The following is a 60523-nucleotide window of genomic DNA, read 5'->3' as shown; positions in this document are numbered from 1 at the left end:
GAGCACATTCTCCTTTCATTATTTTATCTCATCAGGTTGTCAGACTGTGTTCAATCCTCCTTGGCGCCATGCCATTGTCCATCACTCTGCCAAAAAACCAGAGGATTGAGAAGTTGCCAGCTGTTATTCATTAATCAGATTACATTAATACAAAACAGCTAGGCCTCCTTGGACAATTGTGTGAGCGCCTCTGGCATGGGTTGCAGCCATATAAAATATTTATAGGCATTCCAAGCGAGACTGTGCTTTGGCCGAGCGGGCCTCCCCACTCACATCCCAAACAGCTGTCAGTCACAGATATAAATAAATAAAAAGAAAAAAAAGACTTTCCCAAAAAAGGATAGCATGGCTCCCTGGGGTGGTCTGAGCTGATTTGTGAGTCTTCACCTACTCTCTGCATTCATGGACTTTCAGGTATGGAAGAGCTGAAGGTCTAACTTTGGAAGGAGTGCAGACACGGTCTGCAAATTCCACAGATCTGTGCTCATTTTCTTTGCAACGGTATGCCATCATGTTTAATATTAAGGACCCCCTCAAAATGAGATGGTTCATCTCAAGGGGCTATCCTTGAAATAAAGAATAAAATATAAAGAATTGTATGATAAATTTGGTAAACCATGCTTACTATATTTCTCTTGTGTACTTACCCCATTTTACTTCCCACACTAACTATTTGACCAAATCCATGGCAGTGGTGGTGCTTGTGATGCCAGAGTCAGAGAATTAACCTTTTGCTTTGCTCTTTTTTTTATCTTTGGATCCTTTCGTTCTTTCTTTCAGTCTTTTTCACATATTTCTCCTTCGCAAGGGGATTATGATATTAACATCATTTTTTTTAATTTAGCCATCACAGAACTGGGATAATTAACTAAGCCTTTTTGAAAGCATTTCTCAACTTGTGCTCTCTCAAGCCACGGCCCGCACCCCTCCCCACAACCCTAGAGCCACAACATGTCTGCCTTTTAAGGTAAACTCTTTGCAAGTTCAGGCCTTTTGATCTGTTTTAATGTTAGGATTCAAGTAGAGAATATGAAAGGGACAGCTTTTTCGTTTGAAATATCAAAGTGTAAATAGGACTAATGATGCCTCGTCGCACTCTGGTGGATTCAGTTAAATATGCTGAAAATGAAAGAGCAACTACCAATTTGTGCATGGCTTCATTTGTATCTTCTTTATATTACTCTTTTTATATGCTCTTTTTTATGTATTAGCAAAACAAAAATATATAATTTTTCAACATTTAGTCTTCCATCATTTTCAGAACTGGTAGGCATTTATTTTTATTTTTTATTGTACAACATGGTTTTACATGATGATTTAAATGCTGTTGATACCAAATGCTAAATTAACTCACACGCACACATAGTTACACATATTTCACATTTCAAGTACACTGTAGAGTTGAGCTGCCATCAAAATTGATTTATTATGAAAGCCCCAGTAATGGCCCTACAAACTATCTGTCCAAATCAAGACTTAGAATAGAATAGTAAAAGTGTTGTCAGGCTCAGCTGTCAGGTCCTCATGGTGCATTGGACCAGTCCTACTAAACTTGTTTCACACAGAAAAATGATTGATGTAGTAAGTTGAAGCTTCTCACAGATATAATGATTTTCATTGTATCAATTAATTTATGAAAACTGTAGTAAAATTAGCAAAGCAATGAATTCATGAGTCATTTGTTACTGAGTGCATTTTGTGACTACATTATATCACACTTAGTTTTCCCAGTGTGTCCATATCCCATTAAGGGGTGTGTGTAGGGCCCTGTTTCAAATGAATGTATTTTTGGTTTAAACATCACTCATCCATCGTTTGGTTTCCCTCTGCACTTGGGAAGATGTCTGACTGTAATAATAAGCATTCTCTGAGCAGCCCTGCATGCCGGCATGCAGCTGTCAGTACAAGCTGATAGCTGGCACACCATACTCACCTCCACCCCACAATGCTGCACATTAGCCTGGCTTCATATATTGGAGTTACACAATATTCCCCTACTCTGAAATGTAACATGTATGATTGTCAGGCTGATTTGTATTGCAGTGTGTAGCTTTCATGGCCCAACAGAATCACAGGTGTGGAGGTATGAAGGAGCTTGCCTTGGCATCTCATAAAAAGAAACTTCTTGTGATGCTAACACGGGCCCTCCCTCGGCTGTAAATAATGCATAGCCAGTGGGTATGGAAAGGTGATCTTCCATGCAAGAAAGTAGGCCTACAAACATGTTATTTTGGCCCCCTACGAAGTTTGACAGCAGGAAGGATAGTCACACTGCTCTGAGAGGCTGACACAGAACTCTAAATACACAATGACTATGCCAGAACATAAAAAAACTTTTTCTACCTTTTAGGTCACAGAGAAATAATATTTAGTGAATAGCATTTTTCAGCATTAATATATAACTGTGCCTTCACGCTCACACATTGTTGAGTATCTTCATGTCATATGCCCATGTTTTCTATTATGCTGTACTGTAAATGTTTAAAGATGATTCATACTAAGTTGATGCGAAAGGAATCTTCTGGTAATAGAATGCAGTTCAGTCCCTTCCTATGTGACCTCTACAGGCATGTGAGTGAGATGATAGCCAATGTAAACTGCATGTGTTGCACATAACAGACAGACATGACCATAAAGTTAGAGTCAAAGTTAAATGTCTAAGCGATATGAACTTGCAATGAACTTGCAATTGTCAGTTGCTGACGTTTCCACTGCTCCACCACACCTGCCAAACTGGTTGTAGTAAGTGACCACTGCACATTTGAATATGACCATCAACTCATTTGAATGTCACTTAGCAACCATAGGATGACATCAGAAACATTTGCAGTGGTCTCAATTTTTTCCAGAGCTGTATATAGTGACCATTAGAGTGTAAGGTAAGGTAAGTGTAAGGTGTGTCTTAATGCATTTTTAAACTACAGGTGATCTAGTTGAACCTCCTCAATAGAATGTGATTGCCCCCAAAGTCTGTGCGATGTAGTTTAAGTAGTTTACACACAGCAACACATCCTTACCGCACAGTGCAAAGTCAGCCTGTTTGACCCTTGCTAATGCCGGGTTGCTTTTTGCTGGGGTCAATGACTCAGACAGTTGAGGGACAGGATCGCTGCGCACAGGAAATAAACCATGAATTACCCGAGACAGGGCCTCTCCTGATACATCAATAGCCATTAGGATGCTGTTTATATGCAAATCACCAATAAGGGCCAGAACAACACGACCGCTCCAGTCAGATGACTTTGCCACACAGACAAAGGGCATCACCAACCAGTTTATTTGTGATGAATGTTGTGCTGCCGCAAGTTCTCCACCCCGCACTAGTCCAACAGACGCACGTGGTTATCTGATGGTCATTCTAACACAACAAATCATAGTGTATTCAAGAGCTACAGTATCCATTTCAGTCCTTTTGTGAGTGCTGAAATACCCAAAATACAAATTGCTAGCATATCTAGAATTGAGGCCTCACCCTATCCAGCCCTAAACATGGGGCAGCACTTGATTCACAGTCTTCTTCAGATTGTGATGGTACTGTGGTGATTTTCATAGTGCCGCATGTGTGTAACTCATTCTCCAAAGCCATTACTGCAGTCAGTATGCAGCCTCAAACATCCATAAATGTATTCTTCTGAGCTGGGGTGGTGCAGGGATATCAGTGCTGCCCCACTGGCAATATAAGGATTGTGTGTTTCTCTTTCTCGTTCCTAGTTTTGCAAAGTCCTAAGCCAGAGCGAAAACAAGCATCATAAAAAGAAGGCCTAGCACAAGTGGACACTCAAGATGAAATAACCTAGCAAAGAGCGCGGCTCCTGGCAGACATTTATACTGTATGCAGAGGCCGAGGAGGTGAGTGGCAAGGCAGCAATGCTGCTGATGGGCTCAGCAAGCCGTCCAGGAAACAGGACACCCAGTCTAGAGCAAACACTAAAGGGGCAGGCAGGAAAGAGGGCACACATGAAGAGCACAACATGGAAGGCACACATCAACGTAGATAGGATCAGGAGAAACTAGGCCAGGTTGTGACAGAAAGAGCATGTATTTTGATAAATAAATAAACCGAAAATGTAATCGAAAAAGTATGTGTAAAGACAAAGGTGGACACAAATGTGTACATACAGTATGTGTCCACTTAGAGAGACAGATTGAAAATAAGCTTGGATTTAAACATGTGTTCCCATGTGACTATGTATTGCCTGCCTCTGATCTGTATTTAGTCAAATCTCTCTCTTGATGGTTTTGCCAACCTTTTCCCAATCCTGTCCTATAAAACGATTTATAGCTCTTTCAATTGTGACTTGATCTTTTTGTTGGGATTTGCTGTCAGCATTGGGATTATAACTGCATTCTGACGATGTGGTTTGGTGACATTGGCATTAGTTATGAATCTAAATTTTTCTCAGACCAAACTGATAGGGAAACAAAGCCTGTTTGACACTTCGGTGTGGACTTGTTGCATGCTTTCTACCAAAACGTAAATTATTTTTATTGAAAGGATCCACCTGCTACCATACTCTCAGCCTCTATTCTGTAATGCTTCCATTAGAACCATGATGTTTAAATTTTTTCATTTTTTCATACATATCAACAAGCCTGCAAGATGTCCTCGTTCCTCAAGAGATCACGTACTACTTAGGCAGAGAAATAGCACAAGCTGTATTCCACTGCTCTTCCATAACTGGGCCAGTGAGGTTCCGGGGACATTTGTGGGCTCAGATGTCCTGCCGTCTCTCCAGGAGGTGGCTCGGCCCGTCCTGATGAGGGAGCGGAGAAAGTTGATTACCGAGCTGAGTGGAATAAAATGACCTGTATTTTATTGGAGCTCCGGGCCTGAGTGAGTTGGGTGCTGCCTGCCTGCACGGATGTCATTGCCTTTGGCAATCACTGTAATGACGTTTGAGGAGAGCTCAGTGCTCTGGGTACAAAGGACTTGTTTTTAGATAGCCGACTCGGACTGACAATCAAACCCCAATCAGAACATTTTAACGACAGTGTGCCAGTCGTACATGACCAGATTCTAAAAATTGTAGTGTGTAGTTTTATGTTGGTGTGCTGACTTTCTCCTTTGGCAATTCAATTTGTGCATGATTCTGTCTTCATGACATCAAATTGCAATATCAAATGCTTTTTCCCTTTGATTCCCAAAGTACTGCTATAATACCAGCTGGCACTGCGCCAGCATCTTTCTTTTGCTCGATTCTCATCAATAAATGTTTTATGGCTAATTATTTCAACTGACTGATGAAAGGAGAGACTAACTGCTGTCAATAATACTTGCATATTTAGTTGTAATTAATTCTATCAATAAATACTTATTAGTTCTATGTAGTGTCTTGTTAATTACAGAGGCAAACCTTGATGATGAATAAACAAAACAAACTGTCTCACACTAGACTGACACAATAATGGGAGCCTTTGTATTCAGTGTGGAAACTAAGGAGCCAGTTGGCTAAAATGACTGTTGTGTGGTTTTGTGGTTTTATGTGTGTTTGTATTCATTGCTAAATCTCCCTCAGTGAGAGTCTGGCTGCAACAGAAAAGATCAACGACCAGCGGTAAAACTGAAAGGGTAACGGCGCAGAAAATGAGTGCCTCTCGCTGCGAGAAAGGATTTAACATCATCACGTCTCCATTAAATACCTTGTACCAGGTCAGAGCGGCGTTAGAGGGAGAGATGCCTGGCTCGCAGCCCCTGTATGGATGACCCTTTTTAAAATGGGACAGAAGGTGAACGACTATGCTGTGATCTCAGGTGCTTTAGTATCAGTCATGCTGTGATCTCAGGTGCTGTAGTATCAGTCATGCTGTTGATCTCAGGTGCTTTAGTATCAGTCATGCTGTGATCTCAGGTGCTGTAGTATCAGTCATGCTGTGATCTCAGGTGCTTTAGTATCAGTCATGCTGTTGATCTCAGGTGCTTTAGTATCAGTCATGCTGTGATCTCTGGTGCTTTAGTATCAGTCATGCTGTGATCTCAGGTGCTGTAGTATCAGTCATGCTGTGATCTCAGGTGCTTTAATATCAGTCATGCTGTGATCTCAGGTGCTTTAGTATCAGTCATGCTGTTGCAGGAAGCTCATATAACACGGCTGGTGTCGTCTGTCAAAATTTGAGCGTAGGAGTGTTGATGCACAAATCACAACTGATCATGTCTATGCTGTGGATTTTACTAGTATAAATTGAATTGTTGTGTGTGTGTGTGTGTGTGTGTGTGTGTGTGTGTGTGCATGTGTGTGTGTGTGTGTGCGTGTGCATCTGTTTGCACAACATATTTTCAATTAACATTCAGTATCTGTTTTTCCCCCTCACAGTTAACAGATAAATCCATCTCTTCCTCCAACTTGAGAGAGAGTGCTCGTCGCGCTTGTTAGAGCAAACGGTTATAATACTCAGCCAAAGTCATTTCACACTTGGTTAGGTAAGGCATGAGATGCTCTCTGGAGTCATTCATTATTCTAGCCAAACCAAACATTTTTAGGGGCCCTAATCACCACACAAAGCAGGTTGGCAGAAAGGAACTGGGTTATTGACCACTCTCCAATCAAGCATCTCTCAACACACACACACACACACACACATATAACCATAACCATTTTAAGACACAATGAAGAACCTTTGGTGTACTTTGGCTCAAAGTTTGAGTCGTTCCATACACTCTGAAAACTCCAGGCCTGCTTCTCTGGCCTCCACTGCCAGAAGTGGAGTTGTGCAAGCAAGCGAGTGTGATCAGGAAGTTGAACAAAGCTTTCGCTTTCACCGGGCGCTGGGCAAGGCTTCAGATAAACACCTTTATAGTGAACCAGAGCTAGCAGATAAGGCCTTTGAGAGGTGCATTCATTTCAGCTCTGAGTACCGGAGGCATATTTTAGCATTTCAACACAGTCTTTTTCCTTCTCTTATGACACAGAGAGGGACACACATCTTGCTATTACAGACTCTCCTTCTCTCTCTCTCTCTCACACACACACAAATATCTCTGAAGAGAAAAACATATACAATCAAAACCCCTCATCCACCCACCACTTGCCAGGAGAAAGCATCTGTGTGCCCTCTGCTCCGTAACTGATAGTGTTTTGTTCATTTAACCACAGCTGCACAGAAAATTGCATTACAACACAACTCTAGTTCTTACAAAGTATATACTTGTCTGTGGGTGTGATATGTAGCTAAGCAAGCTGACTGTCAGTTAAGTCCACATACTACTTCTATCCCATACTATTGTATGTTTTAGGTGGTTTTGTATAATGCTCAGGATTAGCATTGTCCTTCCAACAGGCGGATCAAAAGCCCTTTTGCATTCCTAGGTGTGCCTAATCTGTTATAGCAAAATAGGACTGCTGAGATTCAGCTGTGCATCTCATACACAGCAACCAACACTGCAATTTGGCATGCTTAACTTGTCTTAGGTCGACGTGTTTTATGGGACCTTTGATATCACCCGCAAGTTGTGTCCTCTGTGATCACCAGTCATTTAATGCAGTCACAAAGGAGTCCAACTATGTGTGCATAGGCTACTGATGGCGCAGCCGTGGCCTACTGGTTAGCACTTCGGACTTGTAACCGGAGGGTTGCCAGTTCGAACCCCGACCAGTAGGCACGGCTGAAGTGCCCTTGAGCAAGGCACCTAACCCCTCACTGCTCCCCGAGCGCCGCTGTTGTTGCAGGCAGCTCACTGCGCCGGGATTAGTGTGTGCTTCACCTCACTGTGTGTTCACCTGTGTGCTGAGTATGTTTCACTAATTCACGGATTGGGATAAATGCAGAGACCAAATTTCCCTCACGGGATCAAAACAGTATATATACTTATACTTACTTGTACTGTACAAGGAGATAAGAGAGTGAAACTATTCGACCTAAAAAAAAGTGATCAAATCGAATATCTCTTCTCTCACCCTGCTACAATGAAGCGAGACCACCACTGGCGTTTATGTTTAAAGATATATCTAGCAGCATAACATAAAGCATCCTTAGGATCTGGTGAGGCATGAAATCGAGTTCGCTAGGCTAGGGCTTTAGCTCAGATTGAATGGGAATTCAATTTGACTTTTGAGTTGTGAGGGTCTATGGATTTTATGCCTGTTCACCCGCTCCTTTAATGCTTTCACTGCAAGCACCAAATACCACAAAAAAAGGAGGGGAGAAGTCAGGAACTGCAGTAATTGCTTAGCAAATCCACTGCGCTGGCAATTCTGTCTGTATCTAATTTCACAGAGTTCTGATCAGTTTCAGCCATCGCATCTCCTTTATACACCTCTATCGTGATCATAAATGGCACTTGCATGAGAACATTTTTGTGTTCGGTTCAGACAATATTGTGCCAGCAGGTTTTGAAAATGTTTCTCATTTCCCCAAGCAATATATAGTGATTTGATGACTCAGAGGTGTGTGTGTGTGTGTGTGTGTGCGCGTCTGTGTGTGAGTGATTGAAGGATCCTGTGCAGACAGGCAATTATTTGAAGATCTCAGAGCCTCCAGTGAAGAAGTTCTATCTTAGTGCTATCTTAGACAAGATGCTGCATTCCCACTACAGATGGTGTCTGATTAAGGGTCTCAACCATAAAGGGCACTCTTCCAGGATGATTATGTGTACCAATAAAATTCTGGGGAGTGGGGTGTGTGTGTGTGTGGGGGGGGGGGGGGTATGTGCATATGTGTGTATGTATGTGTGTTACTGTTGTATGTATGTTACTGTACATTTTCTTGAAAGCCAGAGAATGTATATTTGATACATAAACCTAATACACACACAAATGTCATATACTGTATGTTTTGGGAGAAAAAAAACACAAACCACAACACGAAAACAGATCGGTCACTAAGATAAGAACAGTCTCTTTGCCCAGGTCTACAGCCTAAACAACAACAATGTCAGCGAAGCACTGAAAATCTTCTTACTATGCCTCCATCCTCTAAAAGCACAGCACCATTGCTCAAGGCACTTCAGTTCTGGTGGTGAGTTTGGCATTGAAGTGAGTTTGCCTGAGGGAAAGGCATGAGAAATTTAGAAAAGAATGCTGAAAAACAGCAAAATGTATCAAACAACTAATAATCTGTAAAAGTTGGTTATATCATTATCATCATCAAAGTTTATCGTGGTATGTGTCTGAAACAGAGCTGTTGAAAAGTTGGTTGATCAATTGCCCATCGATATTACCAATATGAGTATTTATTTTTTTTGTATCCTTCATTTTACCAGGAGAGTCTCAATGAGATCTTAATGTCTTTTTCAAGGGAAATAAGCCAGAAAATGATAAAAAATAAATTTGTCCTTTCATTTTAATACAATTAAGTCAGTAGTTCCTTAATACCATTGTTATTTGGAGGACTATCAAACTGGCAAAACACTGCTCTGAATGTTTGCCACTGCTAACAAACATTGAATTAGAAACAATTAGCAAATTAATGGATTTGGGCTTAACAACTGTGAGATCAACTATAACCAAGTAAATGCAATATTTTCTTGTGACCAAAGATATAGGTTACCTCTGTTTAGACAAAACCAAATCTTTCCTTTGTTGGCTATACATATATTCTTGAACACGTGTGTGGACCTTTGAGATATTAAAATGAAAATGTTGCTTTTGCCATATTTTTTTTACATCACATTGGTTGTTATTTCTTGCTTACCATATATTAAAAGTGTTTACAAAATAGAGACATTGATTTGGACAATGTAAAAGTCATGTTTCATTTTACATCACTCTAGTTACTTAAAGGAGAATTCCGGCCAAGTGCTACACTTTGGAGGCATGTTCATGAGCCCCCATGTTTATGCCCCCAGAGTGTAGCATTGCAGCAGCATGGCAGCTCTAGCTGTTGGTTGCAGGAACTCAAGCTAGGCAAAACCCATTGTTTTCACTTCTTCCCGTACCGACAGTACTCTGTGACCTCGAGAAACAGAGATCTTTGTAAACAATCACCTGAATTCTCCATTAAAGCATGGAGTAGAGCTTCTTGGACAGGACATGAATAAGAATGCATGTCACCACAGAGTATCAACAATTTCACCTGGGATTTGTAAATGCGCTCCTTCCGGTACAACATGCACTGTCACAGAGGCCAGTCAACAACTTGACCTCTGCAGCAGCAACAAGGCAAATCAACAGGTCATAACCATAGACTGTAAAAAATATGGACAAAGCGTCTGTGACGTCACCCATAGATTTTCTGAAGAACGGTTATGAAGCCGTTTATGGGGGGTATGGGCGGCGCCATCTTGGAAAACCTTGGGAAATCCTAACCCCGCCCACCTCCTGAGCAAGCCGGTGAACCCATAGACTGCTCGGCTGACGACGAGTCTATGGGTGAACCCGCCTCGTCGTCAGCCGAGCAGCCTCAGCTAAGCTATCTGTAACATTAGGCCTACAAGATGGACTGGCACAGACGTTGCTGTAACATAATTTGCTGGTAAGTTTGATCTGCTAACGTGAAGTTCATGTATGTTTCTTAATGCCATGTTCAGACACTTTTTAATTTTGTATGCTGAAAGGTATTCGGGTGAACGGTTGAAAAGTTGAGAATGAAGAGTTGAGTTTGCAGATTCTAGCTTCTAGGTAAAATAAACTAACGTTAGCTATCCCTCCCTTGCTGAAGTTACGGTAAAATAACGTAGAGTAATTTAGCAGTTTAGGGTTACAGGTTCAGCAACTCATACTGACAAAAATGTATCTTTGCCTTTATTGTTTTGTGATTAACGTTAGCATCTCATATCCTCAGTGGCAGCCATCATTGTAACGTTAATTAATTTACGATAACATCAGCCAGCTCGCTGTATTCTGTCAACGTGTGGTGTGAATTGATAACAAAATCGTAGTAGGGTATTAGTTAACTTGTACATCATGAATTCATTTTGATTAACTCTTAATATCACGTTTTGAAATCGCTATATTGCTCTAAAGTTGTCAGTGGTAGCTTGGTCTAAGATGACATTGAAATTTCTCATCGGTGGCCATTTCACGATCCAGCGTTCATGTTCGGTTAGCTTGCCTTATTTCCCCTTCTTGTCAGGCTATTATCAAAACGTTAAATCCAGTTACAGTGTCCGGTGTTTGGCATAACAATGCCAATATTAGTGTAGTTTGTCACTGAAGACCCATTTCAAATCGCACAATAGTACTACAGCATTGTACAATAACTGTACTTTTGTTGATTACAACAAGTAGTGTTGGTTTGCATTATTGTATTATCTTGTAAGATATATAGGTACTAATGAAAAGTTTACCTTTCTATTTTGGCAGTTCGCCATGGGGAGGAGGCGGCAAGGAGGTCCATGGGCTCTAACCTGGGACTAGAGGTCCAGGTGAAGTGGTTTGGCTGGGGTGTGGTGATATTGAACCCATTGAGACTATACAGTACATTTCACTTTATGTCTATTGATGGACTGTTACACCTACCCTTTACTTATGCCAAACCCATTTCTGTTCTTTAAATATCAGAAAGCAAACTTACTGTTGATGGCACTGAACTTGCACTTGGAAATGTTTATGGAACTTTTCTGAACTGTGAATTACATTAAAATTCATGCCAAACCAATTTGCCTGTGCTTTCAAAAACATTTATACAAATCCGTCAGCTTCAGTCAGTAGGTTGAATTGAAGACCCAGATGCAGAAGTAAAGGTGATTTTTTACTTGTATATCTTGAGCATTACAGGTAACCACTGAATTTGTGAAACTAAAATAACAAAAACTAATATGTACTAAGCTAGTACATAGTCAATACATATTAGATCACTTTAAAGACACAGATGCAAATGCTGTAAATAAAGGTGAACAAAGTCCTTGAAATCAGAAGCTGCCACTGCTCAATGACTTCTGCCCCATCTGGTAGGATTTCAAAATGTTCCAGATCTGAAAACAGAAATATTGGTATATGTCACATCCTTGAACTTACTGTAAACTATGAACAAGTGCTCACAAATTAAGCTAAAAATATGACAACGAAGTAAGATTTGCAGACTCACTCCCAATATTTATAATGAACAACAAACTCACAGAACACTTAGCTGAATGGGGACAGGACACGCGTATTCAACTATTGCACATGCCCTGTTTATGCGGGCAATAAGCAAAAACAAATGTGGTGTATTTAAAGTAATGTAGAATAAATATTTCTTGTATTTTTGTGTTTTCAGTGAAACAGTGTAAGCTCATATCTACACCCTATTGAGGTAGTTATTAACAGTTAGGCCAAGGTCCAGTCAAACAATAGCCAGCCACTGGTGCCATATTGTTTAATTATGCAATCTGTGTCCAACCAAAACCTGCTGATTTGAAGGCATAATGCAACTACTTTCTGTGTGTGACTTATCAAAAGATGCTAATGATAAATTATTTTGATAGTTATTGCACAGATGTGCCCTGGACTGCTCAAAATAAAAGACCACTCAATGTCTGAAATGCATTCATGTTTGTTCAGTATATGGTAACGATGTCTGGAATATACAACCAGTAGGTTGCTCCAATTAAATGTATGAAAAATGTCAAAGTACCATGGAATCAGTGCTGAAGTGATGCTTCGGAGTGTCGACTGCACAGACGAGAATTGAAGTTAGGAGTCCAGAGCCCTCTCCAGCACCCAGCCTGTCTGGATTACCTACAGGGAAACTTTGCATAGACAAGAAGTGTTCGTTCAAATTTGTGTTTAACAAATAAATGGCATCAATAAGAGTTTCAAACGTCAGTTATAACTATCGCTTGTTATCACAGCTCCATGTTCAAAGTATACGGTCAATGGTTCATAGCGGTTCACAATTTTGCCTCAGCTAGCCGACAACAAGCCATTTAATGCTTCGGCTGAAGTTTTTTTTATCTTAAACGTGACGACCCAAAGACTGTATAAATTGTCAATGGACTAAGCATTACCACAGAGCGTATTTACAAAAGGTTTTTTGACGAGAACATGCTTTGTTGCCCCAGTATGTTTGTGAACTAACGTTAACTTTAGAGCTGTCTGTTCATTGACTCACACCTGGCTAGTATGACCAACGTTAAGCTAACTCATAACGGGAGCACAATGGTTTTCACTAACGTTAACTTTATTCAAGTTAACTAAATGTATGTGTGTGCTTCTGCCATTCGGTCATCATTTTCGACATTAACTTATTTGAGGCGATATGACGCTAACGTAGCCTAACGTTAGTGCCCACTCGATGCTAAATAATGCTAACATCTAGTGCTACGTGAAATAGTAGTGGAATGAATGTCACTTACCTGAAAAAACTGGAACGAAGTCTTCTGAAAGTGTCGGTTAGTAGGCTTCAATTAATAGCTTAGCAAACCATTTTATGTCAGCTTTTTGAATAAAGATGTTCAGAAAGGATGTGGTAACTTTGTGTATAATCATGGCTGAGACGTCAAAGTTTCAGGGTTTCCACTCAGCTGGCCACGTCTGCTGCTGTATGCCTCGACGTCAGCCGTCAATCAAGCCGACCACACCCTTAATTATTCATGTATTTTATATCCAAATGTGATCTAAACTAATGAGTTAGAAAAAAATTCACCCCCCTCACAGTTGTCAGGCACTGGGAAACTACCGAAAAGTACAATAAAAGTCCATGGGACCAGGCTTTAAAAACATGTATTTACGCTGTGAAAACGGACATTTTAACATGGGAGTCTATGGACATTTGCTCGCTTTTGGGACCAGTCCCTAGCGGATTTGCTATGTATTGCAGTTTTTCGAACTTCCGGGTAGGCTTCATTGTTCAGATTAGAATGTTGCCGCTTGGTCATAACACGACCGCTGTGAGCGCTTCAGCCATAACAATGGGTGAGTCTTTTCAGCAGCCTCAGACAACTCCTTTCAAGCTCTTTCCAGCGATCGTCCTTAAAAAACCAAAATCTAGTGTTGTGGCTGACTTTGCTTCAAAGCCTCCAACACCAATCACCACTGGTCTTATGTGTGTGGGGTTAGATTCATGAACTATGTGTTTCACTTGATGTAATTGTACTGTGTAACAAATCTGCTGTAAAACTACAGTAGGGGAGAACGGGGTAAGATGAGCCATTTTTTACATTCTTCATCATTCTAATGAGTCGACGAGATTTTCTCGCCTTCACACCAAACAAAAATTCAAAGTGTTCCACAACTTCTGTCACCAACAACTCTTTGCTCTTTGCTTACATAAATAGGGTAAAGAGATATGCTCTCTGCAAAAAAGTTGGTCTTCTGGGACAACTAACCCCATGAGCCTATGGGTGTGGAGTAAGTTGGGCCAAAACAAAGATTTCAGGTATTTTCTTCAAAAATTGATTTAATTTCTATAAACGGGAACAAACACCAACATTTAACTGAGAATTTGCCAAATAGATTCAACTGAAAATTTACCAAGACAAATTTAGGCCTATAATATATTTCACCTGTTTACCTTTGAATTCACCCATTTAATTGACTTAAATAAGTCTGAATTGCTGCTTAGTCTCTTTAGCTCTTAGCAGAGGTCCTTATTTTTTCGAGTCCTAAACAAGTCACTATCATATTACTGCATATTAATATGTCATGAATCATGCTTTCTATATATCATTCTTATCAATATATCATACTTGACATATTGAAGTGTTTTAAAACACTTATAAGCACAAGCCCAAAGACAAACAAAGTATCATTTGTTCTCTTACTGAGGAAAAGTAAGAGTGAATACAGGATTTTTGATTCTAATGAGTTCACTAACTGGTAATACTATGTCCCGACTTTCATGCTAATGAAGCAACTTTAAAGGAACACACCCACTTTTTGAGACTTTAGCTCATTCACCGTGTTTCCCAGAGTTCGATAAGTCGAACATGCGATAAGTCTTTCTCATCTCTGTGCGTGTAGTTAGGTTACTCGGTCTGACGCACCCACCGCTAGTCTAGCTTATCACAAGTGCCCCGAAGTGGCTGGCTTCATTAGCCTACACCTCCCAATAGTGACAAAAGACTTCCAACATTTCCTATTTACATGCTGTGATTTGTATTTACAATGTGTACAAATAACAATGTCATATGAGACACAGCCCTTTTGTAAGCATACATAGGCTATTTGGTTGGAACTATGTTTTCATTCAGGGAAATCAATGCTCCTTGGGGTTTGAAGAAGTAGGCCTAACACCGGAGCTTTTCAGGTGCTGCTTGCAAATCACTTCGCCCAAGTAGCTGTGCTTCGCCAGAATGTGAACATAGTAGCCTACCAAGTAGGTAGTAGCCTACCACTTTTACAACAGGTTCGATTGCCCATCCCCCACCCTACCTCATTACCAGTGCAACACTCACCCCACTGGATATTGCACCCCTCCCCCACATGGCGACCACGAACAACGAGGTGACAACGACCTCAGTCAACAGCCATCAGACACACAGACCCCAGATGCTGCCCCCCCTCCCCTCCCCCCCTCCATCATCACTGCTGATCAGGCTATCGCACCTCTCCCCCACATGGTGACCACGAGTAGTGCGGCAACAATGGCTTCAGCCAACGGCCATCAGTCTCTAGCCACACGACAACCCTCTCAGAAGCACCCCTCCTCCTCCTCACCCTCCACTCCCCTCATCCCCCCCATCATTACAGCTGATCAAGTAAGTTATCTTTTAAAAAAACGTCATCCTCATGAGGCAGCCGGGCCTGACAAACTGTGTCCAAGGCTGCTCAAGGCCTGTGCTGCTGAACTGGGGGAGCCACTGAAGCACATCTTCAACTGGAGTCTATGTCTCGGACAAGTTCCAACACTGTGGAAGACATCATATCTCACCCCCGTCCCCAAGAAACCACACCCTAGTGAGCTTAATGACTTCAGGCCTGTCGCTCTAACATCACATGTGATGAAAACAATGGAGTGACTGTGTCACAATTGCACTTGCTAGGTTTCACAATAACCAAATCCTCCCGAGCCACAGACAACACAGAGGCAGTAGTAGTAGTATAACAACAATATTTATTAGTACAAGCAGCATAAAACACTGTTCGGCATAGGGGGAAGTGAGATCTAGACCACCACTAGAGGGCAGGAGCACGCACAGCACGCTAGCACACTGACTGACAGCTCATGAGTTTAACCAGCTTCATATGTATACCCACACACCAAGAAACCTGTTACCATAGCAGCACACACATCGCAAGATAACACACCAAAATCTCACTACAAAATGTCTCACAATGGGCAAACACACCAGGGCACAAAATGCACTCAGAAAAAGTCACCCGCCACACAGTAAGGCGAGAGCAGCAGACAATGGCAGGGGACGTAATATGCTGTCCACCCCTGGTGGCGCCACTCCCCTTCCGACAGTCTTTAAGTGGAGGGAAAAGACAGTACTGGTCGGGCAGGCCTCCCTCCGACCAGTACAAAAGTATTTCTGGAAAACACAAGTTCCATAGGTTGAACCACTCACACAGTCCCTATAACGTAGTCCGAGTCCAGTCGGCCGAGGCCACGCCCCCAGGGCTCAAGTTGCAGGAAGATTCCGGGATACCCTTCGTGGTTGTGATGTCATCAACGCGAGCCGTTCCGCGGGGATTCCCCACTTCCGGAAACAAACAAACAAAGTGTCTCAGAAGGCAGCTCTCACAAGGCACAACGATAAACACTCTATGGGGTGATGGGCTAATGGTCACCCTGGCTTAATACTACAAGGAGGACTTCCCTTAGCAACGAAGTTTGAGAACGTTGACTCCGAGCCACCCGACGTCTAATCCGATCAGCTGATCCCCTCGTCGGGGGGAATACTCCGTTGTCGCCTCAGCACCGCTGCAAGGGTAGCAACACCAGGAATCAGGACACCGCGAGACAGCACTAAGACAGTTCAACTCAAAGCACAGGTAAGGGAACAATCAACGTTCCTTTCAAAAATACTTAGCGGGCGTAGTATCAGTGATCTTCGGTCCTCATAGCCACTTCCGCGTCTACCGATCGCCCGGCCCTCGGTGCGTTCTTGCGTCGGTTCTTCCCCCCGTTCTCTCTTTGCAGGCCTGTATTTAAAGGGAGATACAGCCTATCCGCAAGCATCAATTTCGGAGACGGCCAGTCCACCATTAGCCATTGAAACAGAGAGAGATCACCTGAACAGACAACCCCGTATGCAGTCCAATTAGGGTATAATCAAACAAGAGTCCACATCATAAACGTCCATAACCAATTAGTCCATCCATATACATCAATGACACCCCATTCAGCCCACAGATAGTCCTTTTATCAACACATATATAAGCCACTTTACAACTGGTCTTAGGTATGCTCAGACCCCAGGTACGCCATGCACTAGACCCGCTACAGTTTGCATACCAAGAGAAAGTGGGCGTGGACGATGCCATCACTTATCTTTTACACAGGACACATTCTCACCTAGACAAGGGGAAAAGTGCTGTTCTTTGATTTCTCAAGTGCTTTGAACAGACAAGCTCTTGCAGATGGGTGTGGACGCTCACCTGGTAACCTGGATTACAGATTACCTGACCGAGCGACCACAGTTCGTCCGACTGAAGAACTGTCTCTCTAACACTGTGATCAGCAGCACTGGAGCGCCACAGGGAACTGTGCTCTCTTCAGTCCTGTTCACCCTTTACACATCTGACTTCTGCTACAACACCGAGTCATGCCACATGCAGAAGTTTTCTGATGATACTGCAATTGTGGGGTGTATCAGGGACGAGCAAGAGGAGGAGTACAGGAGCCTGGTGGAGGACTTTGTGCAGTGGTGCAAACTCAATCACCTTCAACTCAACACTTCAAAGACCAAGGAGATGGTGGTGGATTTCCGCAGGTCTAATCCCGCTCTGCTACCAGTCTCCATTGATGGGGTCAATGTGGAGGTGGAAAGCACCTACAAGTATCTGGGTCTCCACCTGGACAATAAACTGGACTGGTCAGCCAACACTGATGCACTCTACAAGAAAGGACAGAGCAGGCTGTACTTCCTGAGGAGGCTGCGGTCCTTCAATGTGTGCAGCAAGCTCCTCAGGATGTTCTACCAGTCTGTTGTGGCCAGCTCCCTCTTTTATGCAGTGGTATGCTGGGGAGGAAGCACAAAGAAGAAGGATGCTGGGCGACTTAAAGCAACACCAAAGAGTTTTTTGTACCTTAAAATAATGTTTCCAAAATCGTTTCAGTGGTTCATCAACTTGTAACAGGGTGAACGGCACTTCTGCATTCGCTTCACAGCCCTCTATCGGCTATAACCGCACTATGTAAGTTTGCCAGATCGGGTAGCGGATCTGTAGTTCGATGGAATGAGACATAAGAAACTACAAATTTGACTTGCATCTGATTTCGCAATACATCGTACTTTCATAAATCGTGCAACATATTCTACCTTGTCTATGGACATCGTTATTTGCAAAGCCGGTGCTGGATAAACAAATAGCATGCGTGCGACAGAGGGAAAGTTCTTTGGTGTTGCTTTAACCCTTAGAACCCGATTGACGCAAAGTGCGTCAAAAAACACACCCTTTCTTCTCTGTTACATTGCTCCGCGACTGTTCATCGCAAAGAGATAAAACCTTTATTGCATGACAGAGAAGAAGTGGGGCTTTCCAAAGAGACTACGCACTTGTCTGTACGACCAAGTATGAAAATGTAAAAAAATCATGAAATTAAATCAAATTGCATCATATTTACAGTCTATACTTCTCTGCGTTCACCTGCGCACCCATTACTCTCGTTTGAATTACTCGCGAACCCGTGATCGCATAGATATGGCAAGCATATCAGATGAAAGAGGAGAAACAGGGCTATCCATTGGTACCATGGATATCGATCTTTCTGGCTTATAAAAACAGACGAAGTGACTGTAAAATATTAACGTCATGTACACAAACCAACGCTGCACACCCATTACTCTCGGAGTAATTACTCACGGACCCGTGATCGGATATATATGCCACGTATGTTAGATGAAAGAGGAGACACCGAGCTATCATTTGATACCAAATACATCCTTCTGGGTTATAAAACAGACGAAGTGACAGCAAAATAATAACTTCATATAGCTGGACTTACCTCACGTTTTTGTGGCAAAGCATGTTTATAATCCAACGCTATCGTGTGTTTCTCTATGGCAAAACATGTTCATAATCCGGTTTTGAGATCCTAGCAAATTCCTGCATGGCATCCAATTCAAGGCTCACATTGCATCCCAATTTGTTCAACAAAGAAACACCTTTTTTGCCTTTACTTTGTTCATGGCAATGCAGTAAAAAGTTGAGAATCATCATGAGTGCATACACCATAGTCACACATGCTAACAGGCAAACTTGGGTCAAGTCAGGTCAGATCAGTTCGTGTCACAGATATGGAGCGCAGAATGGTCATTTTTCATCGCTAAATAAAAAATGGCATTTATTTCCGTAAATCACACACCACATATTTCTGTAAATTGCTCAGCCCCAGAGTATCCCTCCAACATGGCAATTATATTGCCCGTTTCAGGACAGTCTGCCCTACACACACATGAAATGCATGTAGAGCTATGAGCTTGCTGTGGTGAGATACAGGTCAAAATATAAGAATTTTTATAATATGATTTTTATATTTTAATTCTTTAAAAATCTAAATAAAATCAATGCTAGTACTAATACATGAAATGATGACTGCTGAAAAAAACAATATATAATATGTGTGTGTGGCAATTACAATGACCAGAATAAATCCTTATGAATAAAGGTAGTGAAAATGCCCTAAAAACAGCTTAGGGTTCTAAGGGTTAAACAGCTTCAGGTGATACAAAATGCAGCAGCTAGGACTCTAACAAAAACTAAAAGAACTGACCACATTACTCCAATTCTTAAGTCCTTGCACTGGCTTCCAGTAAGTCACAGAATTGACTTTAAAGCACTATTGCTTGTTTATAAATCAGTAAAATGGAGCAGGACCTAAATACTTGTCAGACATGCTTCAGCAGTACACACCACTTCGTCCTCTCAGGTCCCAGGTGAAAAACCTGCTAGTAAAACCTACAGTTAGAACTAAATATGGTGAAGCAGCTTTTAGCTGCTATGCGGCTCAGCTGTGGAACCAACTTTCGGATGACATTAAAAAGGCCCCAACTGTAGCCAGTTTTAAATCTAGACTTAAGACCAAACTGTTCTCAGATGCTTTCTGCTAACTGTGCCGAGTTACAAATTCTGAATCTGCCTTGATAATTATTCTACTTTGTCTTTTATTACTTTTTTTACTACTTTTGCCTTTGTTTTTGCTTACTAATTATTCTTTATTTTTAAATGATTTTACCTTGTGTTTTATGTTTTCTTTTTATTATGATCTTTACCTTTTAACTATTCTTTGACTATATTGCCCTTCTATGCTTTTATTTGTTATTATTGTTTGGTTTTGTTTATGTAAACCACATTGAATGACCTCTGTGTATGAAATGACTTGACTTGACTTGACTAGACTACGGCTAATGTTGATGTTAAGCTACACTAACATATTTCTCAGAAATGTTTCTTTCTCTAATTTAACAAACAGAATATGCAAGTTCACCTTACAATAGTTCAGTTAGCCTAATGACCTTCTAATTGTTGCCAGCAGCCAGCCAGACATGGAGCTAGCTTTTAAGCTTAACTAAAGTTAACGTTAGCTAGTCGCTAGCAGTTAACATTACAGACTAAGTAATAACGTTCTAGACTATACAAAGAAGACGAATGTTGAAGTTAAGCTACACTAACATATTTCTCAGAAACATACTCTTCATACTCAGATGAACCACAGTTTTTCGGTCATCACAAATGCCCGAATTCAGCCACGGGATTCTTACCTGAAGAAACCTCTGCCCACTGCCAGATGCCGTTGTTGTCTGTCTCGAAGATTCGTCTCTGGTTGTCTTCTTCGACTGAGGAGGGCTGTCAATCAAATTTCACTCTTCAAACACGGCCAATCACAGCAGAGCTAGTACCAAACCTGGTTACCGCCCCCAAGTAGAGCAGAAATTCACTTCCTGCGAGCAGAAATCAACTTCGAGAGAGCTGAGTGATTTTCGAGTGAGCGCTGGTCAGATTCCTCCTAGCTCGCAGCATATTTTTCCTCGCTAGGGGAGCAGTTTCCTCTGAGTGCGTGCGCGCAGAGAGTATTTGCGCGCTCGCAGTGAATAGTTACAAGTGTGAAATAATATAATATGCCCGTATGCATGTTTTATCGCTCGAGTGCTTTATGGCACTTTTCTATCGCCATAAAAACAGGAGTTTTTTTTTTTGTTTTTTTATCTGTAGCCTAGGCCCAGGTAGCACCCGATGCGCAATGGACGCATTATGTTATTCATAGGGAAGCGCTCATGTCAAGGCAGCTTAGTCCCGACCTACATGAGATTTTGAACGTTCAAACATCAAAACCCGGCCCTTAAAAGCGCGTCTATTCTCCGCACTTTGCGAAGAGATGGTAGCAGACCAAAAGGCTGAGCTGTTTCACAGCGAGGCAGTGGCTTTCCCGAGGTAAAGTGCTGTCGCACGTGTTTGAGCTCCGAGTTGTCTCTTCTTGAAGGAAGAGTTTGAATCTGCAAAATGAACATTTCTTGACGAAGCTGGCCTATCTTAGCGATATATTTGATATATCTTAGCAATACATTTGAGTTAAATGTCCAGTTACAAGGCAAAGACAAGCACCTACCTCACCTAGCAAATAAGATTACTGCATTCACCAAAAAAACTTGAGGTATGGGAAAGGCGCCTCGATCGCGACAGTATTATGCCTTTGAGATTTCTGAGCGAAATAGCTGAAACGTCTGATTCGGGAGCCACTCTTGTGATCCCATGTGTTAAACAGTAGGCCTACATCACATCTCTGCAAAGTTTATTTCAAAAATATTTCCCAACCAGCAGCTCAGTATGACTGGATTATGGATCCATTTAATGCAGCATGTTGGTATTCCATTGAATATATTGTACAATGCTGTAAAATGGCCTATGCTTCCTAATATGTTGCTGGAAAACAGAAATATGTGTGTTATTACTGTATGTCTTTATTTATTTATTATTATATCTGCAGCACCAGCTGATTTTAACTCTGTTGAAGAGGATATATTTAGAACTTGTCATTATTTCAATATATTTGACAATTTTTAGCATAGTGACAATTTATGTTGTGTAATACCCCTAGCGTATACCTTATATAGCTTAGGAAAGCTAACAGCTTTCTATTAGGATCTAGTTTGTTAACTACCACAGTCATGAGTTGGGTCGCGATAGTCTGTCATTTTTAAAAAGTGGGTCAGAAAAAAAGTTTGAGAAACACTGCACTAGTAAATGACACTAGGCGTTGTGAACTTCAACCGCCAATGAGAATTGGACTTCAGCCCCTGAATTTTCTGATTGGTTGATGAATTGTGGAACAAACGTAACGTTGTTGACAGTTTTGAGCGAGCACACAGACGAAGTTGAGCGAGCACGACAGAGATCTCCTGAGCGAGCGGAGGAACAGTTTATGTTAGGATCCGCCACCATAGTTATTTCTGAATCCTTAGGGGAGACCGTGTATGGTCGTAACATAGGGGGAGTTGTAAAATCACCAATTCCACCAATCAGGGATAAGATATGAGCCATGTGACAGTTTCTGACTCCTCAGACTTCCTTAACGATCACACATGGACATTTTTAAGTTGTTAGCGCCATTTCTCCCAGAGTAAGGAGAAAAATTTAACATCTGAGGTAAGAAAGTAACTTTTTTTTTTTTTTTTCTAGTGCTTTTACCATTGTAGATACAGTTGTATGAGTTACATCAGGTCAAACTATAGTTTCTCTAGTAAAGAATGGTGTAGCTCTCTCTTGCTAATGTCAAAGCACCATGCTAATACAGCTAGCTAAACAATGGATGACAGTGGTGGGGTAGGTTGTAACACATTTTTTGAATATGTTACAACCATCCCCTTACATTCAAAGAACATATTTTTTGTGATTTTAATAATTATACAGAATGCCCAGAACATGGGTGAGGAAAACTAATCGTGGAGTGGATGCCAAGGTACTAAAAAGAGCAGCAGAGGAGGTTAAAAAGGGAACATCTGTCAGGGCAGTGGCAAGAAAGCATGGTATCTGCCATGTTACCCTTCATAGGTCTGCATGGAAACCTTTCGTAATTCCAAGCCCAAAGAGGTATGGGTAAAGTGTGTCTTGTGCAGCTTTTGGGCCCACCAGGCATGGACTCCAGGTCTGCCTAATTTTGTATGTCACCATTGTTGTAGTGATGTCTAGTTATCCATCAATCTAGGATTGATTAGTTGGGTATAGCCTCCTGGGCAGAGCCGAACAGTAACGGAGTACATTTACTTGAGTACAGTACTTGAGTACAATTTTGAGGGATCTGTACTTTACTTGAGTATCATTTTTGGGGAGTACTCATGACTTTACTCAAGTACATTTGACAGGCAAATATTCTACTCTTTACTCCACTACATTTTTATCCATAACTGTGAGTACCAGTTACTTATTCTAAAAAAAAAAAAGGAAAAAAGAAAAATCCCAGAAACCCTCAATTTGTTGTTTCCCTCTCAAACGTGATTGGATTGTGCAGGCGCCACTGATTGGGACAGCCTATCAGCAATCACCTTCAGCTTTCCGCCAAAGTCAACTCCATGGTCAGATTTAGATAAGAGACGAAACAATGGATGAAGACGCAGCAGGTCCATCCCAGGAATGTGCCAACCTGTGGCCCCACCTCGCCAGACTATTTCAACTTTCTGAACAAGTTAATGATAGTTTTCACTTCAAATGTTTCAATTACAAAATAGTATTTTGTATTTGAAATATGTATTTTAAATACATGTATTAGAAATGCTGCCCATCCCTGGCAACATGGTAAAAAGATGAAAATGACTTGATTTTACTTTCAATTCCTTTTACATTCTCCAAGGTATTAACACTAACATTTTTCATAACTCCATGTAGGACTTTTCTGTACATAAATGTAAGCACTGTGGCAGTAGTAATGCAATATTTCGAAAATGTAGGCTACTCTTGTACTCTTCAGTGTTTCCCCTACAATGTATTTAACAGCGGCGCAGCGCCGCCGCTGGATTTTCAGCGCCGCTGCAACATAATATCACGAGATTCACTTAACACACTGTAAAAGCACAATGGCCAACGTCATCTCGAAATTGTTTTCTGAAAGTCTTGAGTAAGTTAAGTGCATCAAATCCGCACTTAGCCTCTCATTATTCAGGACATATATGCGGCATGATGTGTCAGGTGATTACAAGCCCAAAGACAAGTCTGCAGCCCATATGGCTCTGAACACGGTTACATTGTTTAGCTATCCGACTGATGGGGTCTTGCTCCGCCACAGTGTAGCCTATGGTGTCATCGTTCACTTGTAGGTTACACAATAAATAGCCTACTTATAGGCCTGGTGACAATAAAAAATGATATTAGTTATATTTCATCACGAAGCTGTTTGTATGCCGTGAATTCGCTTGTAGCCTATGCCATATGTTAAGCTTGAGCAATTCCTCTGATCCAAAGCCTGCTTTGACACATTGACACTAATGTGAAACATGCATCCTCCTCTCCTAGCCTACATAAAATAAAAGAAACCAATTCATGATTACCGAAATGAATTTAACATGGGGGGAAAAAAGTTTGTTGCGATTTAGCCTACTGTTGTGATGCGGTTCTTTCTGCTGATTGGATTTACCCCCGTGTCGTCAACTCTGAGAACTCTTGCTCCGGCTGACAATTTTATCCAGAGAGCTGATTTCCCAAAGATGAGCCTCCATCAACATTCAACGACAAATTATTAAAACGTAAGTAATGCAATAGAGTAAACCAATGTGCTACAAGGTGTATGGTCTTAACGTTAATTGTAGCCTAGACTTGTAACGTTAGCGTAGGGCTATATGTAATGTTTGCATGGGAAAGCTAGGCGAACACAGTCTAGGCCTGTTTAAACTGTCTGATAGTTAAAGGAAATATGAGCATATGTTGGCATATACGTATAGCCTAAATTCTGTCCACTTAGCTATAATAGGCTATCACAAACAGACCTTTTCTACGTTTACGGCATTAGACATATAGGAGCCTACATTCTCTTATCAGAAAGACGTGTTCTCATAACTTCAGCGTTCTCTTGACGGTGAGACGAACGGTCGCACTTCAATCAAGTAGCCTAGGTCTTTTTCGAGTTAATTGTGAGTGAGTTGTATGGTAACTGTGGGAGTGATGTAGAAGAAAAGTGAGTATTTACTTTTTTATACGTGGGGTTGTTGTTTTGGGACTGAGAAATAGACTACAAGGAGAGCATCTGGCTACGTGCATGCGTGTCAGCATTAATGCCCCCCCCCCACAATTCAATTCAATTACCAAAGAGCCTTAGAGATGTTCTTTGAAAAGCCCAGAAAAATTAAGTGTTCGCAGATTGGGTGTGGTCTTTGCCATTAAGACAAATTTAAATAAATTGTAAATAATCTTTTTCTGGGTTGTGCCATTTCATTTTTATTCTATCATTTTTAACCTATAATGTAAAAGAAAGCTGAAAATACCCCGCCCCCGCCCCCCGCCAAGTAATAGCACCGCTGCTGGAAAAATTTCTAGGGGAAACACTGCTCTTGATACTCAAGTACTTTTAAAAACAAGTACTTCAGTACTTTTACTTAAGTAGGCATCTGACTGTTGTACTTTTACTTGTACTTGAGTAAAATTGAGCAAAGGGTATCTGTACTTTTACTCAAGTAATAAAGCTGTGTACTCTGTCCGCCTCTGCTCCTGGGTGACGTCACTGTGATACAAGGCCAGTATTGTGTGGCAAAGCGGTAAAGGAAGGGGAGCAGGCTTGGAATTTCACCATTCTGGGGGCAAGGCCACTTGGCCTTCAGTTGGGCATATTTGGTGGGGGGCACAAAGGCCACATGTCAGGGCACCAAGGCCAAAGTTAATACAGTAGTAGGCTATAAAAATGATCAAAGTTGTATTTAGCCTATTCACTGCAGTAGACCTGCATCACTGTATGAAACATTACAAAAACATGACATATTACATGGAACTGTAAATCATCTGATCATCTAATAATTACAGATATCTAGGCGATATAAAACATTTATTTTATATTTGGCCTGCTATGAAATCATGTATTTAACAATTTAAATTTAAGCACAGCTCAGCTTTAAGAAACTCAAATAGCCTAGATGCATGCTTAGCATTTTGTGATCATTAAGGCTCCTTTCACAAACTCTTAGTCAGCTGTCCTCTGATTTACCAATATCTAGGCGATATTTGTAACATTTATTTTGTATTTGGCCCGTTATGAAATCATGTGGAACAATTTAAACACATTGTAAAACTTAAAGCCCAAATTTGGAGACATCCATGCATTGTCGAAATTGACTGCAAATTCAAAACTGGATTACTCTGGAACGGCTAACTGTACAGGGGACTGCTTTACACCTTTGTGTTCGGTAAGGGCTGCTGTTTATTCTGATATATGGTTTGTCATGTGTTAAAAGAAGGGTTCGTGAAGTATTCCACCGAGATGAATGGGTAGGGAGATCATGGACGCAAAACCTTCAGTAGAATGTATGATTAAATTGAATTATATTATTTACTTTTCTCGCGAACCGTTCAACACAGCAATTATCGGCTAACATCAAAAGCTGAGAAAAAGCTCTTTCATGTGATACTTGTGATGTCTGTGTGATGAATAGACTACTTCGTGAGTAGTTCATTTAAATTTGGACGCACTTTCTTGCGCTGTCACTTTCTCCACTGCGTAAAAGACTAAATTAATTTGCGCTGTGAATGCTAAGATTATTTTGACAGGCCACAGGCTAAATAAAAATCGCTATTAGTAGGACACAAAGCAGAATATTGAAAGAAGGGGGCACCAAGGCCACCATGGCCTGTAAACCTATGATTTTCAAAGGGGCTTCACGGCCAACGCAAGGGGCTACGACGGCCATGGCCGCCGTGAAATTCCTACCCTGGAGGGGAGTGTAAGTCCCCAAAAGATAGTCGACTACGCCACCCCAGAGGATTATTATAAATTACCACCCAGGGACAATATTACCATCACAAGTATTACCCACACAAGTTCAATGCACTGACAGTAGACGTGAATTCCTTTAAACACTTTTATTGGAAATAAAGTCAGGGGAAAGGGAAAGGAGAAATACCTGTTGAGAGAACAGTCTCACGACTCCACCAGTTAGCAAAAGTACAAGAAAATATTTATTTATTTTTATAATGTACCAAATTAGTCAAGACATTGAAAGGTTCCTTAATTAGAATGGACTGGGGAACCACTGCAAGAATGAAAAGTACGGCTAGGTAGGGCTTACCTGAAGGGGGCAGTCCGTCCACCAATGTGGGCCTATCCCAAAACCACACCACTCGTGCACGCACACAGTAAGTGATCTCTGTGAGGGAGGCACTGCACACACAAACAGAAGCTCACACACATATGCACACACACACACTCCAAGAGAGGTACAGCCTCTATAATACAGCACACCATGCATGCAATATCTGGACCCGCCACCAGGGGACTTCGGCCTCCCTTTTGGACCATCCACACCAGCCTAGAAACAAGAGCAGAAGAGAGTAAGACACAGGACAACCACACATATAATAACAGTAAGCCAAACTAAGCTCATGCGAGCCACTGCACAGCAAAACAGACAAATTGCAGTTACACATTCAATAACCAGACATAAAATAATAGCAACATGCAGGCCATGCAATGCAGCGCATGAGCAAAACACAAAAGAAAGAAAACCAAAAACAACGGCACCCATATAATTGCTGTTGTTTTGAGAAGTATTTCTCATGCAAGCATCATGCAACAATGCAAAATCAATGAAACTATTGTAGGCCTAATTATATTTTACATTAGTAAAGCAGTACTCTGATGTGCATGCTTTCACAAACTTTTGTGAACAATCTTAGCACTTTAAACATTGACTGTATAGCAATATAGTATAAAAATAATAATAATTGTGATTACAATTTGATGGAGGGTGGGAGGAGGGGGTGGGTTCATGTAGGTGGGCCCTATGACCCCAACGTATGCCTTGACTGGGCCTCAGGTCAAAGAAGTTTGAGAAAGGCTGATATAGACGACAAAGCAGCAAGGAGGCGTCGTGTGATCATTTAAACAAGTTTTATGACAAGGTCGATGAGGGTGGGAAAAATCGTACATTTCTGTGCAAACTTTGCCCGCACTTCAGTCACATTGTCTTTTAAGAAAATGCAGTCCATTTTTCAGTTCCAGCAGCCAACAACCTCAGAACTGACCCTTCAGGCCTCTCAGGAGGTGCTGGCCTTTACCCGCAGCCAGAAGAGAGTAAGCAGAAATTTGATTGTCATCTGACTTCTTTAAAATCTTAAACTGGCTGCATTACGTGATTATTTCTGAGATTCTGATACGTTTTTAACCATGACCTATACACAGTTCTGGTTTGAAAATGTATCTCTTAAAATAATCACTTTATGCAGTCAGCTTAAGATGGCTTACTAGCAACTAACTAATTACCCTAGCAACAACCTAGAAACCACCCCTGTAATGTCAACCTAGCGACCACCATAGCAACCAGCATGACTGCCCTAGCAACCAGCATAGCAACCACGTTATTTATGCGTTTTAGCTTATTGGATGTTGCGTTAATGCAGATAACTTTTGATCCGTGTGACCGATTTTCATAAATGAGGTACCGTTGGAATCCTTGGATGAGGCCGAGTTCCATGCCCCTGATCAAACCCACTCTTGCAGTTCCTTGGAACCGCAATTCTAGTTAGTGGGTTTGATCCAGCAAGACCACTATTGTTCTTCTTAAGTTTACTTTATTTATTTATTTATTATTCCTGTTCACCCACTTTTTGTACTCACTACTGCTCCTAGACCGTTTGAGCTATCGACGGTCATATTTTGTACCGCTCTGCGGTACATCTAGTTAACCTATGGTTAACCTACTTAATGTTATTTTATTCATAAGAAGTGAAGTTTAAAATTTTTCGATTCCAGACAAATAAAAGCTATTCATTAAAGGCTATTCATTAAAAAGGTAATTATTCTGTGTGTATGGGGGGGGTATACCATGGAATAAGTGCTTGCGTGTCCACCATGGTTTGTATAGAAATTAATATTAAGTGACACATACTAGTAAAAGGGCAGTTTTTTTATGAGCTCCTTGGGGAATGATTTGGAAAATTTGAGGAAGCTTGAACTATCAAATAGATAGATAGATAGATAGATAGATAGATACTTTATTGATCCCCAAGGGGAAATTCAGGATGGCGGCAGACAAATGGCCAGTGAATGAAAATCTGTCAGTGGCGGTAACTATGATTGTCACACACTTCATAGGCAATTTGCACAAAGTTAGAAGCGCTTATCCTGGACACCGGTATGTTTTGCACAAAGGCACGGGACATCACGCAGGCCTATTGTTCTCATGTTGGCCACAAACTTGTCTGTAACCCTGTGCTCAACTGCATCAATTGCTCTTTTCTGCAGCTGTGCATAGAGCACATCTACACGGTGCATGATCTTGTAGAACAGGTCTAAAAGGAATAAAAACTTGGGATCTAACAGCATTCGAGAAAACCCTTTAGCTTCTCTAACTGAGATTGTATCAAAATCTCCAGATGTTTCAATTACTTCGAAACACTCCAAAATAAGCTTTTAAATCTTTTCGGAGATCTTGTGAAAAAAGCGGAGGAACCATAAAGATCCGAGAAGACACGCATTGAGGATGCTGCTGACGCAGCCTTTTCCATCACCAGGTTCAATTGATGTGCATAGCAATTAGGGTACACGTCTTGCACTTTCTTACGCACTCCACCAGATGCTCTCTCATGACACTAGCCCCATCAAATGTCTGTGCAATCAGCCTTACTTTATCTGTGTCACTCTCAGGTGAACAAGTTCGTAGGCCTACACGATTTCGCACTTACACTGTAGCCCTCATCGAGTTGTGCTGCAATATTAGCTTTCCCCAGCATGGCTAATTTGCACAACTCAGATGCTAGCCTCATGTTTTTTGCCTTCTCTGAAAATTTTTTAATGTCACACACACCTACACTAGCCTACTCCAAACATCCCCTTGTCCCCCAGAAGATCGGAAAGCATGGAAAACGTTGGGTTACGGATGTAACCTTGGTTCTGTGAAGCAAAGAAAGGCTGCCAGACGGCTAGCCCAGAGGGCTGGAATATAATCCGCGCATGCGCAAGAATTCTGAGGAAGACTTATATCAAAACATTACCCACGTGAGTGTGTCGCATCACCGAATATAAGCCAGAGCGCGGCACACAGTCGTCCTCATATCCATCCTGAACGCGAAGTCCAGAGTGACGACAAAGTCTGGCAGCCTTTCTTTCCTTCACAGAACCAAGGTTACATCTGTAACCCAACGTTCTGTTTCTCTCAAGAAAGGCTGCCAGACGGCTAGCCCAGAGGGCTGGAATACATATATGTCACAACGTCATGGAGGACGGATCACCCAGCAGAGTTCAATAATGACAGGGCAAAAAAAATTCTTTCAGACTTTTATTGAATGCTGCACACAAGAGCATCCATCTGAAACTCTGTAGGATACTCAGTTAAGAACTCAAAACTGCATTCCCGAAAGATAAGCAGAATGTCACATTTAAGGAGTAGAACCTGGGTGAAGGGTGAAGCCCAGCAAGCTGCTTGGCAAATGCCATTCAAAGGAACTCCTTTTAGGAGAGCCCACGACGTAGCAATACCCCTTGTCGAATGGGCCACTGCCGTTGTAGGGGCAGAGAGCCCCAACAGCTCATAAGCGCACTTAATAGCCCCCACCGCCCAGTGCGACAATCTCTGTTTGGAAATGGCTTTTCCTTGCTGCCCTGCACCATAGCATACAAAAAGTTGATCTGTTACCCGGAAGCTTTGGGTACGATTGACATAACAGAGGAGGGCCCGCACTGGGTACAGACAATTCAATGTTTCATCCTCCTCTGACCCAAAGGGAGGGGGATGAAATGGGTCTAAGGCAACGACCTGGTTCAAGTTCTGGGCTGAGAGGATCTTGGGCACGAAGGCTGGATTAGGGCGCAGCACAATTCCAGCCCCGTCCGGCTTGACATAGAAACAGTCTGTATGCACAGACAAAGCATGGAGTTCTCCAATGCGCTTAGCAGACGTGATAGCCAGTAGGAAAGCTACCTTCAAAGAGAGCCAACTACATCTGCTAAGGGTTCAAATGGAGATTTTGTCAGTGCCTGTAGGACTACATTAAGTTGCCATGCAGGCACAGAGGGAAGTCGTCTTGGGCGTGGTCGCTGATCTCCCCTTAAAGGTCTCATCTCATCGTTTTTTTCATTAATTTTGCAGTGGTCTGTAGTGTTGATGAATGCCCTGTGAGCCGGTTTTGGTGAAAAAAATGCTGTCCTGCGTCTGTTTCATGCTGTTCTAGTTTGGTGGGGAAGGTGGGCGGGGAGGAACGACTGGATTTCGCCTCTAGTTATGAATATTAATAACATGCTAATGATTTCACCTCTGATTGGCTAACAGTACTGTGACGCTTCCTCCAGTGCGTCCTCATCCGATTCTGCCTGTGCTATGCTCCATATTCAACTTTACAGTGCTAAAACCTGGCTAAAACTCGAGTCAAAACTGTTGCACAAAATGTCTTTGGAGATACAACTTCATGTGTTTGATCCTAGTATCCGAGTAGGAAGAAGAACCGCTTCCTGATCGTTTGTCGGTGAACGTTGGTTAAATAGAATGGTAACAATTGCCTGTCAGCTTAAAATTTCTCCTAAAAGAGGTAAACGTTTGTGACAATGAACGTCATCTTCCTTTCAAGTAATAAACAGTAAACGTTTTAAAATAAAGACCTATTTTTTTACACAGTCAAAAGTCTTTGCAATCTTCCGTCTATATATTTTACTTCACAACACAGGTAAGCACCCTAAATGCAGTTCAGCCACTGACCTAGCCTGCTAATGCTATCGGAATAGATTGTTATGGTTTGAATTCCATGATACTATCATTGAAAGACCACTTGGTCATAGCCCAATATATATATATAGATCTAAATGCAAACACACCTACCTAGCTATATTTTGCTGGAATTGTACCAGAATGCCTACAGAAGCAGAGAATGTGTGCTGCAAGACTTCTCCGGTAATGAGAACTATGGCTTTAAAAGCCTGACATCTGGCAGAGGTTAGCCTACTCAAGTTGTTTTCTGTCACGTATGACAGAAAAAATAGCCTACTATAGGAATCTTATAGTATTTTGGGACTAAATATTACAGTAATCTTATAGGAATACTATAGTATTTGGACATACTATAGGTGCTATAAGACTACTATAGAAAAACTATAGCGGTTACAGGATATTATAGCGTTATTAGTAGTACTTCTACAGTATGTCCCAATTATTCCTATAATAATTATTCCTATAAGATTACTATAATATTTTGTCCCAAATACTATAAGATTCCTATACTACTTTTTCTTAAGGGGATTGCTCATGTGGTTAGAAAAATGGGCAACACCAGTCCCCCTGTTGTCTGTATGAGTCTGCCTTAGCATAATGTACTCCCTTCAAAATGAACATTCGACTATGACGACTATGGCCAGAGACTTTCTAATGTGGAGACACAGCACTCAAAAAATACTCCATAGAAATGCATGGGGCTAGTTTGTCACGCCAATATGGCCGTTGTCTACACATATCCCACCCCTTCCTTGGCAAAACGTCGACATGTGAATACATTGAGCCAATCATGTGGTGTGATGTGAATACATTGAGCCAATCATATGTTGTGTTGTGAAGACATTTTCCCAATCATGTGTTGTGAACTCGCCGCTGAAGCAAGATTGGTGGAAACTGATGAAACTCCTAAAACAAATATACAAAACAGGTCAATTTTCAATAAATAACTTTATTATATTTACATACAGTACAGCAGTGGTACTCAAAGTGTGGTCCGCAAGCTATCTCAAGTGTTCCACAAGTAGATGTGGTAAAATATAATAGATGAGTTGTTTGCAATATTGAACCAACTTGTATGTAAATCCAAACAGTTCTGCAACACTGATGTAACCTATGCCAGTTTAAATCATATGAATCCTCTGACACCATAAGCAAGGTGCAAAGACAATAAGCAAGGTGGTTCAGTGAGAAGGCCTATTGTGTATTATACTGTTGAAGTAGGTCTACTGTTTTGTTTTTTTTGCTAGGTGGTCCGTGAAACAATGACAAACAGTAATATTGCAGTCTATTAAAATAATGCAAACACAAAACAAGAACATCCAAACTATGCACAGAATTAACAATGTCCTCTTTTTGCCAGACGATGCAGACATCTGGCCTACAGATCCTTTGTAAGATGGTGCTGGGATTATTTAGGGAAAAAGGTCTGAGTTGTTGTTTCGGCTTGTATTGTCCTGGGGATCCGAAGGGACAACACACAAAACACATTCGTTGGCTGTGATGATTCTATTACATTGCTCTTTGATTGCGCTGGGCCATAGGTGGAGCCATCAGGTGTTATTGTGGAGATGTCGCCTTCATCCTCCTCCTCCTCTTGATCAACCCGAGGTCTTGGATGAACAGGCTTGATGGCAGTAGAGGTAGCAGGCCCCCATGCCCATGGTGTATCCGAAGTGCTTGTATCAACACTCATATTTTTCATGAAGTATTCCGTTTGGGTACCTAAAGTAAATAAATGTGTATTACTGTCAAGTTACAAGATACTAATAGTACACAGGACATTCACTATGTCACACAAAATTGTACTGGCACAATGGAAACAAAAATATTTTAGTGACTGTGGTAAGGTGTATGATGTACTAAGTAGCACACCCACAAGAAGACATTCAGTAATATCAATTCTATCTGTTATGCAATTCATGGGTTTCATCAGGTCCATTTACACAGGTGTATTAATCAAGCACCATGCAGTCTGCATTCATAATCGAGGTGCTTGATTTTATACACCTGTGGAAAGTGACCTGAAGAAACCCATGAATTGACTTTCCCAAACATTGACGAGCACATAAGAACCTGTATTAGCCTACTAGAAAAAGACTTCTAGAAACTAACTAGCACAACAATAAAAGTTAGATCACAAACCTTTGCTTCTAACGTGATGACCTAATGTAGGCTAGAAAGCTGTGTAGCATGACATCAGGATGTGCTCTGGAAGACATACAAAACACTAAGTAAACAGCAAGTAATCAAACAGAACATCATTGTAGGCCTACAAAGGTCAATGTAATAATGGCAAGAAGACATAAATTAGACTGAAGTGTAAATACCTGAGCTCTAGTGATAGCAACTTAGCCTAATAGTGCACGGGTATTGTGTTTTTGATTTTCCCTGTTTAGACTAGAACAATACTCGTACTTAGTTGAGCATAAGATATTGTTGCTAATATTATTATTTGTGGTTTAACGTTTAGGTTAGAAGATTATAGGTTCAACAAGCTAAATCTCTGGGTAGTGTGGTCAGTTTCTTATGAGTGTAGCTACACCAGGCACTTAACTGAAGCATTCCGTTCGCGTTATGTACTGCAACAATTAGCTTCCAATAGGCCTAATCAATGGAAGTAGCTACTCCTGGCGTGTTAGTGGCCTGTAGGCTACTTTCGGGAAAATAGACCATTCCTCTAATGGATTTTACCAGAGCCCTTCCTATTAGACATTCTCTGATTTTACACGTCGCGAACAGAACACTTCAGTTACGTGCCTGGTGTAGCTTCCTGTAATATAGGCTAGCTTAAGCCTAGCTTGTACCCTTTTCATGCATGCTAACGTGAAGAATATGAACATGCTATTTTGTAACAGACGTTACATGTAGGTGGAAAAGTTTGTACTTACAGCCTGTGAGCTGGTGGTCAATCGTCATGACGGTACAGAACCAGGTTTTCAGAACATCTATGCAAAACCACTTTCTAACTGTAGGCTGTGAGTGTGGTCGAAATGATTGGAACACAGAACTAATGTTGCACTACTTTGGTGGTGGTGTTCCAACGATAAATCCGAACCATTTCTTCCTCAACTCTTGTTTCTAAGGCAAGACATGCAACATTGATGTGTTATTGCCACAAATAACACAGGCACAATTTTTTTCCGCCATGTTAGCAACTTGCTGTTAGCTCCTACTAGCTGCAGAGAGACAATCCCCTAGCCGCAAAATCTTCCAGTCTTCCTGTAGGCGGTCACAAGCCAAGGTGGGCGAGGCCATGAATAATCAGTTTCCCTTCGGCGTCATTGGGAAGGGCTCTTTCTGATTCGCTTGTTTTTCCGTGTATTTTCTTTCATTGGCTAATGCGGGCAATGGGGGTAGAAGATCATTTTCACGTGCAGCATGCATATGCAACTTGGAGTGAGCTATAGTATTTCGAAAGTAACAAGTATTAAACGGTTTCTCAGTGAATGAGACCTTTAAGAATTGTATACAAGGTGTTAGCTCCCACAGTTTTGGCATCTATTCCTTTGAGGCAAAAAGATCTACGGGTGCCTTCCCAAAACGAGCCCAAATCAGGTGCACTGTGGCTGGGTGCAGTCTCCATTCGCTCGGATGCGGACGACCTCTTGACAACAGGTCCGCTGCAGAGTTCAGCGAGCCCGGAAGGTGTACCGCTCTGATGGAGGAGAGATGTTTGTCTACCCAAAGAAGGAGTGTCTGAGCCACACCGTGTAGCGCTTGAGATCTCCCCCCTGGTGGTTTATGTAAGCTATTGCTGACATGTTGTCTGTCCGCACTAGTACATGTTTGTTCTGTAGGGCCGGCAGGAAATGGCAGAGAGATAGGTAGACTGTCCTTAATTCCAGAACATTGATGTGGGCGGAGTCCCATGGAGGATACCACACTCCCTGAGCTCCCACACCGTTCAACACTGCTCCCCAACCTGAAAGGGAAGCATCGGTGGTTAAGACCTTGCGTCGGCAGACCCTGCCTAGCTGAACTCCTCTGCTCAGATTTTTGGGTGTATTCTACCAGTGGAGAGCCCTTAAGCAGCTCGATGTTATCAGAATGGATTTGTTCCGATCTCTCACTGGGTGGAGTGCCCTGGACAAGTACCATCTCTGTATTGGTCTCATATGCAACAGGCCGAGACGAACCACCTGAGAGGCCGCCGCCATCAGGCCCAGAAGCCTCTGGCAATGGTGAGACCGAACACTGCTTCGACCCGAGAAGTGAGAAAGGCATTGAGATAAATTGACAATCCTCTGGTCCGACAGACTTGCTGACATGGACACAGAGTCCAGATTTACCCCAAGGAAGACGATTCGTTGTGACGGATTCATCTGACTCTTCTCTATATTGAGAGACAGGCCTAGCTGCTGCAAGTGGGCTACCACCACTGCTGTGTCCGACATGGCGTGCTGACTTGATGGTGAACAAATCAGCCAGTCGTCCAAACACTCGCATGACCCCACCCGGGTCGTGGGCGCTTTGGCGGCGGGGGTCTAGGCAACAGCTGCTCCCACTGTTTCTTGGACTCCCTGGACTCCTTAGCTCTGTGAAGCATTTCAACTGCACCAGGCCCAAAGGTAAAGCCAGGACTGAGGGGCAGCTTCATCAGAGTATTTCTGTCAGGCTCTGGGAGCTTTGACTGAGCCAGCCACAGATGTTGCCGAGCCATCCACAAAGACGCAATGGAACGCCCGCTGGAGTGTGCTGCTCCTCTAGCAAGGTGCACCAACACCACCTCTGAAACTCTCTTTAGCTCATTTACCACCTCTTGTGCGGGGGCAGCCGAGAGGTCCTCTATGAGCTCCATTTGATACTGCGCCAGAACAGATGTAGTGTTCATAAGGCGTGCACCAAAGGCTGTATTGTAAAATGTCCTCTTAAGCCATTTGTCAGTCGTGTGACACTGCTTATTTGGACATGACGGATCTTTCCCCACGAGGGCTGTAGGCGGGAGTACAAGAGAAGCTATGGAATCCTCCATTGCTGGGTATGCACCAAAACCTACCTCATCCGCTCCATTGATGTTGGCAAACTGTGCCCATTGCCTCATGGGTGGGGTGGCAGCTTCAGGGTGCTGCCACACAGATGTCATTTCTCTGACAAAATCAGGTAGCACAGGGAGAGAAGATGGTGCACTTGTGGCATCTCTTGCCCTGTCAAACTGAGACGGTGGGGCCTGCGTCGTAGCTGGCATCTCCACCTTAATGCGCCTAGCAGCTCTGCCCATTAGTGCAATGAACTCATCACCAGAGAGTGCAGCAGAATTGTCAGAAGGCACAGAGGATGAGCTGTGGTCAGAGCTCAGATCCGAAGGATGAGGGGATGTTGCAGCTCGGTTGCCAATGTAATCGTCTTCAAGGTTATCGGATGCAATCAGCGAAACACCTTCAAAGTCATCAGTAGCCTCCCGAGGGGGAGGCCAGGGAGATCAAGAAGCACCTGCAGAATGCTCATCTGGGGCAGCTGGGCGGACAGTCAGTTGCTGCATCATCCACTGCTGGTTCACAGCCAGAGATGACACCTCTTTAGCCAAAGGGTACGTTCAGACTTAGTGTCTTTTTCTGACAAAAGAAGTTATGCAGACCGCTTTTTCATTTTGAAAAAAAAATCTGCCAGCGTTCTTGTTCCAAAAAGCAGCCGGAAGCGTCTTTTTGCGATAGACAAAGTGACTAACGTTACATGTGGGTACCAAATGTTGCGGAAGAGAAAACTCACGTTGGCTATTGCTTTTGGTATGTTATGGTAACGTTGTGAAGTCATGTCAAACAATTCCCTATGCTCAGACACTAAAACGAGTCTCTCGACCGGTGTTCTGTCACCTTCTACATTTTTTACTTGTTGTCATGGGAAACCACAGGTCTCGGTAATCTGCTTGTGATTGGTCATCCGTAAAAAAGACAGCATGACGTATGGCGTTTTTCCGCTAGAAGTTGAACATGAGCTGCAGAAAAAGACGGTTGCAGTCACGTTTTAAAAGAAGCCGACGACTTTTTTGAAAACACGGTCTACTCCATAGGGTTATAATGTAAAACGGACGCCGGCAGCTGAGAAAAAAACGCTTAGTCTGAACGTACCCAAAGAAGTCATTGTAGTGGCCAGAGCCTCATATGTATCATGCTTCCTTTTCCTGTGTTTCTTAACAGAGGGGGGTGGAGCAGACTCCTTTTCTTCACTGACTTTGTTCTCAAGTGAAGCTGCTTGTGGGGAACGTTGTGAACCCACCTCAGAAGATGCCCTTGACGACACAGATCCATTGTCACCAGCAACCTTGTTCACCCGGCTTGACAGGGTGCGAGTGGAGAATGGGGCACAGCTTGGACAGCTGGACGGGTCTGCCCTTGAGGCGACAGCATGCTCCGGACCAAGACACACCACACAGAGGGTATGGCTGTCCTCTATTGGCAATTTACCATTGCAGTTTGTGCAATTGTAAAAGCCAGGCATGGTAAGAGAGGAGTAATACCACTAAGTTACAATGAACTTAATAGCCACATGCAATGGTATCAGTGTGCACTTATCTGCAACAAGCACAGATGCAGTGGTACCAGATGTGGTACCAACAACTCTCACCGTGGTACCAGAGATGGCGCCGATAATAGCAACGGTACCAGAGACAGTCACCTCAGAGTCTGTGGTACCAGCAGCCACAAGGCACAGATATTGAGCTTGTAGCAGTCTATGAGAGATATAGTCAGAGAGATTTTCTCTAGCTATTCTCTACCTCCCTTAAGCAATTAGGCGAGTGACTCACTCGATAGAGTGAGAGTCGCAACAATAAAATGCTGGGATCAGAGTCTGGTACCAGTGACCACAAGACACAGATATTGAGCCTGTAGCCACCTCTAGCTCTATACCTCCCCTACAGCTGTAAAGACTAGTCTATTATACTCCTATATAACTCGTACAATCTAGCAAGCTAATATCAACATCAAGTAGTATGCCAACCTACACAATCACTGGCGAGTGACTCACTCGATAGAGTAAGAGTGGCGGACAAATGGGGAGATAAAAGACTTTTCTTATTATTAGTAGCTGCAGCTACCTCAAAAAAACAGTAAGCACAGTAATCCTAGCTAGCGTGATAGCCTGGAAAGGGGTAATTTACCAGCTTTCAGACAAAGTCAGTAGGCACTTCGCGCTAACTGAATTATAGAAATATGTCTTACCTTATCAGATCGCGTGAGGGATTAAAGAGGACGATTGTGTGCCACGCTCTGGCTTATATTCAGTGACGCGACACACTCACGTGGGTAATGTTTTAATATAAGTCTTCCTCAGAATTCTCGCACATGCGCGGATTATATTCCAGCCCTCTGGCAGCCTTTCTTGAGTGAAACAGAACAGAACATTTTATTGCGTTTAGGACAACCAGAGCTTCTTATCAGACATATGGCCTACCACGAACGTGAAAATGTCCGATTAAATGACCGACTCTTGTCCTTTGTTTGTTGGTATACGATGTTAATGTCGGGCTGATTAGGTCCTAGGTCTTTGATAGCGAATTTAACTACAAACTCAAGTCTTTCGAATGAGTTCTTTAAGAGAAACTCCACACTATTCCACACACGCTGTTCACTCGCCATTTTTCAACTGTCTGTCTGACAGTACAGGCAGGTTAGAAATTAAAAAAGCCTGCCTCGAATTTCCAAAAGACCCCAGCCATAATTTGAGGATTTACACTATAAGCAAGTAGCCTGGATTATTTTATGATGGTTGTTAGTAGACAAACTGGCTTCAGATATCCAACAGAGTGAATATGAGATTGTGCAGTCTTACACTGTAGACGGCTGTGGTTAGTGATGTGATACTGTTAATGGGGAGTTTTACATAGTTAGTGTAAACCCTATAGGTTATTATTTATTTAGGTACCTATAAGGCTTTTTTTCCTTATCAAAAGTGAGGGGGACAACGGCCGTCTCTTCAGCACTGCGGGGGACACGTCCCCCACATCCCCCGTGCCTCCTGCGCCCTTGATCCAGGGGGATACCTGTCCTATCCTCTGACAGAGACACACACACATGCTGTCACGTTGGCCAACCGTGGGCGTCCCGGCAAAGACAAACCATCAGCGTCAGAGTTCCACGGGGTCGCACGGCCGAGTGAGCGGGAGGGGAATGGGGAAACGGGGATTGAGAGCTGCTCACGCTTGTCGTCAGGAATGGAGGATGAGGATGGAGCTCTGCCTGACAGTGGTCATCCATCTCCCCCTCAGCGTTCCAGTGGGGGTGCGGTAGTCACAAGAGCGACTGTAATTACACTGACACACTTTTCACTCCGACTCCCTTTCCAAACCGAAGAGCGTTACGCGCTGTCATTGAATATCCTCTTCTCCCCCCACTGCCCAAACTCTGGGAGAAGACTTGTACATGTAGTTCCCAGACCCCATCTCAATGAGATGAGGTTTGGCGTTAGCCAGGCTACAGTATACCTAGAAATGGATGGAGCCGATAGCAATAAATAACCAATAAGTAAGTATGTGGTTGACTGTTAGCCCTCCCTAGCACATTATGTGCATGTGTGTGTGTGAGAGAGGTGTGAGTGTGTGTGTGGGTGGTGTGTGTGTGTAGGGGGGGGGTGTTTGTGTGTGTGAGAGAGAGAGAAACAGAGAGAGAGAGGGGTGTGTGTGTGTGTGTGTTATTAGTGTGCTTGGTCTTTTCTGTTGGCCTAATGTTCTACATCACTTTATCCATTAGTCCTTCACCCTTGCTTGTCCTTATTTCATTGCATCTTCAGCCACACCAACTGTTCCCCAGGCAACACTCTTTTTCGTTTCTCCAAGGAGTGTTAAACAAACGGTGTGTGCGGGCGTGTGTGCTTGTAGGGGTGTGTATGGAGTCCCTGTCAGTGTGTGTGTGTATGTATGTGTATGTGTACACGCGTGTGTGAGCATGTGTGTCTTTCTGTCTATGCACTCATTACAAGCACAGATGGTGAGCTGTATCATCACGTCCTGCATCTTTTACAGTTGCTTGATGGCTCCTGATTAAAATGACACGTAAGAATGATTGCCTTTAAGCAGGTTGACCCACACTGATTTTCTGCTCATGGATGGCTATTGTGTTCCAAAAATATGTTCAGTAAAAATGTTTATTATGTTTATAATGTATAAAAATGTATGTACGCCAAATAGTAAAAGAAAATCCCTCCAAAGCATAGAATAGTGATTTTGTTTTACTGAGTCTATCTAATAAGCGTCTAGCTCTGGGTTTTGTAAAGTTGCCATCTTGCCCGTTGTTATAGGTGCTGTATAAATACTATTGAATTGAGTTTGAATACACTAAAAAACGTATGTCAATCACAACACGAGTAGGTCAATCACAACGAGATATGGTTATGACTATTGCTGTGTTGTAACTGTTATCTCTAATGTATAGTTTAAGGCTTATCTAAACTAATGTATAGTTTAAATTATTGTAACAACCTGCAAAGTTGTCTCAGAATGGTTTTTATTGGTTTCACACCAAAACACACGAACACATAATACCGGGCCAGACCCGGCCCTTATGCCCCAGCACTAAACATCTATTTGAGGCTGTATCTAAAACACACACTAGTTAGACCCGGTTATGAACACTGTAACCAACTATAAACATAAACACGACAGACAGGACATACAACATTGTCAACCCGCATGGTTTAGAACATGAACATTACACACATACACACACACTGCACAGCATCTTGGGAGCACAGTCATAACCAGCTAGGCTCAGTTCATTACATTATCTATATCTTTAAAAAAAATATATATATATATATATGCGCACCTTTAAACTCCGCCAGTCTTTTTCTGCTGCTCAGGACCCCTTTTGTTGTTGTTGTTCAGCTTCTAAGGAAGGAAAAAAAACAACAAGCATGAACACAGCCAATGATGTCCTTTTATGACTACGGTGTAATCCATTTTCGGCTCCAATGAACTACTCTGACCACCGATGCAGTTTCTTGTCATCCTTTGTTCCTAGAGAGACCAATGCCCCACCAGGAAGAAAAAAGGGGTCCTCAGTGGCTGCTTCATCCTATCACAGGAGAAAGGCTCTGCATTGCACAGAGAGAGATGAGGGCACACCATGAAAGGACATGCACACAACACATCTCAAGGTCTTCAACTTCACGATTCAGCAACTCACTGTCCAAGGTTGCATAGAGCTCTCACCGGCATTTGTGCGCACTTGTTGCCAAGGTGATCTGGATGTTATAGTCTACCACTGAGAAAGGTGTATAGGGCAAGTATATGTGGTTTCTGTATGTGTAGCCTAGTGTGTAAACCTACTTTTTCTTTTTTCTCTCTCCTTTCCTCTCTCTTTTCTTTCAAATCATACAGCCATTCTGTGCAAGTAAACAGTGTACAAATATATACACGTACCACTCTGTGCAAGTAAACAGTGTACAAATATATACACGTACCACTCTGTGCAAGTAAACAGTGTACAAATATACACACGTACCACTCTGTGTGATATGAAGCATTCACCTGTTTTGTCTTTACATCACTTGTGCCTCCCTGCACTTACAGGCCAGCTGTAATGGGGGAGTCATTAAAAGAACAGATTGCCATTTCAGATATCTGAATAATTGATATACTGCTACACCATACAGTGTTCTTGGCCTTTGTATTAGAAACTCATAATCGAAGGCAGGGGGAATGAGAGGCAAATGTATTTGAAGTCTGTGTGCGTCGATCTGTGCACTGGTCCAGAGAAAACTTTCCTAGGCCTTGCCCTTTAAGCAAGTACAATTTCACAAAGTACACAGAGATTGAAATGTCCATGCGAGTAACAGGCCCTCTGCATCTTCTCGTCAGTAAAGGAATCACCATAGCAATGGGCCTGCTCTCAGCTGACTCAGTGTAGTATGCTTGTCATTTCCCATCTAGTCATTCCTTAGTCAGGATGGACTCGTTTGTACTTAATAATTCACTTGACTTGAAGCATGTTGTGAATAATCTATAAATCAATTATCAGGCAAAATGGTCCCAGTACTCCGTATTTCCTCCAGGATTCTGAGTCTGGGTTTAGAAGAGGCTTTTTGACATTGACCTTGGGGCAATGAGAATGGTAATGTCTACATCAGCACAAGGTACTGACAAGTGTAAAGTAGGAAAATATTATGGGTTGAATATCAAAGGTGCCATAGAATGGATGAACAGAGTATTTAATCTTGTTCTGTGATGTTAACACAGAAGGTATGCATGTATTAAGACGGCCCATTTTAGCAGAAATAAAATGCCCTTCATGCCTTTCTGGCATCCACATGAATAATTAAGCGAGCTTTATGCTGATTGGCAACCCCCTATTCCCCCATATTTTTACGCCAATGAACATAACTGTATGCTACCAGAGCCTGTTTACTGGAATGATAGATAGATAGACCCATGGAGCCCATAACTCTTGAGCCATGTTTGTTTCGGAAAAAGAAAAGAAATTACTGTAGATATTGAGGAAGAGCCAGTCAAAGTGACCAAAGTGGTGCAAACTCTCTTTCTGCGTCAGTTTTGTTTGCTACGGCACTGCTGTATGGTCGTCTGATTATGCTTTACCTCTTTAGTGTAGGTCTTAAAGTCTATGTCAGCCGCTGAGCAAAGCCTGCTCAAAATTGTCCAAGGTTTGAGTAACAGTCTGGGGGGAAATAGTTAGAGCAAACGGTCATTTGAGGGTTGAAGTCTTATGTTATTGTGGATTGTGAAGTCTTGTGTTATATACAGTATAAACATCAACCATGCCTGTGGTAGACAGTTCAGTTCTTTGGGAAGGGTATGCAAAGTGCCGACATTCCCTGTACAACCTGAGGGATTAGCACCCGTAGTCAGCCATTTTTACTCTTGCTGATAAACTTTCGGCATTTCCTACTTCCTAATTCCTGCAGCTGAGCTATGTGGGCTGGTGTAGATACATTTTGGGGGTGTACCCAAAGTGCTGATGCGATGTGTTACAAAACATCAAAGCTTTGTTGAAATTGGATTGTTTTACCTGAAAAATATTTAACGAAGGAAAGGTAAACACAGTTTTGAATTCTATGCCCCCTTTAAGGAAGACCAGTCAGACCTAATGGAAGGAATGTGCCTTTAACTTTGACAAAAGACTCACGTCAGAAAAAACTTGCAGAGGTATTTATAGCAATAGTTGCACTACTTGGAGAATGGGCATCCCTGTGGGAAGGAGCCTTTAGGTCTGGTATGGGGTGTGCCACATTCCCTGTGTGTGTCGGTTCACAGCGAGAGTGACGCTCTGCAGAGACTGGCATCGGCTGTCCTCTGGAGCCCACTGACGTGGGTGAGTGGGGAGAACCCAGGGCTCTCATTTTCTCTCCCACTAATGAGGCTCCAGGGAGCCATGAGGGAATCCAGTCCTTCCCCCAGTCGAGAGCACAGGATGGGAGCAGGCGCGTAATGAGGAACACATCTCCAACACCTGGCTGAAAGGGAACATCCAGACGAGCAGATGTCCCACCGGAATCGGTTCAATGTTCAGTGCAGGTAAAAATGTCCATACTCATCGAGAATGGTAATTGTGTCCACGTGATCTTTCTCTCTCCCTCCCTTTGGGGTCTACTTAGAAATTCCTTCAGTTCGTCCTGGAAACAGGCTAGTTAGTCTTTGTGGTGAGGGGGAGCTTCACTCCACCCTTGTCAAGCATGTCCACATGTGCAAAGCCACTGACAGGGAGAGCCATTAAAGAAGAATACATTTTCTCATCGGTCTGGCATGTTTCATTGACCATGCTGACACAAGCCGAGTTTCAGCTTGGCGACTTTCATGCGTCAGTAATCAGTCTCACAATAAAATTGGCTGATATCATTCCAAGTTCAGGACACAAAAGCAGTGATTATATTAGTGTGATTCCCATGTTCTATCTAGGAAACCCCATGGGACACAATCATGTTTTTCAAGGGGATTGACAGAATGTATCTCTTCACTTCTGGTACAATATATAATGAAATATATTATATATGATATATGAACAAACCTGAGACAGATTCAGATCCTTTTTCTCTTTGCGTCTTACATCTAAGGACATGACCAAATCCCCAGCAAATCCATGAAATAACCGCCCTTTAAAAATAAAAATCTGCATGCCTCTATGGGAATACTGTAGGGGTGCCAATACTTATGACCCCTGTATTTTAAGGAAGAACATTTATTTATTTGTGATACATTATTCATTCACAAAGAAAATTGGTGTCCTTAAATGTTGGATATTTCCTCATTCTTTTACTTAAGGCATTAAGTTCATATCAGTATCAATTTCCAAAAGATGATTTTATATTCCTCTTTTTAGTCAACTTTAGCATGGGTGCCAACACTTTTGACCATCACTGTATAACAACTGCTGAGGTATTGCAATATATAAAAATATTGAACGAGACTGAGGATATATAAAGAGTATCCTCTGCCATGTTCGATATTTTCATATCGGAATGTCTTGAAAGTCATTATCCCTCTAATATTCTGACTGCCACACATACATTTATGTACAAAGATAAGATGGTTTTGCTGAAAAAAAAAACCCCCTAACTTATTATGACCACCACGCAGCAAAGCGGCGGTCATATAGGTTTAGTCAGATTTTTTTTTTTTTTTTCGCATGTCCAAATTTCCGTCAAGGATTCCCGGGACACTGTAAGAACGGGGTACACGAAACTTGGTGGGCATGTAACCCCACATGGATAGCATGGAACCATCGTTTTTCGTTTTGATCTGTAGCTGGACTGGACCCCCCGAAAGGAGGGTAGGGCAGACACAGTTTTCTGTGAATATCTCGAGAACCGTAGGGTTTAGGAGGACCATTTTTTTTGTATGTTGATCTCAAGGGGCTATGTCAAACCATTCCATAACCACTCATTTCATGTATAGCGCCACCTAGTTAAACACAAAAAAGTAAAAATGAGGTGTTGTAATCGCAGGTATCTGTGACCTAACATAGTCAAAACTGCACGAAATTGGAAGTGTAGGATCATTATGACATCCTCTGAATGCATGCCAAGTTTCATGGAAATCCGCTCATGGGGGGCCACACAATAAATTAATTTATGTTACTATACAACAACTGGCCTGTAGGTGGCTGGAGACAGTTTTCTGTGAATATCTCGAGAACCGTAGGGCCTAGGAGGTCCACCTTTTTTTGTATGTTGGTCTTAAGGGGACATGTCAACCCATCCCATTACCACTTATTTCATGTATAGCGCCACCTAGTTAAAAATTAAAAAGCAAAAAATTAGGTGTTTTCATCACAATATCTCTGGCTGACATGGTCAAAACTGCACGAAATTGAAAGTGTAGGATCATTATGACACCCTCCGAAAGCATGCCAAGTTTTGTGAACTTTCGTTCATGGGGGGCCTTACAATAAAATAATTTATGTGTACATTTAGTGACCGTACACCAACAAGGATTCCCGGGACACTGAAAGACCGGGGTACACGAAACTTAGTGGGCATGTAACCCCACATGGATAGCATGGAACCATCATTTTTCGTTTTGATCTGTAGTCCCCCCGCTGGACTGGACCCCCCGAAAGGAGGGTATGGCAGACACAGTTTTCTGTGAATATCTTGAGAACCGTAGGGCCTAAGATGACCAATTTTTTCCGTATGTTTGCCTCCAGGGGTCATCTTAACCCATTCCATGTGCACACATGTGCATAAACAGATACACACGCACACACATACATTCACAGTAATCATATGTATGACACATACTCACACAGTAGACATATGTATGCATGCATGCACATGCACAAACACAGGCACATACGCAGGCACAAACACAAGCACGCACACACACACATACACACACACCCACACACATAAACATAAACATGTACACGCACACATGCACACAAGAATTTCTCAGAATTATGAACAGGCAAGATGGGGGTGGGGTTGTATAAAATTAATTTTACATGTGAAATCTATGAACTAATCATGTTTTGGTACTTGTTGTCTAGCAGATACCAGTGAGAATTGAGTGTGGATAATGCAATTTAGTGAGACAGTTAGAATCATATAGGCCTTTCAGCGTGATTTATTTTTGTGGAAAAAATGTGCTGGGCTGGGTGGCGATCATATTTTGTACCGCTCTGCGGTACATCTAGTTTAGTGAGTAGAACTACTTGTTGTAGTCAGACAAAACTAGAGATAAGACATTGCTTAGCTACAGTTGGAAACGCATTGTGTTTAACACCACTGGACAAAATTAGAATATAACTTCACTTTGTTAGTTCATTCAAACACACTCACTGTTGCAAAAATATTGATGGGCAATTTGCAACAGCTGTTATGGTTACGGCTGTTGGTTACCATAGATTGTTTCCAGAGTATTGATTTTTCAAACTCTTTACCACATGTGCTTCACAGTTGCCCTGACAGAAATATCCTGACAGTCAATCATTAAAAAGCACATTTTGTTCTCATAGCAGGTAAAAAAAGAATAAGTAAATAAATATCATACACATCCCTAAATGAAACATCACTGCAACCATATTCTAGTCATAATTAGAGAAAAAAAGAGCCCTCCCTCAGAAGTGATCAGCTGAGCAGCTCCACGGCCCACAGCGCAGTGTTGTGATGGGGCTGTCTGTCTACTGTATGCTCGACTCGGCCCTGAAGAGCGTTAGCGGATATCCGCAGTGGTGTGGCAGATACACATGTACCACACAACTCCTATCAGAGCGAGCATGCACAGGCATCTGCTGGAACATCTCCCCCTGAAAAAAAAAGGAAAAAAAGTTCCCTACTTTCGCCCACTTGTCCTATTTTCCCTCCACTCGGATATATTTGAGACGTGGTGCTCAGAGCGCTGGGGTTGTTACATTTCCAGCCAGAGAATAATTACAGTGAATTCTGTGTGTGGTCATTCGTCTCCGGGCTTGGTGACTAATCTCCCTGGCTTGTCAAGTCTGTGGCCGGCCGCTCCTCGTAGGCCAAGGCCACCACTCTGTTCTCCCAATGGACCACTGCTGCCATGGGCTGTCCTCACCGCACACTGTGCCATTTATTTGTCCAGCCTCCCAAGTGCAATGCCACTAACTGCACTTGTGCCATAAATATGATAGACCCACTGAGGTGAATAAACAAAATGGACCTGTTTCCCCCCTAAAAGAAAACGTGTACGAGTTGTCAGTTAATGCAGCATCACCATATTTACACCACCAAGATATTTTGGCTGGATCTGGCATGGCATGTCCAATGCTTGCTAGAAAAATGCATTTCGTGCTTAGTCACTGCAGAAAAATCTTTACCCTAGTTAGACTAAACCTGATTAAAGCTCCTCTTGGCATGTATCCCCACAGGCTTGTAACACCTCATAAATTACTCTGTTACTTGTGGCTCCAAATTAGCACCTTGATATGGGACAAGCCCAGAGGGGACCCGATTGGGGGTTTTGGCTTCATAATGAGGAAGACAAGAAAAAATCAGAGGAATTAATCCTCTTATATCCAATTCAACAAAGTCTCCTATTCCCTCCAAAGCCCACAACCATATGAATTGATATCGGAGCTCCCTGCCCAGCATCCTCCATACAAAATCGGGTACTTATTTGACAGGCTGAAGCATAGTGGCGAGGACCTTGCTTTGTGTAAACTCCCCAGCCTGGAGGAGCACTCTATAGCAGGAGACAGCATCTCTGAATTTACAGCTGTCTCGTCAAATTGCAGTCATACTTAATGATGCAGTCAGCGTTCCGAGGGTGTGTGTGTGTGGGAGGGGGTGGGGGGTACCCGTGCGCTGAGCGGCCCAGTTTAACCCCCAATGAATCCCAGCAGTGTCTCTGCCCTGGCTGAAGGGATGCAGAGTGAGTCTCGGTTAGATGATGAGAGTCAAATGAGAAATGACCGTTCACGAGAGGCATGGGGAAAACTCAGAGGACAGACGCTCCAAGCAAGTATTTTAAAAGATGCTCTGTGCATCAAAGAGGGGCCTTCATTGGGTAACTGTGGGGGCAGCTATTTGCAAAACTCTTAAAGCTCTTTAAGCCAGAGATTTTATGAGGAAAGACACCGATCACTATAGGAAAATGAATGGGAATGTATGGAGGGAAACCATAATTCCAAATATGGTGCATTATTAACTGGAAGTCTTGTCCTGTTATATATCCAATCACCTGAAAACTCTGGTTATTTCCACTGCCACTTCAGCAGTAGCGTTATTGTGAAATTTAGTCCAGCAGTGAGCATGTCAACACCAAGTCACCACTACCCCTCATCTTGCCTGATCTCGTTTGCCCGAAATAGCTGAGCAGAGGAGTTGCCAAGATGGTTGCTAAGTGGCAAGACTTGCCCATGAAGAAAGTAATTAAGTTCAGCAACATTGGCCATTGTCGTCAGGGATATTTCATCATTTACAGTATCCTTTTAAATACAAGTGAACTCTAAGCTGTGGCCTTTTCCTCACTTCGGTTAAGGTTATTGCATAATTATGCAACAGAGACTGTGGGTGTGGGTGCAAGCATAGCGAGAGGTGTAATTGCAGATCTGCCCTCTACCTCCATGCATTATGAATGGCACCTGCTGTCAGTGGGGCAGTGGTGGGGTCCTTGGCTCTGATGACATGGCCTGATAACCCTGACTGAAACCCTGACCTGACCGCCCTGGATGAAATGAGCAAGTGTACGCTTGTCTTCACAATGGTGTTCAGGAAGCTGTGGGAAGTCTGTGGGCGCCATTCAGTAATTTAAATGAACAGACATTATGTGAAAAAATTACCTTAACTTTTAGGATTGCTAGCAGCGAGGTTGATGCCATTCATTTGATATTTATTTGTCAACAACTATAGTATGTTAATTAAACTTTTCAATATTTAATAGTCAAGTCAAGTTCAGTTGTACATGTTCGTCATTTTATTTATCTGCCTTTGTGTTAATCATGAATAATATATAATAATGTAGGCCTAACTTCTTCACACCTGAGCAATCTTGAGCTGCAGAACTAAAGTAGCTGTTGCTGATTAGCCAAAATTAACTCTTTTCCTCACTAACCAAAATATCATCCTCTATGTTGCTACACAGGTGGAGTCATTTGTCAGAATCTGTGTCACTGAATTCCTCCTCATCATGATGCTTGCACTGAACTTGGAGAGGTTTACCAAGATAATGAGAGTGCACTTAAGAACTACACTTCTTTGCTGATACTACATACACCAAGCAAAAAACAGCAAAACAAACTTGCTGTTTTGTTGAATGACAGAGATATTTGTGTTGTTTATGCTGTAATGTAGACATTTAATTTATGTGCTATATAAACATACAAATTTGCTAGAGCCTCAATGACACCTGTCTGCACAGATAAAATTGTTATTAGTTACATACCAGAGACACCGTGTCCGTGTCAGTAGCCAGAGATCCCAACAATGTCTGTCTGAGCAACCATTCAGAGTTCTTTATGTTGAGTACCTTTCAAGAGAGATGAAGAGTATCAGTTGACATGTCTTTATTGGACAAATTCATTTCTAGAACACCAGATCACCGTGTGTGTGTGTGTATGTGTTTGTGTGTGTGCACTTATGTGTATGCAATCACCTGTCTACATGATGCCCACATCTCTGCCCTGCCAATGAGTTATTACCTCTAGTAATTAATACAGAAAAAAGAGTGCATGTCAAAGGCAGTGTAATGCTATTTGTCACGTATGATTTCCGCTGGGATCCATTCTAAATCAGTTGTGATTGTTCTCTCCCTTTTCCTCTCTCTCACTCTCTCTCTCTCTCTCTCTCCCCTTCTCTTTCCCTCTTTCTGTGAAGGGTACTGTGATCGCTGAAGTCATTAATGCAACCCATTTTGTGAAGCAGCACTCCCCCACACACAGGGGAAACGCCTTCGTGGCTGCAGAATTGAACTGTTTAAGAAGTCTAGGCATTTGAAGTCCATCAGTAATGTGCATCATTCACATTCAGCGGTAGTCATGTGTTTGTGTCGGTGGCATCCTCCGTGGACAAACTCCTGGTCTGCATGCATATGGGCGATGGGTGATGGAATGGGGAAGGGGGGTCATGTCCATACATATCTGTCTCAACTGCTGCTCAACCTCCATTTCTGACATTCACACACCAGTGGGGGACCCAGCCTCATTAAGGCCTCCTACTACCTGCCATTTGGGCTTGGCCCCAAGCTTCTCTTTAGCACAATAAAAGCTGCACTGGCCTTTGTGCTAATGCTGCACTAGCCCCTGCCTGGTGTTCGACTCCATTTCCCTCCCCCGTGCCATGGGCCGACAGTATCCTGGAAGACAGAGCCCAAGTGCAGCGAGGAAGACTGTGGCCCGAGCCGGATCCATCTCTCTCTGACTTCTCTGACACTAATGTGTGGGAACACTAATGAGGACCATTTGCAATAATTAGTGCCTGTTAAATTAATCTGCAGAGGAGCATACTCTGTGTCATGAATCAACTGGAGCTCTGTTGGGGGAGTGTGCCAGGAAACTCAGGCAACTTGCGAGAAAAGAAGTCTAGAGAGGTCTAGGTCTGGGAAGAGGGTAAATGCAAAATTGGTGTCGGTAACACTTCTGTAATAAAGGGCAGTACAAAACTATGGTGTGTGTAAGCCTCTCTCCCGGGTACCCTTAAAGCAACACAATCGAGTTATTTTACCCTTAAATAACGGCTTCAAATTCATTTTAATGGCACACTGCTTACAATAAGAAGAATGGAGTCTGACATTTCTAAAATAACCCCAGAATGCCTATTGCACTATAATGTTGGAAGGAGTATGCCCTTTTTGTCGGTTTTAGACCAATTTGGAACCCCTTAGTACTAAATGAGTACCCAATACATTGAAAATAGACAAATGGGCGAGTTCTTACATTTCAAAGATTAGAAAAACCATCATTGTTTCCCAGAGAGGTTTAATCAAAGTGAAAAATACAGGCTACACTTTCAGTGCAATTCTTTAATGCTGAGGTATTCATCATCTAAACATTGTGACAACAAATGTGTTACTTTTATCAGCACAAGGGCAAACAGAGAATCAATCAGATTCCATAATGTTTACCCAAACTTCAGCAATGTTATTTTTTGATATCAACAAAATCTCTGTCTGCATGATTAGATTTGACACTGAGGAGCTTAAAGTCGATATGAGTTTTTATGCTTTCATGTTTAATCAGGAGGTAGATAGAAGATGGTACCATAATTTTACGGGTCAGAATGTAGTACAGACCTTAATTATATGGCTGTGACATATGCCAGGGTGCATTTAGATTGCATCCATCACTCGTGTCAATCATTACACATGCACATGGCCCACCCCCAAACACATACACATACAGGGAGAGGGAGAGAGAGAGAGCCCTTCCATTGTAGATCTGAGCTGGAGAAAATGTCAACAACATCCATTGACAGCAGCTCTGCTCTATAATCAAAGGCCTTTCCTCAACTCAAAAATCAGTCCTTGATCTTTCTCCTCCACCATCAGCATGATAACTATCATCAACAATAGCAATGTCAGCTGCATGTTAATCCAGAAGAGGAAGTTGACTTTGGGCAAACAGTATTTGAAGTGCGCTGTAGCAAACGCATAAGAGACAGTGACTATAAAAGATAATAAAGGTGTGCAAAGCAGGTGCTGTGTAATTTCGGATGCCCAGAGGTCAACCATGCATTCATTATCACCCTTATTTGAACATCATCAAAAGGAATGTGTTATATAAATAAGGAATAATGTATGATCAGCCGGGGTCCAATGAACTAAAGAGATGAGCAGGACATTATATTTATAGGACACTAGGGAATAATTACCCTCTTGGTAAAAACATGGAAATGAGCTCTTACTTGATTTGTATGTAGCCTACACCAGCAGTCTGAACAAGAAGAACACATTTGAGGGTTATGATGATAGCACTGAGCCTTTGTGAAAATGTCAATACCCCATATATGTAATTGTATCTCATGCTGCCACAAAAGATATACAACTGAGCAAATTCATATGGCTTATGAGAAGTTTGGCCAAGGATTAGTAGCAAAAAAGCTCAAGCACTATTCACATCTCAGTGGTGTGCAGGATCAAGCCATATGGTCATCTACATGCTGCTTCATATGGGCTCAACAGATGTAACAACAAGGCTGCAACTAGTGTCGCACTAGTACACGCAAGAATAAATGGCTCTGGTGCTCTGGTGATGTCATACCTCGCGCAGTGACTGCTGCATTGAGTATACTGAGCCCTTAAGGCGTTGGGAAGGACGTTTCCCTAATGTACATATTGCTCAGCTACATACCAGCAGGCTTTACCATTACACTTACCCCCTTAAACCTCACTCCCATTCGGGTCACGCCACCAACGTAAGCCAACCCTCTCCACTCGTCTGTGTTGGGCTTTCGGTCAATGAATGGCAAAAGTGGGACCAGTTTGTCAGTTTATTCAGCTAGCATGAATGATAACAGGCCGGGATTCCATAGCAAGGAACCACTACACAAAATACACTATTTACATTGGAAAAGGAAGCATTGGTGTTGATTTAGAACATTCAGTAATGAATTCTAACTAATTGGGAGCACTGTTTTAGGCCTACTCACAACTGGTTCTAATCCTCCAAACTGTGAGGGTGGCCAGGCCAAAAAGTTAGTAAGTAAGTAAGTAAGTAAGTTTAATTTATAAAGCACATTTAAACACAGCATAAACTGACCAAAGTGCTGTACCAACCAATACCAATAGTCATAAGAACATAAAACATAAATAAAAGGAAACCTTCAATATCAGGGCACACAACACATAGGATGAGCAGAAGTACAGGGTTAGGGAACAAGGAAGGCCATGGAGTAAAGATGGGTTTTTAGCCTGGATTTTAAGGCAGAAATGGAGGGAGCAGATCTAATATCCAGGGGGAGCTGCTTCCACAGACGTGGAGCAGCAACTGCAAAGGCTCTATCACCCCTCTGTTTGAGCCGTGAGCGGAGCACATGCAGAAGCCCTTTGTCTGAGGATCTCAGGGACCTTTGAGCTGAGTAGGGCTGGGCAGTTTTATCCGTCTGACCACTAGAGATCAGTATACTCAATTGTATGTCTTACACCAGTTTATAATAAATGTCTTACACCAGTTTATAATAAAACAACTGGAAATGAGTGCAAGTGGCAAACCGAATCTTCACTTCAATGTGCAAGCCCTACAATAGTTATTGGACTATATAGGCCTATTAGACACATATTTAGTGTCGCTCATATGAAGCAGTGAGAAACGGGTCTTGATCCAGTACTAACACAAACTTTTTTTAAATTATGAACTGTATTCAATTCTATCAACATCTCACTCTGACAATCACAGACTTGGCACATCACAGACTTGATGCATCTGGTTTCCAAAACCGGGTTCTCTGTAGCATTCAGACTCACTGAGATCTGATATTTAAATATGTCCCCCAAAATTTGACCAGGCACCATTCTAGCACCTTAAATGCTGTATGAACCATTTTAGATACTGAAATGCACACACGCTGAACTGAAAAAAGCAATGGCCTAGGCAGGATACTACACTACAGATGCTATATGATGAGTATAACATCAGCTTAATTAATATGCATTTATACATTAGGGTTAGGGAAATTAGAAATGATCATTATTGTGTTAAAATGTAATTAAGGGTATAATTACAATGTAATTAGTTAATGTGATGTAAGTTGTACAATTGTATTGTGTAAAATGACGATGTAACAATAGTAATACAGTTTCTAAAACTATATTTATTTTCAGGTTTGTGACCATGCCAGCTTATGACATTAACTGCTATTTTAAGATTTCTGGTCTAAAGTGAGGGGCCAGGTTTTTATTGATTAATTCCAAAGTTTGTGTTTGTACAGGGGTGGATGAGAACCTCCAGCTTTCTTATTAAAATCAGAGGTATTGTTTTAGGGTGGACTCCAGCCTTGGCACAAACTCCCAAGAGAAAGAGTCTGAGGAGGCAAATCAATACAGTAATTGTGTTCTAAATGAGATGTAAGACCCAGCATTTCTCAATGCTGATCACTGCCTGGACCAACATGACCAGCAACAGTGTGGGAGTGTGTTCAAAGTAGAGCTGAAAACATACAATATCGTGCAAAAGTTTACTGTAGGGTCACTTAAAAATCCTTGCTTTTGAAGGGAAAGCTCTTTAGATGAGTTGAGAATTAAAGGCAAAAAATGACCAGAAACACATAACATTCTTCTAAAAAGTGTCAATCTATTTTTGTTCTGAGAAATGAAGGCTATTCCATGTGAGAAATAGCTAAGAAACTGAGGATCTCATATAAGTTATCTTACCAGTCCTTTCACAGAGGAGCATAAACTGACTAACCAGACTAGAAAGAGTAGTAGGAGGCTCCACTGCACAACTGGGCAAGAGGACTAAAAACATTTGAGAAACAAATGCCTCACAGGTCCTAAGCTGACAGCTTCATTAAATATACCTGCAAAATACCAGTATCAATGTCAAACAGAAGAGGGGATTTCAAGATGCTATAGCCTTCCAGACAGAGTTGCAGAGAAAAAGCTTTATCTCAGACTCAACAATAAAAAGGAAAGATTACTACGGGCTAAAGAACACAGATAGTCAACAGCGGAACACTGGAAAAAGTGTTGTGGACAGCGAAATCTAAGGTCTTCAGATCACAAAAAATAACATTTGTGAGATGCAGACCAAATTCTGGAGGACTCCATATGCCTATCCTGGTGGAAGGAGTATGATAGTCCGGGGGTGCTTTGGTGGTGGTAAAGTGGGAGATTTGTGAAGGATAAAAGGATTCTTGAAGAAAGAAGGCTGTCCCTCCAGTTTGCAATGCCATGCCACACCCTGTGGATGGTGCTTGATTACAGTGACTCAAATCACAGCTCCAAACCAGGCAAGAGCTACAGTATGTAGGGAAGAAGCAGTCAGCTGATATTCTGTCTATAATGGAGTGGAGCGGAAATGTCAAACCTTTGAATGGCAGTGTTCTGCCACCATGAACTGACTTATTGCAAGTTCACTGTGAATGATACTTTTACAAAAGAGTCTGAAAGTCAATGTGTATCACAGGGTCAACACATATTTTTTGGGATCTTGGCCACTAAGGTTGCCAACCGTCCCGAATTGTGCGGGACATCCCGTATTTTGGGTGATTTTGATTTGTCCCGTCAGGGACAGCTCCATTCCCGATTTTCAATCACAGCTCATCGGCCTTGTTAACTTGTCAATAGCAGGGGCGGAGCCAGAGGGGTGGCTCCGGGTGGCACAGGCCACCCTTGAGATTCGATTGGCCACCCCAGGTGCCACCCCCAAATCCTAGTCTACGATTGGTCATTAACATGGTCTAAGGCGAGACCTTTCTTGATGCAATTGCAGCAGTTTGAAGTGTCAGACAATAGAAATGTAAGTAGCAAACACACTTGCCTTTATTGGCCTACAGGCTACTGCTTGTGCTAACACGCAAATATATCTATTTAGGGGTCCGAGCAGCGTAGCTGGTCTTATGGTCTAAAAATGTTTACTTTTGCCACAATTTCATGGAAAAGCCAAACATTATAAAAAGTTTCAGTCTTCAAAAATAATCAAATCTTCACCAAAATTCTCACAAAGTTTAGACCAAGCCTCACAAAAGTTATTGCTCAGAATTTTGATATTTTGTTCCATTTCAGAGATATAGGCCAATAAAGTTAGACCACTTAGGCCTTTTTTCCTAGATAACCTATATTCCTTTAAACCGTAAGTCCTAGAAACTTCACATTTACCCAAAATTTGGGGTACTGCACCCAAAGGTGGCGCACTTGTCAAAAACACTTATTTCTCCTTACCAGATTGACCTAGACTCAAAATTCTTTCATCATATTAATCTCTACATTCAGATGCATCTTTTTCACCCTGGTCTTATGCTCTAAAAATGTTTACATTTGCCACAATTTCAGAGAAAAGCTAAACATCATAAAATGTTTCACAGGCTTCACAAATTATCAAATCTTCACCAAAATTCGCACAGACAATGTTTAGACCAAGCCTCACAAAAGTTATCAAAATAATTTGGATATGTTGTTCCATTTCAGAGATATAGGCCAATAAAGTTTGACCACTCAGCCCATTTCTCCTACATCACCTATATTCCTATATGAGTAATTTATTTTTCTTGGATAACAACCATACAACCATCATTAGGTGGATACCATTAACAGTGCACATTTTCAGATCTGTACTGTTTTTATAAAGCCCTTAATTCTATTGTCAAATGTATACTAGAAGCTTTCTTGATGTTGTGTGTTTGCCAACACACATTTTCACAATTTGAATGTGACTACACAATATGTAGGATTGTCAGTGGGATAATGCCTTGTACTGCTGTTTCATAGGTTGAGAGTTTTAGGATTAAGCTGCACATGCTATTGGTAATTTAAGATTCACATTGAACAGCACCTGAATGACATCAGGCAATCAACATACACAGTCATTAGAAGCATTAGTGTTAGAATACTGTTAGGTTGTTAGCATACTACAATAGAATGCTGTTGGGTTGTAGTTATACAGTTTATAAAAACTGTATAATTATAGGCTGTTTATCTTATTGACTCCGACACAGCTGTAGCCTATAATTATTTGTTATTCTTATAATATTTGTCATTTCTTTTACTCGGCTCTTGGCTCCACTTGACAGAACAGCTCTATATCGGTTAAGGATGTCACGCATGAAACAATGCTGCAGCAACACGAAAATACAACTTTGAGTTTAGTAGGCTATAATTTTCAGTTCCTGTTTATCTATTGCACAATGGGTAATAATTTAAAGGAATCGTGTTGCAGTCTTGTAAATAGTGACCCTGCAAGATCCCTAGTCATTGCAAAATCATAGTCTGTGACTTAAAACTCTACTACTTGTCTTTAGATGTGAGAGGGTCTGAGACTGTAGTCTTTCAAAAATCTTTTCCAAATCTTTGCAAATCTTTCCAAAGTCTGTCAGTGTAAGGTGAAAGTGCTGAGGGGTATTCCAGAAAGGAGGTTTAACAAACACTGAAATAAAACTTAACCTCTGGGTTGTCTGAACCTGTGGCGACTAAACCCGAGCTGTCGGTTCCAAAACACCGGTTACCAGTTAGTTCAATCAACCCTGTGTTAGATAACTTAGAGTTGTGCGCGTTCACGGCGAACTTATAAAGGCATCTATTGAGAGTCGAAACCATGAGTGAAACCGGCGAAACAAAGAGCACCGTATTTTTCAGAGGCGGAGTAGTCGAGGCTTACGAGGAGGAGAGAACTGTAATAACAAAAAAAAGAGCAATACTTAAGCGCCTGCGTCCGAGACCTTGCTTGGCAGAGAATAGTCTAACTGACCGTGTAAATGCGTACGTTTAGGATAGCCTATTTAATGTCAAAGGCACAATTAAATAATTCACTGGACATCACGTATTGTATTGACTGCTTTGAATGATGCTTTCTTAAACTAGCCTACCTTGTCACAGATTGAGTGGGCCATAGAATTCTTTGAGAATCCCAAATGTAATTTTCTATTTTAACACGGGTTCTGCAGCTGTGGGCCAAGTTAAACTTTTGCGCTCCATCTTGGGAAGGGTGAATGTCGGAAGGCATGGGTAGCCTATTGGACACATTTCAGTGCACATTTGGACAATTTAATAAGTGATGCTGACCTGCCAGTTGGTGAAACTACACATTAATGATCCTCGTGGGTTTGTGTCCAGGAAAACGAATGAAGTTGCGCAGGGACTGCTTTAGCGCAAGGCAAACTTTACGCACCGACCGACAGCTTGCCGATATGCTCTGCGTCTCCAACACTACAAAAACTCCCAGTCGGAGAGCGTGTGTAGCCTATTAAAAAAATATTTTATCCCAAATGCCATCAGCATTCTTAACCAAACTTAGTGACAACATGCATACCCGGCTGAGCTGTACAGCTATATTTAAACTTATTTATCAATTTTCTATAGGCTATGTTTCCCCTTTTTTGTACTGTACTTGTTTTAATTATATCTTCAATGTGTCTGAGATGTTGTTTGTCCATCTGTCTGGTGAGCCAAACACAAATGTCCACTATTGGTGTAGGATTTATTTTATTCTATTCTAATCCACCATGCTGCTTTTCAAGTAGCCTATATTTAGGATTCATCTGAAAAACTCTAGCGCTCTTGAAAAACTCGTTTGGAAAAGAATGGATAGGCTATCATGTGATGTCGTGGTCTTATCGCCCTCTCACGGTGAATTGCACGGATGAATATTACATGATTTTGTGCTTCTTTGTCAATCGGACCTTCGTCAAAATGAAACGCCATTGTGTGACGAGTGTAAAAATAGCGGCCTGATTGAACATGCACTGAAATAACCGAACATAATTGAACATAACCTGAACAAAACCTACCCCCTACCAGGTTAAGTACAGAGCCTATGTTACCATAGTTACTTACATAGCCTGATCATTTTTGAGCTTTCTGGAACTGAAATCCCAGGTTTACCGTTTACTCTGGGTTTACATACCCAGTTCAGTGCCTATGTTACCATAGTTACTTACATAGCCTGATCATATTTGAGCGTTCTGGAACTGAAATCCCAGGTTTACGGCTAACTCTGTGTTAACATACCCAGTTAAGCCAGTAAACCTGCTTTCTGGAATACCCCTCTGGAGAAATTGCAGGATTGTTTGGCTCTGCCACTTAACCACACCCAGTTTACCTGCTGGGAAACCCTGTAGCTCCGGAGCAGGGGCTCAGACCAGGATAAATTGTTTGCTCGCCCTCAGTTCACTCTTTTGTTCATCTCAACCCAGCACTCCAGTGTGTCCTACTCAATGTGCGTCTTTGAGTTAACATAAGTAATCAATTTAATGACCCTCACTATGACTTTTGTGATGTTTATCAGTTTGTAGAGTAGCTCTGCCATCATGTGTTAAGATAAGGTCTTTGTTTGTTGGTTTGGTGTGTTGGAGTCCCATGTGAGAGATGATTAGGTGATGTTGGTTGACCGTACTTGACACCGTACTTGAAATACGGTGTGAGCTTCACAAGTAAGGAAGATTCTAGAACAGAGCTTCAGAGAGACACGTTTTGAGTTTGTGGCCAAGTACCTAAAATATCGGTTTCCACGTGTATGTGCTGTATGGTGTGCTTCCTTTATGAAAGTAAGTGTTTTATAGAGTTACAGACATAATGAGTCATGTTGTAGTGGTCCACATAAATGTGCCCCTTCTGTTATTAGAATGCTAAGCGGAGATTTAACATCATTCATTTCTTGTGTGGCTAGAAGCTAGCTAGCTATGTCATAGGGAGGAGATGTTGCTGTAACGTTATGGGATTTATGTTGCTTAGCGTAATGCCATGGTCATTTGATATGAGATGCTTGTACTCGTAACTTCGTCACTCGTAACTTTAGGACTCCTATTTTTTTTTACTAAGAGTAATTCAAGAAGCATTTTAGCCCTAAAAGTAGCGCCTGAGTCTGTGACAGCTTAAACGAGGACTCCTAATCCACAAGTTTCCTGGGGTGGTTGCTGGGGAAACGTTTGTGAAACTTTTGTGGGCAACACTTCCGGTGGAATTGTGTGGCCGTCCACTGCACCTGATGCCTCAGCTGTGTATTTTGCTGATCAGTTGTCAGGCTAATCGCATCGCTGTATTGTCGCGTTGTTGCTGAATAATATTATGCCTTTAAAAAGCTCGGGAACAACGTGTGCCATTTGAGGATGTACTTACAACCGCACAAAACTAAATAATTGGGTGAAGAAAGCATGGTTCGTGCCAGAGATGTAGCTACA

The 60523-nt window shown here is 42.1% G+C and overlaps 3 long non-coding RNA genes across 3 annotated transcripts; 2 read left to right on the top strand and 1 right to left on the bottom strand.

Moving 5' to 3' along the window:
- The first annotated feature begins 10309 nt into the window (after nucleotides 1-10309).
- Nucleotides 10310-11532, top strand: LOC121708523. Its single transcript, XR_006031677.1, has 2 exons — nucleotides 10310-10407; nucleotides 11238-11532. It is a non-coding gene; the product is annotated as an uncharacterized LOC121708523 (long non-coding RNA).
- A 260-nt stretch (nucleotides 11533-11792) lies between these two features.
- On the bottom strand, nucleotides 11793-13377 carry LOC121708498. The gene is made up of 3 exons (XR_006031667.1): nucleotides 13211-13377; nucleotides 12490-12604; nucleotides 11793-11848 (listed from the first exon to the last, which is right to left on the bottom strand). It is a non-coding gene; the product is annotated as an uncharacterized LOC121708498 (long non-coding RNA).
- A 9827-nt stretch (nucleotides 13378-23204) lies between these two features.
- On the top strand, nucleotides 23205-45161 carry LOC121708575. Its single transcript, XR_006031705.1, has 3 exons — nucleotides 23205-23215; nucleotides 37924-37931; nucleotides 45078-45161. It is a non-coding gene; the product is annotated as an uncharacterized LOC121708575 (long non-coding RNA).
- Nucleotides 45162-60523: the final 15362 nt, after the last annotated feature.

This window comes from Alosa sapidissima, chromosome 1 (genome assembly GCF_018492685.1).
Source record: "Alosa sapidissima isolate fAloSap1 chromosome 1, fAloSap1.pri, whole genome shotgun sequence".
In the NCBI taxonomy this organism is placed as follows: domain Eukaryota; kingdom Metazoa; phylum Chordata; class Actinopteri; order Clupeiformes; family Clupeidae; genus Alosa; species Alosa sapidissima.
This window is presented reverse-complemented; position numbering and strand designations above follow the sequence as displayed.